This window comes from Pollicipes pollicipes, unplaced genomic scaffold (genome assembly GCF_011947565.3).
Source record: "Pollicipes pollicipes isolate AB1234 unplaced genomic scaffold, Ppol_2.1 Scaffold_2555;HRSCAF=2994_pilon_pilon_pilon, whole genome shotgun sequence".
NCBI classification, from domain to species: domain Eukaryota; kingdom Metazoa; phylum Arthropoda; class Thecostraca; order Pollicipedomorpha; family Pollicipedidae; genus Pollicipes; species Pollicipes pollicipes.
In genome coordinates this window covers 35,262,064-35,330,831 of record NW_023596136.1, presented here as the reverse complement: position 1 = coordinate 35,330,831, position 68,768 = coordinate 35,262,064, and the positions used below count along the sequence as shown (strand labels likewise).

Here is a 68,768-nt window from a genome sequence, read left to right as displayed (position 1 = left end):
GCGTAGTGCTCCTCGACAACGTCGCTGCTTTTAAACCGAAAAGGCTAGGATCTCATTTAGGAATTCAGCTTTAGCATCAAAACACGCGCGGTGGACGCTCCATTGCAAAGGCTACGGAAGAATTGGGTACTATTGCACATGCCAGAGCGGTATTCCAAATGAGAAAAAAACTGGGCGTGCACCAACCCCCGATCAGGGCCAGGGATTAAAAGCACATGCAGTTAGTTACAAGCAGGGGTGAAGTTTCCTATTCAGTTGGGGAGGGCTTCAGCTGCCCCCCCCCCCCCCCCGAACTTCGGCGCCAGCCCCCTCTCCAACTTCGGGAAGAAAGGGTCAACTCTGTGGATAAATCAGTGTATGGGCATATCTTGCGGCGACGTAGGTAGGGGTTGAATCATTTTTCACTGTTTAGACCACTCCCCCCTCCCCCTCTCAGGTTGTGAAACTATGCCCCTGGTTATAATTGGGCTTTCAACATCATACGTGTTGCTTGTCTCAATATCTTCTAATGTGAAACCATCGCTTTAAAAGCTGCCGCACACTGCAGTACATTCTGCTTGTCCTGATCCATGCATTATTGTATGAAAAACATGTCAATAATTACAGATTGACCTAACACAGAAAGGATTTAGAATGACGAGTACCTTCAGGATACTATGTGGTGCCAAATCAACATGGAACTAATAGTGATGCCTTCCTCTAGGTCCCTTGTGTACTAATATTTCAGGGGAAATCTTCCCCATTTTATGGGTCCAGTATTCCTTTCTGTCTCATCTTCTTTGTTGAGACCCTAAGAGAAGCATTGGGGGGTGGGGGGGGGGTGGGGCTTAAGTCAGCATCGGAGCGGCTCTTCCCGCTAAAAACATAAAAAGTGACGCCCCCGGGTACACACATACACACAGACACAGGCTTATTTCGCCGAAAGTTCATGTCGATGAGGAGTTTTCACGACAGCACGTCGGTGGCACAGAGCAACTCCGACGGATACCGGGCTGCGTCGGCAGCGAGACACGTCCGGCAAACAAATCACTTATGCATGTTAGCCAGCCCCACCAGCGGCCCGACGCGGCGCGCCTCACCTGGCAGGGGGACGCCAGCCGACGCCGATCAATAGGTGGGCTGGTGACCTGTAACGCGCTTTGTTCTCTAATTAACGCTTCTGGACTGCGAAGGCGTCAGTCGGAGTCGGCACGCAACCGCCGCCGGGTGACAGCGCGGCCGGTGCTGACATCGCGGCGCGGGCTTGTCGGTTGGTCACCTGTTCTGGGGTGCGTCCCGGCCGTCCGCTCGTGACGGCCCGCTGCGCGACATACACTGAGCGGAGCGCCGTCAGTTCATCTGGGGGTGCGTGACGGCCCGCTGTGCGACATACGCTGAATGGAACGCCGTCAGTTCAGCTAGGGGTGCGTTCCGGCTGTTCGCTCGTGACAGCCCACTGCACCAACACTGTGTTGCGCCGTCAGTTCAGCTGGGGGTGCGTTCCGGCTGCTCGCTCGTGATGGCCCGCTGCGCGACACACACTGAATGGAGCGCCTTCAGTTCACCTGGGAGTGCGTTCCGACCGTTCGCTCGCGACGGCCCGCTGCGCACACATTGTGGTGCGCCGTCAGTTCAGCTGTGTCGCACATCTCGAGTGTTGCATATTTGTCGTATATGTGTTCCGGTCTGCCCCGACCGTTTATGTTAGCATGCCGGAAGTTGCCGCCCTTTGCAATCGGTCGATCCGGTTGCCGCCACACGGACCACATACCAGTATGCGACATGGAATGATTAGCATCGCAGGAATTTGCGCGAGCATCAACAAGGCTGTTTTTGTGACGTCAGATTTTGCGCAGTTTAGAGCTGTACGTATATCCTAATCGAATTTATGCACGCTGACTTCCTTTTCGGTTCTGTTTGAACGGATCAAGACGAACGTCGCTCCACATCCTTCCAGAGGCCATGTCGGCGCCAAGCACCCAGCATTTTGGTTGCCGGTTTTCACCAATTATGTTTCTGTAATGTAAAATGATATGTGACGTGATGATGGTAAACGCATGGCTAAGACTGAAAGGCGCATACCTGTAACCATGGCTGGAGTAATGTAAAACTGCTGAAGGTTCTCATCATTCTGATCTGGTCATCAACTCCGTTGCGATCTCTTGCGTACATGCTCCCCTATAGCTGTGTGCCGATTTTGACGTAATTGATTGACGTAATTGACGTAACTGGCTTGATCACACTTGACCTTTGCCCGGCCGGAGGTCCGAGACAGCCCTGTCCGGCCGGGGGGGGGGGATGCTGACTTCTCCCTGGGATCTCGAACTTTCAGACACCGTATGAAACAATAAAGATACCGGTGTAAAGATCTCTTTGAACCATGAAGAATTCACACTGAAATTTCGACCTTGGGCCCATTGCAAGGTCACGAGAAGTCACGAAAGGTTAGAAAGCAGTCGTTCCGATAGGTTCGGCTAAAACCTACGTCAACACGTTAAGGCGAATATTGAGCGCACGAAAATGAACGTTAAGATTGTGGAGAATTTATGTCGACCATTTTTGTTCCCCCACAGAGCTCAGTTCAGATCAGATCACCGTTCAAAATTGGTCTATTATCAGCTTACAATAACGATACTTTTCCACGGTGTGGTTCTGACAAAGTTTTTTTTAGGTGTAGCTGTGGGAGAAAAGTATTACAGACACACAAATGTCATTTTAGGGTGACCTAGAGGCCATCCATCTGAAAAGTGTTGACCGGTTCCATGTGACAGTCAAGTGCCTTTGTGGTCAGAAATAATATGATCCGTATCTCCCTATATTCAAAATTGCTTAGCTGTTGCTTATGTTATGTATAGTTCTTTCGGCGCTTGGCGGTGTATTTGTAACAAACTGAGAAAAGGCACTGAGCAAAGTCATATGACATTATACGTCATCAGATTTACAAACACGATGAGGAAGCGATTACATGCGTCACATTCGTTCATCTAGCCTCTCCAATGCTAATAACATAGGCCTTTCACCTTCGATAACCTCATATTACCTTGCATGTTCTCACGTGATCTATTGTGACCTCATTATGCCTTAGAATGATATCATAGCATGCTTTCAGTGGGTTGTTTGAGTTATGCGTCCAAAATTGTCTATCAAAACTGCCTATTTTGAGCTCAGCACGTGTTTTCAAGAAGGTGCCCATAGGGAAGATCATGACCTGGGTCAGTGTCATGTGGTCTGTGGTCGAATGGTGGTTAAGCAATTGAGTGTGTACTTTTTATCATACGAAAACGCCAAAGCTGCGCATAAACGCGTACAAATTTAGATTATTTGCAAAAAGAGATAGCAAGCGTTGACCTCACTTTTGGTCACCCACCTTGCCTATTTTGGAAAATCTGAAAGATGAAAACTAGAGGTACTACCATGTTCTACTTCCATAGCAGGTTTGAACAATCACAAATAAAGAACACAAACGTTATGTGCGGTCAAGCTTTTTTAGAGGCTAATTCCTTGACTTGACCTGGGTCGCTGATCTTGATAGAACAAAGCTAAAGTATGCATACAAATTCTCTGAAAGCCTTCGTTTTTTACTCATGCTCAAAGAAACATAGGGAGAATCAGTACTCCGCGGCTGGCCGCGGGCTACATTAAGAATCTTTTAAAGAGGCGCTTAACAAACCCGACACCTTTTAGATACCATGGTTACGCTTGTGCGTGCAAAGCCATGGCATTTTGTAAGTAGGCTCAGCGCATATATATATATATATATATATATATATATATATATATATATATATATATATGTAATATATTCAATCACGTCATGTTCGTCAAGTACTTTTGTTTTAGTTTATGTTCAGGGCAACATAACTGTAGCTCTTCTAAAGCTTTTCTCTTTCTCTTCAGGACTTCACAGGCCGTCTTCTTTTGCTGCAGTTGGTGATTCACAAGTCGTTCTCTATACCTTTTGGTAAGCCCTGTTTCTTAACCGCCTGGTCATGTAGTTTTTGTTGCAATATTTCGGCAGAATCCTTTCTTGTATGCATGTTTGACTAAAAATAACTGCTGACTCACGCATTGACAGGCTCTTTGACGCATCATTCCAGTTCCCGGGGTTTGACTTGGCATCATCGCTTAGATTAAAGATCGTTCGCACAAATTCCTATCTCATCGTCGGGGAATACTAAAGGGCATAAGAAATAAGTTTTGAATTTTAAAGCATGCAAAATTGTGCAGTAATGTTGGAAAACATTTTTTGGTACGGGGATAATAAATGAAGCATAACTAACTGAAGTATGACAGAATCCTATTTTCACTTTGGTATATATAAGAAGCATTCATAATAGGACCATTGCAAAGACACAATGAGAGCACTATTGCCTTGAACATGAAATAAAACAAAAAGTATTTGACGAACTCGACGTGACTGACTGTGGTGCCTTTGCGGGACACGTAGAAACCGACATACTACAAATTGACGGCACAAGACCGAAAATTTACTGGCGCTACGTAGACGATATATTTTTGGAAGTTAGAGACATTGACCAGCCAGGACGTCTCAAAAACACCTTTTGGCAGTAGTCTGGCTTAAATGCACAAGAGAGGTAAGTGTGCAAGGCTTGATATCCTTTCTTGGCATGACTGACGATAAACAATGACAGCAATTCAAAATGACCGTATACCGAAAATAGACTAACAACGGACGGTGCTTAAATGCTGACAGTGAGTGTCCTCGACGCTACAAAATTAGCGTCATAACGTCCTTCATTAGACGAGCATTTAAGCGCTACTCAGACTAGACGGGGCTACACTGAGAATTGATAAGAATCAGACAGATGTTGGCGAACAGCGGTTTTCAAATTCTGACGTTGAAAACGAGATACAACGACATATGACAAGACATTTTGACGACAAACAAAGACAAGACATCCAACCAACCGCCAAGCTGTATTATCAAAATCAAATGACATCTGCTTACAAACAAGACGAAAAAGTTTTACGGGAAATTATTTCTCAACATGCTAAAGGCCACAATGGCTACGACCACAAAATGGACATCGTCATTTATTATCGTAATAGGAAAATATCTAGCATTCTTATGAGAAACAGCCCGACAAACCCGACAAACTAAAATGCACCATTGTAGTGTGTCAATTCAAATGCAACATCGAAGGCTGCAAACTTTGTTCCATACATTATATTGATGTGACCACAACGACACTCACGATGCCTGGCACTGCACTTACGTGACGGGGCACCCCTAGACCACATGCGACACGAACACGATATGACCTTGGCACGACGGCAACTGACAGACAGCACTGACATTTGACGGACGTGCAATGACAGAAGACGCCTTCAAATTTGGGAAAGCATATTCATTAACGAACTCTCTCCGGCCCTAAACAGACAGACAAATTTGTGCACAACCTTCCACTTTTGCACTACTGATGTGATTGTCGCAATAGTGTTCTCATTGTGTCTTTGTAACATACCCGTTATGAGTGTTTCTTAAATGTATCAAAGTTAAAACAGAATTCTGTCATACTTCAAGTAGTTATGCTTCATTTATGTTCTCCGTACCAAAAGATGTTTTCCAACAGTAGTGCACAATTTTGCATCCTTAAAATTCAAAACCTATTTATTGTGTCATTTTGTCTTCGACGATGAGATAGGATCTCGAAACGTCGGATGTAAGGAGCCAGGAATATATGAGTAATTTTGTGCGAACCATCTTTGATCTAAGCGATGATACCAAGTAAAACTCCCGGGAACTAAAACGATGCGTCGAAAAGCCTGTCAATGCTGAGTCAGCAGTTATTTTTAATCAAGCATGTATAATAGAAAGGATTCTGTCAGAATATTCCCACATGAAGCTTCATGACCAGACAGTTAAGAAAGAGGGCTTACCAAAGGGTGTAGAAAACGGCTCATGAACTTCGAACTGCAGCAAAAGAAGGTGGCCTGTGAAATCCTCAAGAGAAAGAGAAAAGTTTTAGAAGGGCTACAGGTATGTTGCCCTGAACATGAGCTAAAACAAAAAGTACTTCACGAACACGACGTGATTGAATGTGATGCTAGACGCCTTACTAGAAACTGAATATACACACATGCATATATATATATATAATATATATTATAATATATATTGGGCTGGCACAGAAAAGACTCATCATAGCTTCAGACAAGTGACAATCCCCAGCTTAATTAACAGCTCGAACCAATTCGTACACCACTTTAGGGTTTGAGCTTAAGCTTTGGGACCCTGCTCAACAGTTCACCATGCTCTTCCACAGGATCATAGAGGCGCGATGGCCCCTGGGCACATCTGCAGACCCCGCGGAAACTGTATGGATCAGGACCTCTACGTGAACACAGCTTAGCACTGGGTTATACAAATACACCACAATAACTAGCTTACACTGGTTATTGTGGATTTCAAAAATTGAAACATTTGTAATACTGCTTCTGCTATCATGCTCGCCTTCCGTTCCACCATCATCTGACGACAAATATACGGCGCCGCCCCCAGGCGATGTGATCAGCCCTGCAGACGCCAGTGCGCGACGGTGTGTGGCTTGTTCCGTTAAAAAAAAACAGGCTTAAACAAGCTGAAGCATCCATACCTCTTTCTTTCGGATTAGTCAAGATGCCAAAATGTTGAGCCTACCATGCTATTTTTCGTAAACTTTTTCACGGGAATATGTTCTGAGTAATATGGAAAGCCAAACTAGCTTGGTTGCTAGTTGTACAACCTTGAGCATTTGTTGGAATTCGAGATAGCGTCTGCTGCCATCTTAAATGTTATGCAATTGTATTATTTTGATCTGGATGACATAGACGGTCGTGCGACAGCTCTCAATGCGGATGAACGTGAGTGGACAGTGCATGTCTCGACTTCTTTTTTAGCTACGAGGCATAATTCAACGCCAAATCACAGGTCACCTATCAAACTCAGTAGATCTTCAACGTAGTGTCATGACATCAAATGCAACCTTGAGCGTAGTACTACCTGTCAGCGCCGATTACATTTCGCTAATGCTTGTCACAGTAAGCACTATGTACACCTAGCTCCCCTTCGCTTTCTGCGATGTCAATCTGTTTTCTGGTTCAAGGGATATAGCATGCGATTTCTACATGACACTTGCAGTGGTCTGTCTGTACGCCAAAGGCCTGCACTGTGGCTGTTACCGCCGCAGCTTGCAGCGCTGCGTGCCCTGCTTTCAGCGGTGCAGTTGCAGGTCGCTGCATCAAGAAGCGCTTCTGGAATGACTGCTGCTGTTGAGGCGACAGCTTTGGTGGGGAGACCACACGCTTCTATGCTCCAACCAAGCTTAGGAATGTCTCTAGCTTCTCTTCTTGGAGGGAAGGGGTGGCTCGCTGGGAAGCTTCTTCGGGGGGGGGGGGGGGGGCGGTAGCGGTGAAGTGGGCTAGTCGAATCTCCAAACTTTCAGCTAGGCCTTCTGCGGTCCTAGGAAATGGCCAGACGACGCGGTTTAGCAGCTGACCGAGGTCAACCAGCATCTGATCTCTGGCTCTGTGGTCTCGCTGTCCCAGTGTCACCAGATGTGCGCGCCCGCCAGTAGCTTCTCCTTGGTACGCTGGGGAAGGTGCTTCATCTGTCTCACATATCGGCCCATTTAGCGAACATAGATGTGATGACCTGCCACGAATAATGCCTTAAAACAGTGCTTCTGAAGGAGGAAGTTGTCGGTCCACCCTCCACGCGGGAGCATGAGCACCAGCAGTGTAGGCTTGAAGACGTATTTCACTCACATGCTTTGGTCAGATGCTCTTTATTATCTTCAGGTAGTCCGTCAGATCCTGGTATGTCTTGGTCCTTTCGTGCGCAATCTCATCAGAAGAACGGCGATAGTGAGGTATCCCTTCCGCGTTTCATCAACCGGGCTATCTAGCTGCAGCGCCGCAAGGGGCCTCTCAATCTGAACGCACCAAACAATGACTGTCCGCTGAAGAGTCATGGATTCAGCCCAACACTGTCAGGTTCAGTCGGTGTGGTAACGCGACACGACTGCTGGAAGTCATGACCGGTTCACGACTACAAGCCGTAACGGACTGAAGCCGTGGTCAAGGTTGGGACACCAACCGCAAGCATACAGCACCTGCTGTCAGCGCTGTGACAGGATCTGACCCCAGCGACAAGGAATGATGGGAGCGCGGCCCCCCTGCGCAGTAAACTCATCTAACAGACATTCTGGTCCTACTCAGATCCATTTCCTTGATCCCCTGACTTTAGGCGTATTGGGATTGTACCTGGTGACATTCTCGTAACACCGTATCGAACACCACTGCTGTTTGCTAGAATAGTCAGCGTAAGTCAGTTGTAAGAAGCGACGTTAGATTCCAAATCTTTACGCAGGATGTCGCTGCTGTTCTGACGGAAGGTGGCGCTACCAGCGGTCTGAGGGCGGTTGGCTTCAGGCGGCAACATTGCCGCACGAGGAATTGGACGCCTATGCGTCACTTGTGTCTATGTGCTAAAAAAATGAGTTTTGCCTGGGTAGCATGAAGGAAGGGATGCATGAAGTCTTCCGAATGAGAGGGCTGGGAGTGTACAGATAGTGTTGACGGGGTTTGAAAAGGTATGACGCGTTTTCGTACGAATGCGATTCGTACTTGATTACGATTTGTGTTTTTTTTCGGTGCTTCACATGTCTCAGCTCAATGCAGAGCACGATTTAACCGGGACTCCAGCATGTGTCCTTTAACAACACACACGCATTTTAAACGCAACCAGAACCAGCTACTTCTGGTGAGGGTTTAAAGGTAATGGGCCCACCCGGTAACCGGCTGCAATGCGCAGGAATTTGAGCTATAAGCCTCGGATTTATATATTTTCAGTTACACTCCGGCATGTCCTCCTTGCGCTGTAACTATGCAATCAAAGTTTACCGTAAGTACGATGCTTCAGTCGACGGCAATATAGTCAAAACTATGTTCCTATAGTTCCATCCTAAAAATCACGCCTCCTCCAACTCAAAATTCGTGACGCCGCCCTTGCAGATCGAGACAGTGAATCAAGACACGTGTCGCATGAGAGCTGCAGCTGTTTCGAGTCCACCTCCGTCTTTTCTGACCAGTCGCTTGAAAATGCGCCTTCAATGTAATGAAGATATGTTTTTAGATATGCTGATATGAAGATATGCTGCCATAGTGGCAGCATAGTCACGCGTGGTGTTTATGAAAATGGTGTACACTTCACGCAGAAGAAACCTCGACACCTAACAGGTTTTCTGTTATATTTGACTTCAGTAGGTGGTTAACTAGGAATTGGCACATCTTGCTGCAATGCCAAGTCTAATTTTTATACGCTTCTCTCTGAGTTGTTTGTTGGCAGGCCATCCTTGGGCTTTTATATCTAAAAACCCAAGGCTCTCGCTTAATGTCATGCAATAGTCAGATCTGCAACGCGGCTGCAAGCATACGTACCACGCTACCTTCACATTTGTTAGGCCGGTTATTCGATACCTCTTCATTTTTCTTTACGTCCATTTTTATGATCCCTTCGAAATTTCAGCTGGCGATGGAGCCTCAATCATTGCAGGCTAAATGTTGAACGTTGGGTCACTTCCGGTCTAGTGTCCATCCATTCTATTTGCATAGTTCAGTAAATGCCCGAAGATAAGTTGCATTATGCCGTTTAATTCACAAAGAATGTTTCGGAGGAAAGCGGCCCCTCGCGATTGTTCGGATTGAATTGGCCTAGCAGAGTATGGTAGAGAACAAAACATTACAAACTATGACATTTTTCGTCCTCAGTACAATGGTCTATCGGAATTAGCATACGCTATAAAACAGCTCCCGTGATCTCATTTCAAAGCATGAGTGCCAACAGTGCGAGTGCGACAGTGCGGCACCAACAGCGCGAGCTCGCGACACACCGGAGGCTAGCAGCTGGCGATATCACCAGCTGTTGGCCTGCCTGTGATTGGCAGGCAGAGTTGCGGACTGACGCCGTCTGTATTCGCACTGCGTCCTTTTGTCTGTTATCACCGTTGCACCACGGATGGCAATCTGGTAAAAATTGGAAATCTAGAGGACTAACTGCTAGGTGTGGTTTGCGCAAGCCTTATGGTAACCGCAAAGGCACAAGAGCAGAACAGGACAGGGCAGCATAGGACAAGACAGGCTGAAACTAGATCGAACAGACATACTACAAACGGGGAGGGGCGTAGTTCAAATCAGCCTAGGATCAGAATCGAACCTGGGCCATCTAGACACCGACAACGAGAGCAGTGCTAAGCTGGACAGGACGTGCCAGGGCACACCTAGGCAGGACAGACGAGGATAGAGCAAGGTGGGCAAAAGACAGTGCACAGCAGTAACGACAAGAGATAACTAAGCAGAGCAGGGCAGATCGGGCAGGACAGAGCGGGCAGGACAGGGCGGGGCAGGACAGGGCGGGCCAAGGACTGGTAAAAGCGGTGCACAGCAGAGCACAGAAAAGCAGGATGGGCCAAGACAGGACCGAACTGAACAAAACAGGACGAGACGGGAGAGCCAAGGAGAGTATCAGACATAACAGATGGAGTATCAGACAGGGCAAAGGGGGCGCGCAGGGCGGGGTTGGACACGTAAGATTGGGACCAGGCCGAGAGCTGAATAGCTCGAGCCGGTGTGGAAGTGAGTGAATTCAGACTCCTTTCCTATTCCCAGCACTATGTGCGCCAGAACTTAATAGAAGGCAGACCTATGCAGTAAATTATCGTTCACAAGAGTTTCAAATGAGCTAGAGGTTTACACGGATGGAAGGGGTGTTCACACACCCGCCTGTTTCACTGATGTTAAGTGACACAATCCTCCCAAATCCGAATAATTGCTTGTGCGCTTGCTTCAGTAAGGATGGAGCTAAAGCTTAAAAATGCAAAAACAATATCGGCTCTCTTTTTATTTTGTCTTATTCGAATGCGTCTCTGCCTTTATTTCACAATTTTACGACAGACCCAATCCACGGTCGAACGGATTCGCGGTCGTGATCGGTGGGCAGAGATGTCATGCTTGGGGATTGGGACGCATGATCTTCAAACAATAGATGACTTCTGAACTTTAGGTCCAATTAAATGCTGCACATTGGAAAATCCCATAAAGCATTGATTAAATCAGATAATTGCCGCTTGTCTACTCTTGTTGCACTTCCTATTTTCCGTCCATATGCGCGTGTTGAAAACGTCTGTATTCTGTTAAGTAAGGTCCGTAATCTGCTAGGAACTCCACGCAATCTTTTTTTTAAACGAGGACACAATAACCCCACATCATCATGTTTGAAACGGTTACTTCGTATTATTTCATTCCTTGTCTTCTCATGGTTGCTGCGGACTGTTTATAAAAAGTTTAACTTTGTCAAACGTCCTTCTCTTGACACCACAGTTTATGCCCAAAGCCCTACCTTCATAGCATTAACAGTCAGAGGCGGTGCTCATTACCGAACACAACTGAATTGCTTTACTTTTATTCCTCTGAATACGGATTAAGGCGAGTTGCTAAGTGGATTTAGTTGCCGAGTGGGTCGAGCCGATGATTGGGTAGCCTGCTCGCAGCTGTATCAAGTTGCATAACGGAGTGGACGGGGTCCCATGTTCGACTCAAACTGATTGCAAGGTATCGAATTGATGAGCCAGAGGAAATTGAAATCAACCAAAATTGAGGTCAATCAAGATTTGGGCAGAATGTGAATGGCATGCTTCAGTTGAAAACAATGTTTAAACTAATCACGAGTGAATATGATGCTGCATCAGTGACCCTCGCATCATGAGATGCCCGCATGATGCTCAGTCATTCCCAAAACGTATGTCTGCATTAAGGTGTCTTGGTACATCACGATCTGGATGGATTACCCGGACCGATAAAGGTCATTTTGCGGCGAACTCGTATCCTGGCGTGTAGTAGAATCCATTATCTGGCACATTCGTAGTTAAAAGAAACTACACACCCTTTGAAATGAACTGCGCATCGCGCGAACGGACCGTCTCAGAGATAGTCACTGCCAGTGATGCAGCGTACGCGTGCGTGTTCGCAAACCTCATTCCCGAAAGCTGTTCGGCTGGTGGTCGGCCCAGCTCACCGTTTCAGTTGAAATGAATGAATTTGTGCCGATTTTCGCTATCGGAGATTATGACCAGATTGCCACGACAAAATGCAGTTGATGGGATATTAGACAGGGTGAGCTGGTTCAAGCGTCTGTAACGTCTTCATGGCCGACGATGTCCCTGTACGAGCCCTCAGAAGCTCACTCGTGGCCGGCTGTTTTAATGCAACTTTATCAGCTTAATGACCAATCACCGCCGTGCGTATTGGTCGGACAGTACTGGGATTACTCCGTGATCTGCATCCACAGTATCATACGTGGTGCATTCACGCTGGCCGAAACACGGCAAGAACGCAGGTTCTCTCAGCGCCTCACCAGCTGGTCGGCAGATGTTGCATATTCTCAGGGATGTCGGGTTCGAGCCGTGTAGGCTGCCACGGGTGCTGGATAGAGCGGTGCAGATAACTCTACCCAGCCTGGAGCGCTGGTAGACAGACGATGGTAAGTGGCATGCGATCAACGGGCTTCATCTACGCTCAATTACCTCTGCCATTCTTCACGCGCGTCCCCTGTGCTGGCCACCAGAGTACAAAATTGGCAGCCTTCTTTTGATCCAGATCGATTCGTATCCAACCAGGCAGGATCCAGAGTTGTACCAAACAATAAGGCGTCTGCAAGGCGGATCCAATCCGAGTTCAATCAGCCAAAATAAGGTAAAGCCTGGTAGGGTCTGGTGATCAATCTATATGCTGAAAAAGATGCAAATCAAGCGGAAATAATTCAACTGGGCACGAATGTTCAGGGCGCCTGACTTGTATCATTTGCCTTTTAAGACCCAATGCGTGCCAGGGTTTTTGTATTCAAACCTCAGTCACCTATTTGGGGCAAGTTTGTGTTTTTATAGGCTGATTATACTCCTCGTCATTCACTTAATTTGCCATGCTATTGGTTAGATTAAGCATTCTCAAGTGTTCCTGCACCAAACACGCACCGTGTATTCAATGATTTTAGTTACCGGTTAGCTGTAATGAAACATGTTTTACGTTCAGCCCGGTTGTTTTGCACATGTATCTTGCCGGCAGCCGAAATAACTATTTGTTGTGAAATGCTTCATTTCAAACCAAATGTTGACTTGATTTGGCATAGTCTTTAGGTATGCATTTTCAGTGGATTGAAGTGATGAGCTGATTCGAACACCAACCACATTCAGATCCCAAACCGTATATTAGCCATGTCCGTCAGCTCCATCTGCATCCAGTTCGTTAGACTGGAGCGGATTGCAACATGCACCGGATGGACACGGTCCATTTCGTATTCTTTCACCACACGTCTGCACATCACACACATTATCAACGATCACGTCGCACCCATTTGTTATGACAAGACATGAATGACGAAACGCAAGAGGTCGGGACGAATATTGGCGCGGCTGGGCGCGTGACTTTGTTACCTGGATGGAACATGTGCTTCCGCTTGATAGTCGAAGAAGTTCTTTAATCACGTGCGTGCATGTAAGGTTTTGAGGTGGCAAGCCACTTTCCTCTTAGTTTTGATAAAATTAATGATGGCCAGTGGCACGTACTGAGTCAACTAGCACTGCGCTTATCTGGGAAGGCATGCGTCACTTCAGATGCCAGCAGAAACAGTGCATCTTTCTGATATCTTATCTAAAAAAATTAAAAGCAGTTTTAAGCCTTGTGTTGCAACTCAACGCCGTACTACAAAACGTGAGAACTTAAAGTATCACATACTTCCCACGAAGGCCAAGAGCAGTAAAAGACCGCATCGAGGAGCAAAATTACCTCCAGCTGGAGACTAATGGAATATGAGAATCACCGACACGAAATAAAGGACGCAAGGAACATCCAGAACAATCCATACACGACATCCGCCCTTGTCCGAAGCAACCAAGCCCCGTGAAGCAACCAACCACTTCGTGATTTATGTACACTCCGCAGCATGCTGCAATACATCTTATTTGTGTTTGCAGCACGCTAAGCTCGTTGTGTATCTTTTCCTTGTTTTTTTTCGAAGCTAAGCAGAATTGACAATTTCGTCGCACGGCAGTGGAAAGTACGGCTCGGTTTGTGCGGCGGCAAGCGCATTCCTGCGTTCCCGAGGTCATATCTTCATCACACCTTGTGATTTGCAACCTCGGTGAAGCCATCTGGAAGGGGAACTCGCATAGGGCCTGACTCTATCACATCTCGTGCTCCCTAGCATCGGGAGACACCACGAGAAGCTTTTCCAGCAGAGATCCAGACAGGGCCTGGCTCCATTACATCTTGCGCTCCCTGGCATAAGGGAACACCACGAGAAGCTCCTCCAGCGGAGATCCAGACAGGGCCTGACTCCATCACATCTTGCGCTCCCCAGCATCGGGGAACACCGCGGTAAACTCTTCCAGCGGAGATCCAGACAGGGCCTGACTCCATCACATCTTGCGCTCCTGCGCGTCGGGGTACACCTCAGGAAGCCCGTCCAGCGGAGATCCAGACAGGGCCTGACTCCATCACATCTTGTGCTCCCGCCCGTCGGAGAACACCTCAGGAAGCTGGTCCAGTGGACACCCAGACAGGGCCTGACTTCATCACATCTTGTGCTCCCGCGCGTCGGGGAACACCTCGGGAAGCTCCTCCAGCGGAGATCCAGAGACGCTGTCATTGGACACCTGTGACATGTAGGTCTGGGACGCCGGGACGCTGTCCTTGGACTTGCCTTCCCTGGCTGCAGAGAGCACAGAGCACAGCGTTAGAGCGCGACACGCGTGCCGCACCGCTGCCGCCGCCGAACAGCGTGTCCGGGATGAGTACGGGTGAGGGGACTTCTCGTCGCGCCACCAATGAGATTTGCGCTCACGATCCCGCTAACCCGCTCGTCAAATGACGAGAAGGTACATGCTGTTCTAATTCGAGCATCGGTCGCGATTGGAACCATTCTACATCAAACGTGGCACGTCAACATGGTATCATTAGGTGACGTGTTATTCAGGAATGACTTCGCGTGCGCGCAGCGTAGCGGCCAGTCCCCCGACACTAGAGCGGACAAGAGTCTCAGAGTCGATACCGATGGCGTCGGTCCGTCCGTCAACGACACCGCGTCCGGTCGGCAAGGCCCCTCGTGACCAGGGTGGGTCTCGCAAGCCTGCCACGCACTGAACTCCACGGGGGTTCAGAATTTTGGGTGAGTTTCGGAAGTGAGCACGAGTCGGATCGTCGCGACCAACTGGTCTTCAGGAGCTGCAACCTCGGTCAGCGGGCTGGCTCCAGCTGTGCGCTAGGGTTAGGAACGGACGGACAAAGGCTACGGTAACACAGCTTCCGGCTGCGGGACGGATCGCTAGCAGCACGGTTTAATTGTTCCGGTTCCGGACGGCATAAGAGACTAAATACCAGGCACATATGAGATGTGGGGTATTGTCAGATCCAGGATTACTCGATTGAAAATGACAGAACATGACCTGCCTCGTCCAGAGTAACAACACAGCCAGATACTTTCGATTTAGCACCACCTGGCTATCAGCCTATCGTTGCTATGGTTTTTCTAGCAGTGGTGTATCATGCGCGTATTTGGCGAGAAAGCGCAGGCTTCCGGAATGTCGACCCCTGCAGCTGGAAGCAGGCGTCAAGCTACTGTACATGCAAGGTCAGGCCGACACCCGCATAATTCCGAAAAAATGCACGGAATTTGGTGGAGGCGGGCGAAACGTATGAACCTGTAACAAGTGCCCCATGTTTTAGCACTTAGTTTCGAAGCAACTGTTTTACCGGAAAGGAACATTCGAATCCAAGTCCCGTATTTTCAAATTTGTTATAGCTCCCAGAGTTTGCTTTTTCAGAACAGAGAGGGAGTCACCAATCTTGCAACGCTCTTTTTTGAAGCATTTGCACACACTACTGTTGGTAAAAAACATAAAGATGGGTGATTCAGCCTGTCTCAGATGACCTTATAGAACTAAGACAGTCTTATCATCTGTTTTCCTTGGATCCACTCGAGCCAGCCTGTTGTCAGTCACACGCACTACCTTCTACAATGTAAGCACATCGCAGTAAATCAGAGCTTCTCTAGCTTTCCACCATATTTCCTGAGCTGGAGTACGTGGGTTCTATTTCAGGTTGTTAGGTAGCCTGCTGTCTGATCTGCACAGATTTCCTAAAACGTGCCTCACTGAAGCCTCCTGGAGATGCTGTTAAAACGAGTATCCCATTTTTTGTTGGTATTTTTCCCTTATTGTTACATCATACGCGTGCCATTGCAAAAATATTACCAGTTTTCTCGAAATCCTACTGAAAAGCTTAGAATTTATATTTGAAGCAGGCGACCCTGCGGGAGAAATCTCATCTCACAGCATGCTCAGTACTTAGCAAATAGCACATTGTATTTGCTTTGTTTTTCCTCCAAAGTGTATGTTCTGTTATGTTTGAAACACACTAATATGTCGAAATCGTAGCGTCATAAACGCTATGAAAGCTTGAAACACTATTTGGGCAATAAGCTACGTGAACATGAAGCCTTTATCCCGCGAAGTCAACGAAACGTTGCAATACGGCTTTAATTGTTCCCTAAGGCTTTTACCACGGGTTTAAAGGCACACTTTGACTTTGAGTATGGAAGTATCATGTGATCTATGTGACGCATTGGTTCCAATTTTAACCAATCAACTTGTCGGTAACAGGCCGTGGTAAGGTAAAGGTAACTCCCTTTAACTGCACTAGTGCCTTGAAACGCACGGAAGTGCAATTTTCCATCAACTGCTAGTTCCACAAATCAGCAGGATTTTAAGACTTCGTATCCAACAGCTTCAAAGCCACGTATCATGAGCTTGAGGATTTTGTTTAGTCCGTCTTCACAGCAGCAGGGTTCCTTCACAAAGGCATTGAAACGAGCGGCAAATGACCAAACAGGAGTGTGAAGCCGCGAAGGTACAGTGACATGCGTGTGGTCGCGACGGTGTGTTTTAGAATCCCACCCGCCAGTGTGGGACAGCGAAAGTACAGTGACATGCGTGTGGTCGCGACGGTGTGTTTTAGAATCCCACCCGCCAGTGTGGGACAGCGAAAGTACAGTGACATGCGTGTGGTCGCGACGGTGTGTTTTAGAATCCCACCCGCCAGTGTGGGACAGGGAAGGTACAGTGACATGCGTGTGGTCGCGACGGTGTGTTTTAGAATCCCACCCGCCAGTGTGGGACAGCGAAGGTACAGTGACATGCGTGTGGTCGCGACGGTGTGTTTTAGAATCCCACCCGCCAGTGTGGGACAGCGAAAGTACAGTGACATGCGTGTGGTCGCGACGGTGTGTTTTAGAATCCCACCCGCCAGTGTGGGACAGCGAAAGTACAGTGACATGCGTGTGGTCGCGACGGTGTGTTTTAGAATCCCACCCGCCAGTGTGGGACAGGGAAGGTACAGTGACATGCGTGTGGTCGCGACGGTGTGTTTTAGAATCCCACCCGCCAGTGTGGGACAGCGAAGGTACAGTGACATGCGTGTGGTCGCGACGGTGTGTTTTAGAATCCCACCCGCCAGTGTGGGACAGGGAAGGTACAGTGACATGCGTGTGGTCGCGACGGTGTGTTTTAGAATCCCACCCGCCAGTGTGGGACAGCGAAGGTACAGTGACATGCGTGTGGTCGCGACGGTGTGTTTTAGAATCCCACCCGCCAGTGTGGGACAGCGAAGGTGCAGTGGCATGCGTGTGGTCGCGACGGTGTGTTTTAGAATCCCACCCGCCAGTGTGGGACAGCGAAGGTACAGTGGCATGTGTGTGGTCGCGACGGTGTGTTTTAGAATCCCACCCGCCAGTGTGGGACAGGGAAGGTACAGTGACATGCGTGTGGTCGCGACGGTGTGTTTTAGAATCCCACCCGCCAGTGTGGGACAGGGAAGGTACAGTGACATGCGTGTGGTCGCGACGGTGTGTTTTAGAACCCCACCCGCCAGTGTGGGACAGCGAAGGTACAGTGACATGTGTGCGGTCGCGACGGTGTGTTTTAGAATCCCACCCGCCAGTGTGGGACAGCGAAGGTACAGTGGCATGTGTGTGGTCGCGACGGTGTGTTTTAGAATCTCACCCGCCAGTGTGGGACAGCGAAGGTACAGTGGCATATGTGTGGTCGCGACGGTGTGTTTTAGAATCCCACCCGCCAGTGTGGGACAGGGAAGGTACAGTGGCATGCGTGTGGTCGCGACGGTGTGTTTTAGAATCCCACCCGCCAGTGTGGGACAGCGAAGGTACAGTGGCATATGTGTGGTCGCGACGGTGTGTTTTAGAATCCCACCCGCCAGTGTGGGACAGGGAAGGTACAGTGACATGCGTGTGGTCGCGACCGGTGTGTTTTAGAATCTCAACTGCCCGGATCAGAGCGATGGGTCTGACAACGACGGGGTAAGTAATGGTAAGCTACTACGACAACATAAACACCAAAGAAAAAAACAAGCAGCGCCTGAAACAACAGCTTAACTCAGAGGAAAGTAAAAAACGTGTCCTTGGCTGTACGGCAATGAGCACATTAAATCACAACGCAGTGGAAGGGAGCACTACGCAATGGGCAAGCACATCGACAGAAACGCAACGGCGGGTAGCAAAGGCGTATTCCCGCAGGCAGTACATGAAAATATTAGTTCGTCGACTGGAAAGTCCAGCATAGGCACTGGGAAACGCAGACTTGAAGCACGACACGCGGTCACGGATCAGACTGCCGATTCCCCTGAGGTGACCTTCCAACAAGCTCCAGTACGCTGGCGCACCATTTCAGGCCCTTCCGTGACAGCAATCTGGCTCTTAGCATCTGTGTGTGATGATATCGGTCAAGCCGGCCTTGTAAGTAAATTAGCAATAATATCTCCGAATTTTGGGATGTCGGAAAGCGGACTGCTGTACAAGTCTCTTCTGGGACTTTGAGTTCATGAGAACTGCTGTTCCGCTGTCCGTGAAAAGGCTCCACTTTTCAGGCGCCTGAACTAGAGCAAGGCTGCACCAGGCTCGGCTCGGGCCAGACCGGCAATGGAGGGGCCAGGGATCGGCAGTCTGTCAGCCGCGATCAGACCAGAGCGTGGACACCTGCAGATGGCTTCCTCCGGCAGGTGCGGCCGGCTGCGTGTCACGAAGCTCGACCTTCGCAGACAGCCTGAGGGTACCCACTCTGGAAACTGGCACACACAGCGGTGCCGCTCAGTGATGGGTCACCGGTGCTGGGCACGCCCGCGTGCTCTGGACGTTCTTGATGCCAACACAAATCCCTGCGGGTCGCAGCCGGAGTGCTCCGCCCAGCCTGAAGAGCGTGACCAAGCCGAGAAAACGGGGCTGCCCGAGGTAATGGCGTAAGCAGGACTTCTACTCACCGCGCGGTGCTGTGCCAAGTCCTGCTCTTCCATTCAATCCGGCCCTGTGCCATGCATCGCGCCCCAACCATCTCACCTGCTCCGCCCAGCCCGGCCCTCCAACCCAACCCAGCCCGCCCTCCACCCAGCACGGCCCTCCTACCAGCCCGGCCCCTCTAACAGCCCAGCCCTCCTACCAGCCCAGCCCCTCTAACAGCCCGGCCCCTCGAACAGCCCGGCCCTCCTACCAGCCCAGCCCCTCTAACAGCCCAGCCCCTCTAACAGCCCGGCCCCTCGAACAGCCCGGCCCTCCTAACAGCGCAGCCCTCTGGCCAGCTGAGCCGTCCAGCCCGCCCCGCTCCTCCGTCGGGTCCGGCACCACCACACAGCCCGCCTCGCTCGGTCTGTTTTCGTCGCCGCCGACAGGCTGTCGCCGCCGTGATCAGCGGCCGTCCGCAGGGGCTTGGTGTCGGACGCGGCGCCGCGCCGATAGCGCGTGACCTCGCTGGTGATGAGCGATTCTGCAGCGGGTCGCAGTGTCTGGCGCCCAGCCCCGCCCCCTCTCTCTCCCCGCTCGCCGCATCCGACGCCTGACTTAAGTGCAGAGCTACGTGCGCTGGCTGTGCACAGTGCAGAGATACGAGCGCTGGCTTTGCACAGTGCAAAGATTCGAGCGCTGGCTTTGCGCAGTGCAAAGATTCGGGCGCTCGCTTTGCACAGTGCAAATCGTATTGTCGGGGCCGGGCATGGGTGGTGCAGGATGATGGCGGCACGTGGAACGCATTGGGTGGTGGGGTTTTTAATGTGCATTGTCAGCCGGCAGAGGGGCATTGGAGTGGATGTTTGCGTGCCCCCTTCGCGTCCTGATGGTCGGGCCAAAGGGCCCTCATTAGCGGTTGTTCATGTCTGCGACGTCTGTCCTAGTAGGAAGTGTTAACCTCTCCAGAGTCCATGCACCGCGAGATAGGACCCATGTCGGAGGGCCTCTCGGGGATTGTGTGGCCGGTCCCGGCGGCGCCGGACTCACATTGGAGGGAACTGTCGGAGAAGAGGCGCGGACGCCGACAGCAGAGCACCGTCTTGTAGGCCTGTCGGTACTGACGACTCATGATGACGTAGATGATGGGGTTGATGCAGGCTGACAGGTACACCAGGATGTAGCCCAGAATGTGCAGACCTGAAAGTACACTATGTCTTAGCCCAGCATCCGCAGAGCTGGGGGATATTGCGGTGGTTGGCACCACGAAGCCCATACAGCTGAACTCAGAAGACGATCGCCTGCGAGAGGTGTTATTGGCTGATGATAGAACATCTGCCCCGGGATCGGGAACGCTGTGAGGGCACAGAGGCTAGGATCTGCCAGCTGAATTATCAAGTCAGATGACTGAGACATCATGGACTTAAGAAACATGATACGTGGTGATCGAGTGGCATGGTTGCTTTTACTGAAGTTTCGAGATTATATTTCATGTATCTAGCTGACTGCTACTGTACTTTAAAGCGATCCGAAAGGGCGCCTTAACACTTTGGCACCTACTCGGCTCTCACCTGGGAACTTGACGGTGGGGTCCTTCACTTTGGCGATGGTCACCGGCAGGTAGCACACCAGAAAGGTGAGAAAGATCACGAGCGACATCCTGGTAATGCGCATTTCGTTCTTGCGGGCTCGCTCCTCGCGAGACTTCTTCTGCTGGCTGGTCTCCTTCATGCCCGACTTCACGCTGTGCCGGCGCATTCTGCGGTCCGATCTGTGGCGGGGCAGGCATTGCTATTGTCTGCAGCGGGACGCCGGTGGGAAAGGCAGGCAGTGCTATTGTCTGCAGCGGGGCGCCGATGAGAAAGGCAGACAGGGATATCGTCTGCAGCGGGGCGCCGGTGGGAAAGGCAGACAGTGCTATTGTCTGCAGCGGGGTGCCGATGAGAAAGGCAGACAGGGATATTGTGTGCAGCGGAGCGCCGGTGAGAAAGACAGACAGTGCCATCGTCCACGGCGGGGCGCTGGTGGGAAAGGCAGACAGTATTATCGTCCGCAGCGGGGCGCCGATGGGAAAAGCAGACAGTGCTATCGTCTGCAGCGGGGCGCCGATGAGAATGACAAACAGTTCTGGCCCTCAGAGGGTACAGGAAGAAACACATGGTCCCGCGGTCCCAGTGGCGGTACAGCGGACTCGCTCACACATGCTGTTCGGTAGGATGCAATGCGCGGCCCACAAAGCTAGAAAGAAGTTGTTTAAGTGTATAGACCCAAGGACGACTTGATCACTGTCGGTTTACAATAATTCCCTAACGAGCATTCAGAGCAATCTGGATGCTCTTGACAGTCCTCGGCTGACGCCCGCTCACAAAAAAGCAAAAAAGCCTAAGAAGCGAGAAAACGCCAAGAGGTCGGCGGAATAGCTCACAGCACGATGACCAGGAAGATGCCGATGTAGCAGATGATGATGGCGATGCAGGGGATGAGGAAGCCGATCCAGAAGAGGGCGATCTTCGCCGAGTGTCCGTTGACGCGCACGATGGTACAGGTCATTAGCAGCGGATGGTAGCCGAACCGACCTGCGACGACGGCACGCACACGGTGGCAGCCAGGGCTACAGCACCTGACCTCGAAGATCTACTTCAGCAGGCTAATAGCTTAACCACTATGACTCTAAGCCGAAGTGACAGTTCAAATTGTGCAATCAAGAAACGTGGAGCGTTTAACATTGTATCTAATGTCGTAGGGATACGTGTATGTTCCTTTCCTGGAAACACGTATGTAAATGACACAGGGCTCGTAGCTAGTATTTCACTGATCAAACGCCAACCATTTGATTTGTCGCTTTTTTTAGAGAAATGCAAATTTGATTTGTCGCTTGTTTTTCTTCAGAGGAATGATCGTCGAGCGGAAATGGCGGTCTCCAATTTTACAGTTTCACGATCATGCTCTGTCGTGGCAGTGCTACTTGCATTCAATGTGGTTATTCTCTGTTGAACTGCTGAGTTCAGCGAAATACATAGCGATGAAAAGTTTCGTCCTAACAATCGAGCTCGTTGGGTGGTGATGACTTCATCGACATTGTCGATAACCTGGCCTTAAACTGGGCTTGAGTCTGAGTTGAATCGCAGCCGATTGTGACTGAGCCGAATCGCAGTATCGTTATCGCTCAAGGCACATCACATATGCACAACACACCGCCACCAAAAAAAAAATCATTACTGGAACGACAGTCCTGCCGCCTGGTGCGTCATTTGTTGTGGTTGCAGAAGATCAGAGCATCGCAGAGGGTTACAGCTGCAGAAGCAGAAATAGATAAGTTAGGGATGCTTTGTCAGTTTGTTCCCTTTAAGAACAGGAGCTTTCGTTCCTCAGGAAAAGCCGCCTTCATGAAGCAGAGCAATCACCGTGACGAAGGTGGCAAATATCTCAGCAGCCGCTGAAATGAGTTGACCAACCGCTCACATGCCGTACCATTACTGGTTATTAAAACGAAAAATGGTTTGTTAAGTGGCCCACAACAAGAGAAACCCGCCTTCTCACGGACTGATTCATCTGTGAAATAACAGCAATCAAATAGAGCACACGAGTCTGCCTCCGGTCGGTCCTAATGCCATCTGACGGCGCCATGCCGCACTAACAGCCGGCAGCTCCACGCCTGGTAAGGGCATTCACATGAACAAACGGACGCCAGCCGCGAACAGAGGAAGGAGAGAGGAAAGAGATTAAGAAAGAGAGAGAAAGAGAGAGGTGGAGAGGGAGAGAGAGAAAGGGAAAGAGAAGGAGAGAGAAGAGAGAGAAAGAGAGAGGGGAGAGAGAGGGAGAGGGAGAGAGAGAAAAAAAGAGAGAGACAGAGAGAAAGAGAGAGGCGGAGAGAGAGAGATTGAGAGAGAGAGAGAGAAAAAAAGGCAAAGCGGAATCCCTCTCCCTGACCGATTACGATGAAGATAAATTGGGATTTTTGGGCGCGCCGCCTGCAGTAAACCATGCAGTGCCCCATAGCTATCATGTTATGCAGAGCCGCAAATCAAGCATGTGTATAAACAGGAGCCGAGCCGTTTTTGTTTCGGGAATTCACCTTCAAATTCGATGCGGTCTTAGTAGTGATTAGCCACGTGTCTCTCCAGGAAGTCCTGAGTTTTGTCTGGCTGGCACTGTCGTTACACCGTCATGCCACTGTCCCTCGGGCAACAGCACCATTGCCCAATACAAACCACTTTATTTTTTTGTAGGTCAGCGGATAGAAAGCAAACTCGTCCAGTCATCGCCCCGGGCGTGAAACAAAGTAGCCCAGCCACCGACCTGGGCGCGAAACAAACTCATCCAGCCATGGACCTGGGCGCGAAACAAAATACCCCAGCCACCGACCTGGGCGCGGAACAAACTCGTCCAGCCATGGACCTGGGCGCGAAACAAAATACCCCAGCCACCGACCTGGGCGCGAAGCAAACTCGTCCAGCCATGGACCTGGGCGCGGAACAAATACCCCAGCCACCGACCTGGGCGCGAAACAAATTCGTCCAGCCATGGACCTGGGCGCGGAACAAAATACCCCAGCCACCGACCTGGGCCCGAAACAAACTAGTCCAGCCATGGACCTGGGCGCAACACGTCGTCCGTCAGCGTGGCGCTGTTACAGGAAGCAAGTCCCGCTCATCTGGGACACGTGAGCCGCGGCTACACGGCGAGGGCGGTGTCACTTGACACGCGCTCAACAGCGCCGTGGCATTGGTCAACAGAGATCAATATTAGTAATGTTGTAGGCGGCTGGAACTTATCCAGCTCATGTCACAGCTCTGAAACGTTCTGATGAAAACCTTTTCAGACGATTGCACTTTGAAATATACCCCAAACCGTGCTTCGTTATAAGGTTAAATGTGAGACTTTTGCGTCGCATGGCATGGCCGACGATTTCTACGCACAATTCTGATATCTTACGGCATTCGAGGTTTGCATGGCGTTAATTCCATCCATATCACTAGACAGCAGGGGTGACCGAGCCTGTACCCGCTGCAGCTTTTACAAGCAATCTACAGCGCAATCAGTATGTCATTCACGTCTGGTCAGAACAATCAATCCTGACAAACAAAACACCTGACACACCCACAAGGGCGATCACAGCATCCACCAGGGCTGCGACAGCTGCCGTCGTTTGGGGAAGAAGGGGATGTCAGACGAGAGGAACCTACCCCAAGAGCCTGCCAGTGTGGGCGTCAGCATGCCGAAGCTGTAGAGCCAGATGAAGGCGATCTGGACCACCACCCAACGACGTTCGTAGATCTTCTTGTAGAGGTCGTTGAAAGCGATCATCACGAACCTGGTTAGCAGAATGACAAGCATAGATTATTTAAAGAATTAAAAAATATTCAAATAATTTCATGAAGTGTGATTGGGGATCATGCCCTCCAAACGAAAGCTACGTCAAATGCGTTAATGAATCAAGATGTATGGTATATTGCCACTGTCCTGATCGCCTTTCATTTGGGAATAACTCTGGCGAAATCAGGCATTTGCGACCTGGTTTCACACAGTGATGGCACTACCCATGTAAGGCGCATTTTAACAACAGTGACACACGTCGTTTATATCGCCTTATCGTGGCCCATTATTGAAATGACGGCCCTGGGTCCAAGGCAGCTTAGCCTTTGCTTTCATGACTCGGTGGGGCCATATGAATGTTGCATATGCCGGTGGAAAATCATCGGCGTGTGGTGTGGTTTGCAAAGGGCTGTACGATACCATCTCCTGCAGGTTGCACGGCAGTGTTACAAAGCAGGGTCACCTGCAGTTACCTGTTGATCGTTATCTGAAACGAAGGGTCGGGCGTATCACATGAAGCAAATGACTCAGATCTAACTGACGTCGTTAAAATGTTCCGCTTGAATACGCAGCAGCCTTTTCTCCCCTTCGAACGCTGAAGCTACGGATCAGCATCTCAACTCGTCATTTCAGCGAGAATAAAAAGCAACAGTGAAAGGATTATGCATCGCTTCGTTTTTAGACCTTTGCGTAGAACAGAGGAATGTTGATATATATATATATATATATATATATATATATATATATATATATATATATATATATATATATACGTGTGTGTGTGTGTGTGTGTGTGTGTGTGTGTGTGTGTGTGTGTGTGTGGTGTGTGTGTGTGTGTGTGTGTGTGTGTGTGTGTGTTGTGTGTGTGTGTGTGTGTGTGTGTGTGTGTGTGTGTGTGTGTGTGTGTGTGTGTGTGTGTGTGTGTGTGTGTGTGTGTGTGTGTGTGTGTGTGTGTGTGTGTGTGTGTGTGTGTGTGTGTGTGTGTGTGTGTGTGTGTATTATGCGATGAGGGATTGTGGCATGCTACGAAATGCTCAAACAAGCTCAAACAAAACGGCATGCACACCATAGCTGTTGTGCCTTCAATCAACCGGAAATAGCTTTGACATCTTTACCGTATACCCAGTCATGCCCAAGATATCCCACCCTCGGGCAATGGACAACAGCGCAACGCATTTGTTTCATGTCACCAAGTTAGTACTTCATCCAACCATAACCACAACGAACGAAATTTTCCAGAATAACCGAACCCTGTCCCCCTATGCGTCCTGTTGCGTCTGCTGACTGTCCGGTCGCTTAAACCCTGTCTTCACGCGGGGGCTCAGGATCACATTCACCATGGCGATGGAGAGCAGGGAGCAGCCGACGTTCCAGTATCTCAGCAAGGGGAAGAGCACGCAGACGAAGCCCTCGCCCAAGGTCCAGGCGCCGTTGGCGAAGCGGGAGATCTCGAACGGCAGCACCAGCAGACAGAAGGAGAAGTCGGCTATGCACAGACTGGAAGGGGGCAACGGGTGACGTCATCACCAGCAGCCAAAGGGAGAAGTCAGCAACGCGAAAACTGAAGGAGACGGCGGGCAGTGTTGGGACCATTAGGGATGAAGACGGCAGGCACTCGAAATTTGCAGAAGAGCTGCGCAGGGTGTGTTGGTGGATGCTGAGTCACTCTTTTGGCAAACATAGAAAGGAAGGGAGAGGGGGGGGGGAAGGCGAAGCCCCTTATGGAAAAGCACCCTCTAGAAGTTGCAGTCACGCTATTTCACACTTTTCATTGAAACTAGGTCATGCTGGTTGCCGGAGTCAGCCTGGGCCTTGTGCTCAAATCAAGCAAAAATCAGCCGTAACTAACGTTTCTCACGAACTTTTGCTGCCGCGAATTCATTGTTTTTGAACTCGGCTAGAAATTATGAAGCGCTTGTGCACGAACGAACAAGACCAGGCTTAATAAAAAAATCCTTACACGTACTCATATACGGTTACATAGAAGTACTGCATGGATGTTGATTATCAGAAGCTTCGTGGACATATCAATCCTAGGCCCACAAGCTTTTTTCACTTCCGCGCCCTCGAAAATTAGGCAAGCTTGAGCCACGGGAAGAAGACATTGATAAGTTTTTGTTAAGCCGTATTAGATGGAAACGACCGAAATATGGTGAATGTGACCTTTAGCATCCCATAGGTCACAGGGTTAAAATAAGCATTCAACAAATCATCCTGTTATCGAAAGAACTATTAACACTACGACAGTGCGGAAAAAGGTGCTGAACAGGCATTGAAACTGTCTATCAAATGATGCTCATTTGATAGAAGCGATCAATACCAGTCATCGACAGGTGGAATCTATCATATGTCATATCAGGTAAAAGAAGCAATTAATTGGCCCACTTGGCTGTACCAAGAGCTAAACAAGTCGTGTAAGTGAGGAAAACAACGTTAGAAACGTCTTTAAAGCGGCATATGGGCCATTAAGAATCCAGTCGTGCGATGTTTAAGTGTCGAACTGGTCACAAAGGTAAAAGCTGATGGTCCTCGGATAATTTGGCGTCGTAGAAGCAGGCAAAGCGATATTCAGCGTGATGAGCTTAAGAAAGGTAATATTTGTAGTGATTTGCTCTTCTTCACCTTTATAGTGTATTTTCGGTGACAAGTTGTCGTTAATTGTCCTTTTTACCACAGTGCCAGTGTCAAGACTTCGAAAAATGGTCAGAGATCATGAACCATAAAGTTCGGAGACTTAAATTTTCGCAACGTGTGTAAAAATGATGCAAACTCAGCTACTCAAAATGTCAGCGCCGTTCTCAAAATGTGTCACGATATCACGGAAACCCTTAGCGGTCTCTGGTGACTCTTCGTAAGTCGAGGATTAAGTTCTTATATCGCTTAACAGCCAAATTAAGTGGTTAGTCAAGATCTTGTGCGGATTTGACACAATTTGATTGAGATTATCTGAGAAGCTCGTAACCCCAAATGCCATAAAAAATTGAATCCACGCGGAACTATTGATCACCTGAGACAACCGGCTCCCAACAACTATTGGATGCTTCTGTTGGTGAGCCATGGAGATAACATATATGCGGTAAAGCCGTCTACTACAGCGTCAAAAGCAGGTGGAATGCAGGGGTCGAATGATAAAACGAGTGTCTGCGGTAAGCTCAAAGCCCAAAAACTGAACGTGAGCTCAAGCGATTTAGCCCAGCTCCACAGCGCGTCACAGTGTGTCACTCAGTTCAATGAATCATGTGCAACGCGCGATGATGTACGTGCGCTATATCGACAGCTCAGGATGAATCGTCGGGCGGACGGACGGACGGACGGACACAGGGACGGACGGAGGGATGGATGGACGGATGGACACAGGGACGGACGGACGGGCGGATGCAGGGATGGACGGACGGACGGACACAGGGACGGACGGACGGACGGACACAGGGATCGATGGACGCACGGACACAGGGAGGGACGGACGGGCGGACGCAGAGATGGACGGACGGACGGATGGACGGACAGACACAGGGATGGACGGACGTACGGACACAGGGACGGACGGATGAACGGACACAGGGATGGATGGACGCACGGACATAGGGATGGATGGACGAAGGGACATGGGGATGGATGTACAGGCGGACATAGGGATGGATGGACGGACGGTCATATGGATAGACGGACGGACGGACACGGGGATGGACGGATGGACGGGCGCAGGGATGGACGGACGGATGGACGGACGGACGAACAAAGGGATGGGTGGACGGACGGACGTAGGGGTGGACGGACGGACATAGGGATTCACGGACGGACGGACACAGGGATGGGTGGACGAACGGACGTAGGGATGAACGGACGGACATAGGCATTCACGGACGGACGGACACAGGGATGAACGAACGGACGGATACAGGGACGGACGGACGGGCGGTCGCAGGGATGGACGGACGGATGGACGCAGAGATTGGGTAGGTAGCGCAAGAACCATGGCACGTCAATCGAAGGCCTTTGTAAGGAGCATTTTCCCCATCTAATTCCGCAGCTATATACTGACATTGATTTTGTATATTGCACTCTGTCACTGACATCGTACACACTGAAGTCTTCGTGGTGATCAAGCAGTCATTCGTTATCTCTTAAGTTGTCATCCCTCAATCTAAATGTTTGAACGGGCCGATAAACAAAGCAGCGGGGCAATAAACGAACATGACTGTGCATGCCTCCTAGGACTGCCAACAATATTCGCACTACTACCGGTGATGGTGGTGGTGGTGATGATGTGACTTGGAACAAATACGTCATAACACATTTTTATCATATCTTTGTTCAAGTGGTGTGATAGACCGCACTTGTGTCTGCCACGCTCGTCAGGGAAACGATTTAATTTAAGACGACTTCATTTGTTTATTGAGTGATGAAGCGGCTTCTCTAATGGGGGAGGGGGGGATTCAAATACCATAGTCGAACACTGTTCATGACAGGTCGTAACAGGTGTTATGACAGGACGTTGGCATGTTCGGTGAGATCTCTTTGGGCGTTTTGTCTGTGGGCGTTGAGGATCATTTCATTCAAGGATCATTCATCTAGCTCTGTAAGTAATCTAAGCAAGCTCTGTAAGTACTGCAGGCTTTTTAAGTGCTGTTTGCCTATGAGTAGGACTATGCAAGGGTAAAGGTTTTTTGTCTCGTCTACGTTAGAAATGCCACCGGACGTTTTTAATAAGTTTTGGAAAGTTTTGGCAAAAAGAGACCATACATCATATCTGTCCATAAAATGTGATAAAAAATAAAAAATAAAAAGGTGATAAAAAGGTGATTTCTTGGTGATATCCAGCAAACCGCAATTTTATAAAATGATGCATTTTTACAAATATGTTTTTAAATCCCTGCAAGACCGAAAATTGCTGACAAAAGGTGTGTCTAGAAACAAACGCTGAAAATTATTTTTAATTTTTGATAAGTTTTCCGGCATGATCCTTCCTGAGAAGGCCTAGTGTTAATTTACTCAGCACGACTAGGTATATTCAAAGTCGGTTTTTCGTGAAAAAGACAAAAAAAGATACCTCAAACCGGGAGCTCGGGGTGGGTAAACCGCAGCAGTTGGTATAACGAGTGCAGGGATCATACGATCATAGAATCACTTATGATCAAAAGCGTAGCTTGAAACGTCGAGTACTGCCAATAAAGCCAGTGTTTGCTCTAAAACGTCGTTCATCCAGTACCTTCCGGTAAATTGAGGGTCAATAGCTCCACTTAAGCACTCTGAACTCATAATGCTGAAAAGCCAGAAAATGAAGACATTTTTTGTTCATCTCAATTGGGAAACGATGCATGGATCCTGTGCAACACTGCTAACTTTGATAGGTTAAGGCTAATTTGAGGAACATGATTATGGTCTAGCAACAGAGCAGAAATACACGCATACTTGGGATATCTATAAATGATCTTAGTCTTACATATACATACTTGGGTAACATTTAGGCCTCGTATTGTATGCGTAGTTGGAAACCTGGTGATTGGATATGGAGACGCTGTTGGGCAGATCATTACGAAAAGTGACTCACGACGGAAACTCGCATATCGGAATGACGATATGCGAGTAATCATCCACGGCATTGAGCTGAATAACGAGGTATCGGCGATGGAGCTCCCGAGCCGGGGCCAAGCGAGGATGTTGCATTGCTGGAACGCTGATACAACAGCCGCCCGTGAAGGGGCGAATCAGGAGCCACACCCGGGCACTTTCCGCTTCGGTGGACAGTGCCCTGCCGATGCAGGATCGCCCACATGTCCTGTGGCAGCTCCAGGCAATCACTGACCTGCATATGAAGACGGCGGTGACGTTGCGCACCCGCGGACAGCGCAGCAGGGCCACGATGGTGATGGCGTTGCCGAACAGCCCGACGATCATGAATATGGTGATGAGCACGGCGGTCAGCGTCATCAGCGACGGTGAGAACCTGCGGCGACGCAGGCGGAGACTTCAGGCCATGGGTCGGCGGCGGCGGCACATGTTCAGCCGAGCACTAATGGGGAGCGGGGTATGGCGGAGACCCTAGCCCATGGGTCGGCGAAAGCGGGACATGTTCAGCCGGGCGGTGACGGGGAGCGGGGCGTGGTCAGGTGGCGGTGAAGGGAGCGAAGCGTGACCAGGTGTTACCGACAGCCCATCAACTGACAAAGACTGTGATGCTGCTCTCTGTATGGCACGTTGGACCAGGTGTGCGCATGTGCTCTGAATCACTTCGGCTGTGTCATGGTTGGTTGGCTCCTGATCGGGCGGATTAGATTTCATGGCTGAGATCCAAGTCATTTTCTGGACAGATTGCATGAACATTGCGTTCATTTAAGCAATATGGCTTACAGATTTGCATCTAGTTTGCATCGATCTTCTGCCAGTCGAAAGTCTTCCGGGCTGGTAGCTTTCTTTCTGTTCTGCATTCAGAGTTGTCAAGGAAATATCTGAACTGAATGAACGGGGGCGTTTCGATGAGAGAAAAAAGCATGTCAAAATTGTACACTGTAAGAGCATTTTGCTGTATCCTCTGTACCGAAAAATTCGATGCGCTGCACACTCTTTTAACGTGGCTTTCCTGTGCGTCAGCGGCGGGCAGTAAGGCAAGCGGTGGAGACGCGGACGACAGGAAGAAGTTGCGCTGCCGGCATCGTTTGACCTGCTGTTCTCAGCGTGCGCCTCGGTGGGGGCCGCCCGAGTCGGTCCCAGAGAATCCGAAGGTGTGACCTGCGGTTATCGACCGCGCGGCGCTATAGCCTCAGCTGACAGAGGTGTTCTGTGGATTATCCTGTTATGGACAGCTGCAAAAATAGAAACCGTTTCAAGAGGTGTATGAGTGTGCATTGTTGGCGTCATTCTGGTGTTGTTTTTTTCAGAGCGGCAGACTGGTTTCGGTAAAGAAATGCGGCGTGTGTCCCGCAGTGTTTTCAAACATTACTCGGCTGGGATGTCACCGTTCTTGATAGATCCTGACGCTGGAAGGAACGTGGCATAGAAGTTGGAACGGAGCCAGAAGAGAGGAAAATGAGGTCAGCATATTTTTACATCTAGTGCGTCAAAAGCAGATTGTGGTCGATAGCCAAAGCTTCACTGAAAACCTATAAATGCCTAACCCTCTGTTTAGGTTGTCTTACGATCACACATCTTCCTTTCTGTTATGCAGTAAGCTTCCACGCGCAAATTACTTTTAAAGTACTTCAAAAACGGCAAACCTTTTCACGTGTATTTAATCAAATAACGTTTTCCAGTGCAAAAGTTAACGTAGCATTATGCTACAATTTAGCCCATAGTTGTCATATATGTCAAAGGCATTGGTACAAAATAGATGTTAATGGCTACAGGGGGTGGTTCAACATGATTTTTAAATGACGAGCAAGCATATTAGCATGCATTTCATTAGCATATGTTTCATAAGCGTATATTCCAGTAGTATGATTTCGCTTCATAATGATTTTAATCAGCTAAGATTACTAACTCTCAATACAGAATATTACAATTTTTGTTGAACGTTTCTTTCACTTAGTGACTACGAACACACCTATCAAAGTGGTGGTAACAGCCAATCAAAATATTCATTTCATTTCGCCTGACAGTTGGTACAGATAACCATTGTTGGTATCTCAGTGTTACTGCCGGCAGCCGCTGGCGCTATCTCTGCCGTGCTTTATCCTAATTGTAGGCAAACACCCTGCGGCGCTTGCAAATACTGGATATTGTTTATTTCGGCGCCCTCGATAACGACGCGTGATCAATACGCTCATGCCATACCGGCTCGTGCCAATACGCCGCTCCCGCTTCCATGTCCGGATTCCAAGGACGCAGCGGCGATGACGCTTGATGCGAGGGACGTGTGGTCATCGGTGCGCAGGAATTGGTATAGGCGACATGTTGTTTCACTAAAGAAACATTTTTAACGGATGGTATTCCTCATGTCCTCTTATTTCCTCCTATGGCCTTCATCCTCCTCTTTTTTTAAGTTCTAGTGCTCAGTAAATCCAAAGTCGCGTGTTAGGTGGCTCGAATGCCAGCCACCGAGTCCCGAGGTGCCTTCAAATGGTGGCAGGGTTTCGCATATCAGCCCGTCCGACACGTGAAAGTATTTTCCGTCCAATTTTTGCCGGCAGGGTATTGCGTAGCCTCCACTTGTCGGAACTGCTACATGAGCGGGCTGCCCCCTCCACTGACCACTGCAGCCGGCTGTTACCACCGACCGCAGCGTATCTTGCAGAGCGTCGCCGATGACCCCGACATCCTGCTGACCCCCGACCCCCGGCTCACGTCCGGGCCATGGCGCGCCGGTGCGGCGGGAGCTGCGGTGTCGGGGCCGCCCACTGCCCGTCGCTGGGTACGGGAGACGGCGGCGCGCTGGTGTCCGGTGCGCGGTGGCGGGCCAGCCGCCGGCGGTGTCAATCCGGCCGCCGGACACGCGCTGGACCGGCCAGGCATCCGCTGTCCCGCGATGTCGTCACCGCCTCGGTGGAGTATCTCCGCTGACGTCCGGCTGCCGCCGATCGACCCTATCTGGCGCTGAGGTCACGCTGGTGGGCTCATGGCGTGTGGCCGGGCCGTCAACCTCCGGTTAAAAGGACAAGGTCGGAGATCGCGAACTTGCCGGCCTCGCTGTGCTGTGGCGTGGTGAGGGTTAGAACGGTTTTAGACAAGTATGACCGTTCGTGTTTGGGGGCATGACAAGAGCTGGCCGGATGCCGCGGCACCTTAGTCCAGCCACGGACTACAGTGCCTCAAATAATGTGGGCAACTTAGGCTGATCTAATGCAACTCAGTGTTCACTGCTGAACCCTTGTCAGACGCCTGCCTACGCAATTGGCGATGATGTCTACATCAGAGGACAGCGTCATCCTGCTGAGGAACACGCTGCAGGCTGCAGAGCACGCGGGGAATAGAGTGCAACTTGCCTGCGTGCAGCTTGCATGCGAGCTGTAAACTGGCTTACCTTGGTGTGACGTTTAGCAATATACATATATATATATATATATATATATATATATATATATATATATATATATATATATGTATGTATATGTATATATGTATATATATGTATATGTATATGTATATATATATATTTATACATTAGTTACATATATACATATATATATATATGTATATATTACATATATACATATATACATTTATACATTAGTTATACAAACGTTAGAGCTCTAACGTTTTTCAGACCAGTGTCACCCCAATCAAGCTTCCACTGTATCAAAGACCCGTCGTTCCGCAAGCATATGAGTCACCAGGGTCACCAGCAATTGGTCAATTTACGCAGACGTAGGCGTTCCTGACATTTGAAAACCCAAAATATCATCAAAGCAATTGCAGCATCATCGTAGACATAACAACATACGTGTATCGGTAGCGGTTGGCACCTTCACAATGTACAGCAACCGTCAGTCACGCTTATCTGTTGACAGTTAACGTACACTGAGCGCTCTTGGGTAATATCACGACATCAAGAAGCGCGGCAGTAAAGCCGACACCCATCCAGCCCAGACATGCATCGAACAACATCGCTGACAAGCGAAACAGAGTCGCCGGCGGACTGACCGATTCATTTCGTTGTAGTCCGGCCTCGGCTTGGTTGTCGCGGTGGCGTTGAGCTCCAGTGTCATGCTCATGTTCTCCATGGCAGCGGGTGTTCGCCTTCCGCTGATTTCCGCTCACGGTCTGAGGGCCTGCTCACGGCGATCGGCGCTTTGCGGTCGAAGACGATGGACTGCAGCACTCTGAAATAAACCGTGGTTCAATGTTGTGGGTGCCCGTTGTAAGACGTTAAACACGCAGGCTTGAGGCGGAATGACGGGTTCTAGGCCATTATTTCACCGTGCACATCGGTATCTAAATTACACACACGATATTCACGCCGTGTGGTATGTTTTTTCGAATTGCTGATGCTGGCCTTAGTTGTTTCCTTTGAATTACGATGTTTGCGGAATTTGTCTATCTAGTCAGGGCAAGACCCTTTATTCACCGCCACAAGCACACGTTTTAGTTCCAAGGTTCACTGCAGCTTTGCAAAACTGGGTCCGCTTCCACGAATCGTGCCTAAACTGTGAGAAAATTCACAACTTGGGAGGCCTGGCCGGGCTCCATCGACACGCTTTCCAGAAGTTAACATCATTACAGCCTCTGTTCATAGGTTCGTGAGGTGTTTGGAGAGGAGCCAAGCACTCTCAAACTTGTGCCGCATATATGTTGAGACATCCTTACACAAGCTTTCTGATGAGGTGAGCTTTGCCCGCAATTTTGCAATATCACCACGACTCCATTTTATCTGTCGAATGCCGCGAAAAAGGTATACTTCCCAAAGTGCGAGGTAACTGAAAAGCACGTGTCAAAAACGGTTCCAGACAGACGGCTCGAAACAGGCATATGCTGACTGGGGTGAAAATAGAAGATGATATGGACAATAGTGTGGGTTCCTGCGTGCAGATTGCCACGTCCTCCCTCCTGTGCACAAGTTGTGAGTCAACTCGTTTTGGGATGATGATAAAGATCCTTGTCAGATCGCAACAGCCAGAATAGAAGAATACTTTAAACCAATTTCACGATGCAGATTAGTGTGGCGGCTTCGTTTCGCTGGTGAATTGTAAAGCTTCCAGTTTAAAGTCCGCAGTTTTGCCAGTAGTCGACCGAAAAGTGACTAGCGTCATTTTTCCGAAACCGGCCTCGTCTGCGAGACACTTAAGTCTAACTTGTGGAATTGAGGCATCAGAGCTACACGGGCGGTGCGCTGTGCTTATTGTAATCAATATCGGTCAGATTATTTTATCTTTTTGTAACAGTTTGGTCGCAATTTAAAAAATTGTTAACCATTCCAAGGTCACTGACTCCGTTAACAAAGATAATCAAATTTGACGAGGATTATATCAGCAACCTCTCAAGCAAAATATACATAAATTTTCGCATAAACGTCACATCAGTGAGCTTTCGTCTGCAAGGTCTTTATGACAGAAGACTTTCAAACTAATTGACAACAGCCCTGGATGTTGCATCGTTTTCATTAGGTTAGTTTCTCATTAGCTTAGTTTTTGTATCATCTTTATGATAATAACTGACAGATTTGAGATATGGTAAAGCTCCGCTCTTCCCTCAACATACGATGCGTATTGCTGTTTTTTCAGCAATCATATGATGTAAAGTAAGATCCAGTTTGCATCACATTGTGTAAGCACTTCATTGCGGACCTTGCATATGTATATATATATAGAGAGAGAGAGAGAGAGAGAGAGAGAGAGAGAGATAGAGAAGAGAGAGAGAGATAGAGAGAGAGAGAGAGAGAGAGAGAGAGAGAGAGAGAGAGAGAGAGAGAGAGAGAGAGAGAGAGAGAGAGAGAGAGAGAGAGAGAGAGACCAAGATTCGGTGGTGTAACCCACATTTCGATCTTGTCAGTACAACACAACACGCGAAGGTCATTAATCCATACGAATTGGGACTTCTGTTTTTGGGTCCGTTTCACGCTTGCCAGTCAACCTTGAGTCTGTTGGAATGTGATCGACTACTGTCTTGTTATTAAAGCAAACCATGGGTAGCACTCATTTCCTAAAGAAAACTACTGAGGATTCAATTCGAAGAATATTCGAATGTAACGACGCTGCATTGTCTAGTGCTGTTTATAGGTTCGAATGTCTCAGGTTATAAAGTGCACTCGTGTATAATTATTTGCAAATTTAAAGGTCAGGTGCAGAATTGCCAGTTCGCAGCGTCCTTCAGAAAGCTCCTGTGATGGTCGCTAAAGAAAGCACACTCTCTTCAGTGGCATTACAAGCAATAGTGGACAGACGAGGAAGCAGACTGGCGATGACAATCATTGGGCCATACAATTGCGTCCAAGAACTTTCAAGCAAGGGCCGATCATGCCGATACATATATGCATATGATGCTCCCCACAACCCTTCGCCATACCCTTATGACTATAAAGACCTTAAGTTGTCCCGCTGACAAAAGATCTTACGAGTTCCATACTCTAATCGGCATGAGACCTGGGCGGCGCCGGCTCAGCCCAGACGCTAGGGTTATACTGTACCGCAATTCTTCCATGTCATGCGGGGCAGGGAACTGCGGGAGATCGGGGTGGTGGGGGAGAGGGAGGGGGAGCTGCTACAGACAAGCTGATACTCCAGACCACGTCCCCGCCTTCCGGCCCACTCGGATTTAGTCGCGGAAGAGCTGAACGAAGAACCATGACGTCGGGTTCTTTTCACTTCCGAGTTTGGATGAGTATAAGATCGGTTGTTTGTCAGGCATTTTAGTTTTTGCTGCGATATTTTGTGACGTCTGTGCTGGAAAATAAGCCATATTCTGCTCAGAACACACTTTTGTGAGGGGCTGAGGGTGAGATGTACGAATTCGTCAGGAGCCGTCATGGTTTACATGAAATCGCATCGTGCAAGCATGTGCTAAAATGACATCAAATTTATATTTGAAATATACTTCATTAGATCATTTCAATTCATCCATGGATGCGCATCAATATCTAAGATTGTCTCAGATCAGTTTCGATGACCGTGAGGACCTTCAGACTGCTGACTGTAAAAGCTGATGAATATTGGCCACTGACTGTTTACCGTTTCTGACATCCATGAGAAGCTCCAGACGTTGCTAACTGTTGAGGCTTCACAATGGCTGTTTACATGGAATGGCATAACAACCTTTCTTCGGCATCATGTAAGCCACACAAGAGGCAAAACCGCTGGTGCGTTCGAAACACTAGCTATATACGGCCACGGCCAGCAACAAGTCAAACGGCTACGAATAAGGCTTCCTCGATGCCTTAAACCCGGCGACAGTAGGAAATCGCCGTGCAGATTTGGAAAACAAGCATTCGTATAGTGCAGCAGTGACCGGAAGGCAGGGCTGACACCAGCACGGCTACGAGCGAATCTTACGCGGTCTGGACCGTACGCGTGCCACCAACGCAGGGAGCAACGCTCCCGGTAGACGGGACAGCGAGCAGTATCTCGGCAGGGCACGGGTCCGCCCCTCGGGTAGACGGGCAGGGAGCAGTACCTCGGCAGGACACGGGTCCGCCCCTCGGGTAGACGGGCAGGGAGCAGTACCTCGGCAGGGCACGGGTCTGCCCCTCGGGTAGACGGGCAGGGAGCAGTACCTCGGCAGGACACGGGTCCGCCCCTCGGGTAGACGAGACAGGGAGCAGTACCTCGGCAGGGCACGGGTCCGTCTTTCGGGTAGACGGGGCAGGGAGCGGTACCTCGGCAGGGCACGGGTCCGTCTTCGGGTAGACGGGGCGGGAAGCGGTACCTCGGCAACGGGTCCTCTTTCGGGTAGGGGGAGCAGACTCGGCAGGGCAGGGTCGTCTCGGGTAGCGGGGGGGAGACAGCTCGGCAGGACGGGTCCTTAACGGGCAGGAGCACCTCGGCAGGCACGGGTCCGTCTTTCGGTAGGAGGGCAGGGGAGACCTCGCAGGCACGGGTCCGTCTTTGGTAGACGGGGCAGGGAGCAGTACCTCGGCAGGGACACGGGTCCGTCTTTCGGGTAGGAAGGGGGAGGGAGCGGTACATCGCAGTGCATCCGGGTCAGTCTTTAGGGTAGACGAGGGGCAGGGAGCAGGGTACCCTCGGCAAGGCACGGGTCCGTCTTTCGGGTAGACGGGGCAGGGAGCAGTACCTCGGCAAGGCACGGGTCCGCCCCTCGGGTGTACGGCCCTCGGGGCGTAAACAAGGAAGCGGTGCGCCGACTGAGCTGAGGTATATTTCAGGCGTAGAGTGAGTGAGCGCAGCAGACAAGCAAATGCTGCAAGCAGGGCCTAAGACGGCGGCCGAGCTTAGGTGTATTTTAGGCGTGGTGACGGAGCGAAAACAGCCACCGACCGGCCCTACCAAGACCTCAAATGGGAGGCTTCTTCCTTCTCAATGCTTTCCCGCTTTGGGGTAGTTCTTTTAATTTTGAAAATGAATTACGCGCGGGGCGTCACTTGGTACGTATTCTGACGCGCTAAGGCCTCCCCTCTCCAATGCTGACTGAGTCTCCCCCCCCCTCCCAATGCCTTTTTGAGCTCCCTCGCTCAATAAATATGGGAAAAAGGGATGTTCGATCAAGGAAATCTGCTAACCATTTAAATAAGAATATAAGCTGGATGCAAAGGGATGAAGAACAGGCTTTCGTTAGTTAACTGTCTGGTTTTTTAGAAATGTGTTAAATCCTTGGCATCGGAAACACAAAACTAAGTGACTGCAATTCCGGTAAAAATCACATTTTGGAGGTCAAGAAGTCACGTCAACTTTATCGGTCGAGCCTTCTCCTCGACCAATTTTAGGAGGTGGCGCCCAGTTACGCATACACATGCATTACGAGGTTTATGCACCGGCTTTGCAGACACATCGTATTGCTTATGCCATATCCAAGTTCGAAATTGACTCCTAGTCTGTTTATCACGACCAGATCGTTCAGATCACGGACAGTTCACGGTCAGATCACGGTCAGATCACTGTCAGATCGTTCAGATCACGGTCAGATCACTGTCAGATCGTTCAGATCACGGTCAGATCACGGTCAGATCGTTCAGATCACGGTCAGATCACTGTCAGATCGTTCAGATCACGGTCAGATCACTGTCAGATCGTTCAGATCACGGTCAGATCACGGTCAGATCGTTCGGATCACGGTCAGATCACTGTCAGATCGTTCAGATCACGGTCAATCACGGTCGGATCGTTCCAGATGTGTTCAGCTGGCGGGTGTTCCCTCCTGCTGTGACCTGTTGTAATGCGTGCTGTTGCTCGACTCGATGCGGCAGGAAAGCGCGACCCCACAAAATTCTGGGCACGTGCGTGCTCTTTCCTGCAGTCGCTCTCTCATGATTAGGTCAGCATCGGCTGTTATAAAGCTGACTTGCTGCGTGAGTGTGGGATAAGTTGAGATATTTCGTTCTCAACCCTGGCGTGACGCGCCAATCAATGCCTCGTTCCAGGCTATAGGTGGAGAACGCGGTATGGTAGCTGCGGTATGTGCTCTGCAGAGCACAGTTCAATAGCAGCCAACTACAATTTTCAGCGGACAGTGACATTTTAGCATGTTTTCTTTAAAAGAGGTAAATTGTTAACACATATAGAGGCAAAAGGGTTAAGTTAAAGAGGTGGAAGAGGTGAGTAAAAGAAACAACAGAAGTAACTAAACGTCTTGCGGGGTTGTCACACGGCATCCACCTATGACTGCAGTCTGTGCGGTGGACAGCTGCTCAGCCCGCAGGGACGCCAGCCCAGCCGGCGGAGACAGAGTCCAGCGGCCATCTGGCGGCTGTGACGATAGTTCACACGCTGCCCGGCGTGGAGACCTGTTTGTGGGTTATTCTGGATATGCAACGGGGCGGTCTGGATTGCTTGGGCGTCGTCAGAGTCGTCCCACTCATCTGGACGACATTCCGCCCATTATATCTCTCCTCCATGCCCCAGCGAGCAAGAAATTTTACGTTTAGAAGTTAGCAGGCAAAGGTGAAATATGTGCTACCATCCAACGGAAACAATGAGAATACGGTAAACATTTTGGATCACCTTTGGCCAATGTGTCTTTCCCGCACAATGCGCTGATGCGTTTGTTGACTTCACTCCCATTCACAGTGTCTGTGCTATCGCAAGAGGCCGTCTGTGCTCTCGACTTGGCTTACCGTCCCGACTTTTTCTCCCCATCTCTGCAGCGCACAGACGTCACTTTCTCTCCCCATCCCTGCAGCGCACAGACGTGACTTACTCTCCCCATCTCTGCAGAGCACAGACGTGACTTACCCTCCCCATATCTGCAGCGCACAGACGTGACTTACTCTCCCCATCTCTGCAGCGCACAGGCGTGGCTCGGAATGACTATCGACGCGGCCACCAGTGCAGCGCACAGGCGTGGCTCGGAATGACTATCGACGCGGCCACCAGTGCAGCGCACAGGCGTGGCTCGGAATGACTATCGACGCGGCCACCAGTGCAGCGCACAGGCGTGGCTCGGAATGACTATCGACGCGGCCACCAGTGCAGCGCACAGGCGTGGCTCGGAATGACTATCGACGCGGCCACCAGTGCGGCGCACAGGCGTGGCTCGGAATGACTATCGACGCGGCCACCAGTCACCTGAGCAGATTGCCTGTCGCCTCTGATGCACGGCCGGCCGCGGGCGGCATCGTAGCAACGATATCGGTCCCTCTCCCGTGCGTGTTTCGCACACCACCGATCGCGTTAGTATGGAAATTCAGCCCTTTGAACCCGCCGCCGTTCCACAACGACGTTGCTCAGTGCTTCGTCCTAAATTGAAGGCGCAACACGGATACGTTCGCCAGAAGAAAAGCACTCAAGGCGTGCCGATATCGGTGAAGATTATCTTCATCCCTCCCGCGTGATGTATGCATAACACCAGCGAGTGGAAGCGTCGCTGTTTTCACAAAGGATTTGCGCTGGTTGTGGTAAATGGCAGCTTAGGCTAACTTGGGCTCAGCATTGCAGTACTTTATCTAATCAACAAACATGGCAGGTAACGATACCATTGCACCGTTTCTGTTCCCTTATGTAATTTTCACTTTTGAATCTTCTCAACAATAATAACCCTGGCAGTTTATCGATCACTCACGTGGCAGATAAGATAAGGTTGCTGCAGCGTAAAGGTTTTCAAAAATGTTCATAAAAGCGGCACTTTAAGCCACTGAGACGTGGATAACGAAACATGACAACAGTTAACAAACAAAACAAACTGTCGAAGCATGGCTTTTGACAGCTCTTTATGTACCCCATTCGATGTAAGAGCGGTCACTTATGAAACAAGTCTGCTAGTTTTCCGGGAATAGAAGCGGCTCGGATGTTTTGCTGCGATGCGCAACACGTCAAAACATTTCGGCCGAAGGCCAGTTGGCGTGGGGCAGGCCTGACGACTCCGTCTCCTATAGGAATGACGATGAAGAATGACGGGCATTTTTTGAAGTCGAGCGAAGAGAGAATGACAGACAACAGCACAACAATGAAAGACAACAAGAATGACGGGCAATTTCATGAACGACGAGCAAATCAGGGTCTATACCAATTTTTCTTACGCATCTTCTTCAAATTACAAAAAAATGACGCGAACCTGCAACCAAATGAAAAAGACAACTGATTCTCGTGATCCGTTACACCGTACCATTGCAATACCACAGAACCTGAAGCCTTTACGGAAAAGGCTAAGATTAGCCCGGCCTCTCGCACCGGAAAAAGCACCGGGGAGAACAGAGGGAACCTATGGCACCAGCGTATTTGTTCACTCAAAGTAGAAGGCATTTCAAACTACAGCCGGGTTCCCCGCGGGTGATCAGAAAAATATCCGCTGCTGAATTCAAATAATCTGGTGGCGCTGGACCCCGACCTTGGTCCGTGGCAGGAATCGTCAGTTAAATGCGAGCCTTCAACATTCATGGATGTTACAACGCCAGGAATTTGAGATTTGGCGACGTTCCACGACTACAAAGCACAGACCAAAGCACCAGTTTAAAAACCGTTGGCTAGCAGCTTGGATTCTAACGTCGCACAGTCTAGGCAAGCCATTTGGGTCCGGTCCAGGGCAGGTCTGGTCCGTTCCAGAGCCGAGCTGGACGGATCTAAAGAATGCCAAGTCAGGTGGTGCATCAATTTCGAGTGCAGGTGTGGTGGGCCTTTCATACTGAGTGGGAGACTCGGCGTGTTGTGCCGCCCAGCCGGCTCGAGTATCTTTCCCGGCTTGAAAGACCCATCCGATTTCCTCCCAAGCGTAGACAATACCTGATTTACGCGCATTCGGATTCTTCTGAGTCACTCAAACTACTGAAAATCTACCGCTGAATAACAGCCTCAGTCGGTCCCCGTAATCACAAAACTGAGTAGACGGACGAGCCCAACTAGGGTCTTTGTCTACGTTCTTGGAAGCAGAAGTTCTGAAGTTCTGGCAGCTGCGGCGAACTATCGAAACGCTTTGTTGAATGCTAATGAATCAGCTTTCGCGGAGACGAGATAAGCTCGCAAGACCAGTCACTGTTTGCGTGAATATGCGTGTCAGACGATAGCAGCTGCGCCTCGTTTGAGTTGTAGGCCACCGAAGCATGGGTCTATCTCTTAAGAGAAGACTGTATGATCTTGGAGTTATCCATTTGACCTTATCCCTTTCTTCAGTTATATAATTTAAGCCGTCTTCACGAAGCATTCCGCGTGTAGCATCAGTAGTGCTTTTTCTTTTTTTAATGAGTCTTTCAGCAGGTCTGTTAACAACTTGGCGCTCGAACAGTACAAACATAACTGGCAAAGACACAAGTGTCCGAATTTCGCCGGCTAGAGTAGTTGTCTGGGAAAGTTCTGTGATCTATGGTGCCGGGACCCGGGAGGCATGATTTTGTTATGATTTCTTATCATGGAACGTCCAAGGTTTGCTGGCAAGTGGCCCCCTGGGTGGAGGAGATGGCCAGTCTGCTTCCGCCGTCCTTGCTCCGGGGAGTCTAACGAGTTTCTGCATGTAGTAAGATTCTTACCATGTGTACAGGAATGGTATCAGTCATCAACTTGATCGCGTTTGAAATTTCGCACAATAGTCGCCAGAAAAACATGGGCTCAACGCCTTTCTTGCTCATGTGTGAAATTCTGCGTTAACTAAACAAATTTTCAGTTCTGAGGATAAAAACATTGTGGCTGCTGTTAAATGACAAACGATTTTTTGATACAGAGGCCAGATCACACTTATCATGGCTGAGGTTTGTACCATGAAATTAAAACCATGCATTACATGCTAGAGACTCATTATTATACCCCATGACAACTATTATCAGAAAATTTGTGGAGTAGACCTCGAATGATGCTCGTTTACGGCCTCGCTTTCAGTTACTGACATTCGACGTGTAGGAAACAAGAAACATCACTTGAACGTCGACGACGTGATATTCTTGGGAGGTCACCAAAGTACAAAATGTAGTTTTTAGGAATCAAAAGACGCCTATGCAGAGGTATGACCTTAGATATACGTAGTGGCTTAAGCAGAGGTATGACATGCCCTTGTTCATTAGCCTAGAATAATTATCATTCAAAATAGATTTACAAATAAATTAGTCTTCACGAATTAAGTAATGCCTTGTGATTGTTCTCAAAAATGAGTAGACACATTAACATGTTTGTTAAGTCGTAGTCTGAGAGCAAATGGCGAAAGCATGACACATGATTATCACATGATATCACTGAAGACAAAGATAGTTCTCTAGTGAGAGAATATAACGACCAAAGCACATTTATAATATGTTAAGCATACCACACTGGTGGCAATGAAGTAGGGCAGCTGACAGTTCCGTTGATCCACCACCTGGGCTTGGGTTCTACACTCACAATATCCGTCACCAGTGGCGTGTCTTGTAACATGTTACGCTGAACTGATCGGGTGAGCCACTCCTCACAATATGTGACACACTCGCAGTTGGTCGCGCACTAAAACACGCAACAAGCTGCTACAGAACAGCATGAGCTCCGTCCACCGCTGCTGTCAGCCCGGCTGGCCAGAGTCGACCTGCCGCCGGCCGCCAGCGTTCTCACAGCCCGACAGGGCAGCAGCGGTCATGGCTGGACTATGCCCCGCACCCGGCACCGGCAGCAGGGCCGACCCGTCCAAAAACAACGTCAGCAGAGCTGGCGCGGTGCCAGCCGGCCGTCGGCCGCCGTCCCGACCCGGTGACAGGTCACTGACCGACCTCTGTTGCCGGCTAAATTAATGCCGACCGGGGTTATCATTCTCATCATGACAGGTCATTGAGAGGATTCTGTCATCATCCATGCTGCTGCTCACTGGGGTCATCGCTCCCACCCCTGCAGGTCACTGAGAAGAGCCTGTCAGCATTAACACTGCGTCCGGGTCAACGCCTTAAGCCCCCACCGTCAGGTCACTGAACGGAACTTGTCATCATCCGCACCAGTCATCGCAGTCATCCTTCTGACCTGTAAAGGTTATTGACCAATTCTTAACTCGCCCACGACAATACTTGCTGTAGTTATTACTCTCACCCCCTACAGATCACTGTCGGACACTCGGCATCACCCACACCACCACTTACTAGGCCAGCACTCCGGACACGCACAAGTCACAGGTAACCCTTCGGCATCGCCCGCACAAAGCCCGTGCGTTTAACATTAAGTAATTAGTTGCCGACTCCATCCTTTAGCGGCTATAAAACAATAATAAAACATACAAAACGAACTGCCTGCAATCACTGCACCGGCATCTGACCAATCATAACCTCGCATCAGTCGCTGCACCGGCATCTGACCAATCACAACCTCGCGTCAATCGCCGCACCGGCATCTGACCAATCACAACCTCGCGTCAATCGCTGTGTTGGCATCTGACCAATGACAACATTGCGTCAAATGCTGCATCGGCATCTGACCAATCACAGTCTCGCGTCAATCGCTGCATCGGACATCAGCATTCGTCGTCGGCGCACCATAACCTGCCGGGTCAATCTACACCGGCGCCCGCCGTGACTCCCGCGGGACCGTGGCTGCCGCAGCCTCGCGCCCATGCCAAGTGTGACCGCCGGAAGCTCGGGTCACGCTCGCTGGTCTTGCCCGCCGCGCCGAAGCAGTGCCGGGCCGTGTATTGCACCGGCGGTGACCGCTGTCCACTGCGTCTGGAGCGAGTCATTAGCGGAACATATGGTCCCCATGCCAGGGTCGGTAGTCGCGTCAGCGTAATGAATCTCGGCAACAATTAGCTTTTTCAGCGCGTGGGCAGCGGTGACGTCGGTGCGGGGGCTGACCAGCTTTTTATGCGGTTATTTATCGGAAGAGTGAAATGCTGCGAAAGGGGACAAAAATATGTTGCGCTGGTATCACCAACTGAAGGAAGGCAGGCCCACTCTCCCACTGAAGGGAGGCAGGTGTCCCCACACATGGCCTATTCGGAAATAGCTGGAGAACGGCTTATGCCAGTCTGGAATTTTCAGGATCTCCTCCTACATTGGTTTGTTATTAACTATTATTTTATGTCCAGGTCAGGTCAAGGCAGTGATCTCAATCAGCTGTTTTTTTTTTGTCTCAGCAAGTCAGACCAAAATGTGTGTAAACTTGCAGTATTTTGGTATTGTGTTATAATGTGCTCTTCCTGCAGTCCTCACACCTTGCTCGCCTCGCCGCGTTGCTCTCTAATTTTTCAATGACATGCTGTGGCTATCACATGCCACTGACCCAATTTGACGTGAAGCTCTGGTCCGCGGTAACATCTACGCCAGTAGCGCATTTTGGTGGTGTTGTCAAATTAAACAACGGTATCGCTTTTCATCTCAAGGCTCACCATGTCACTGAACTTACTTGACCCGGAAGTCAGCATTTTGAAACCTTGTGTAACTGGGAGCGGACTGTTTCATATTGCTATACAGCATCGATCATTTAGCACGTCATGAATTTGTAAATTACTGCAGCTTAACCCATATGTTTGCCTGTACCATCGATGTTTGGGTACAGAGTTGTTCAGGCTAGTGTCTTAAATGCTTGTTATCGAGCAAAAAGTAACTCATTTTCTTGCCTGATAACAAGAAAATGAGCTATTTGCTTGATAATGAGTGCAGAGGCAATGGTTGTGGTGATCCGGGTATAAACCTTCAATGTCCATACACTCTGCAAGTCTACCATTGCGTTCTTGATCCACACACAGCCACACTACAGCCAACATTTTCTTAAAGGAGGAGGTGGGGCAGATTTCAGCAGCAATGCATCACGCTGATATCAAATTCCTGTCAGGGGTCATTTTGGTGAAAATGGATAAACCCAGGACTACCGCTTCCCCTTGGCTGCACCCAGGCATAGAGCCGCCGTTTTCGGACACTTATGAGTCCACCTTTCTTGTTTGCGGAAGCGCAGTCAAGGGGGGAGTTTTGGGTACCATGCCTGCCCCAAGAGGTGCCAGAAGTACTTTCCGACAGTCTAAGATGTCCTATGGGTCTTTTAAACATTAAAAATGTCCCCAAAGGTACCAGATAGAATCTTGAGTCTAAAAGGATACTCCAAATTATAGCAAAGCAGGGTCCTATAGCGACGACGAGAGACCCTTTGGCTAAGGGTTTCCCTCTTATCCGATCTGACACCCTCCTGGTCAAAATCTTAGCGACATCACTGCTTTTATGCTTGGTTACGACGCGCACGATTGTCGAGACTGAATGACACTGGAGCATAGCACTCGAGAGACCGCTCGACATGGTCTGAAAGGGTCCGCAGGCACCGGAAGACCGGTGCGTTCGACACTCGTCCTCTGACACCAGGATCAAAGCGCTGACATCCGGCGCCGATGCTTGGCACCAGCCGGTTATTATGCCAGCCGAGCGCTGCCGTCGTGAGCGTCACGCCAATGACAGACGGACGCGGCTGTCACGTCATGTTGGCAGCCGTCATGGCGCGGCATTCCTGGCGGCGTCAGCGTGCACGCGTCCTCAGCACGCGCCCGGTGGCCCTAATGACCTCCACAGGGGCTAATTGGTGATTACGCCTCGGCGGGCATTCCAAGGAGTGGCGCCGATGACGGCATGTGTTTCGCGATGACGCCACGCGGAGATGGCTTCACCCCGCGACGATGTCAAGTGACCTCACTGATTGACGTAAGCTGTTTGCTACAAAACTCTAGTTGTACTTGCGTTTGCAAGTGAACCGAGCCTCTCTTAAAGCAGTTTATAACGTTTGACATGATTCAGAAAAAACCTGCGGCTCCCAGCTTTTGATATTGCTGGCAATGCTTACCAACAGCAGCCAGCCTGCAACACGTCACAACAACCTGGCTTCAATGTTAATACCATGCATCTGTACGTTCCAATATCAAAGAAAAACTTTACGCGGTTATCAGACCATATATTGTTTCATAATTGCTCCCGATATCTTCCAAAAGGCTCTCATTGGTATACCGCAAATCATTTTGCTGTCGTTTATAAGCAATGAATAGGCAAGTGAATATGTTTTGAAAAGAATGCCAGAAAAACACAACATTCCTTGCAATTCTAAACAGTTGCTTCTAGATGAAGGTACTGTCACCCGCCCATACGAAACCTTACCAATGCAGGCTATGTTCCAATACATACATGATGTTATTTAGTTTTATCAGTGCGTGTGACCTAGACAGGGGCACCATTAATGCCACAGCCACATCCGGCACATATACTGGACCACACTTTGGAAGAGTTTAGAGTATAATTAGTATTATTAAGAGAGTTTCAGAAAGCAATTACTTTGATTTGATAGGGTGGATGGCTAAGAGCACGTGGCTTACTCCAGCTGAGTTGCTCCAATTTTTAGGTTCAGAAATGTTCTTGGCGGTGTCTTGGCTTGAAATCACTAACAGCGAAGGCAACTTTGATCTCCCAAACATCGGAGCATGGATTACCACGAAAGAAAAACCTTTTCGGCGTAACATTGCTAAAAAATACATGCTGAAACGGGTGGAGTGAGCATCACAGCAATTCCAGCAATGCAGCCACTTACGGTCTATATAACATCCGTTGTCTTGAACTAAGTAAAAGAGGCAATTCGACGTTCGTTACATCTTGCAAGGATTGCAAACTTTGAAAATGAGGGATTGCAAGGATTGCAAAAATTGCGATTCGTCGACTATGTCGCTGACGTTCCACAGCGTAGTACAAACGGTCGGCCCACCCCGTGACTGAATTAAGCGAATTTGCAAGCCCCCTGCGCCCACCCCAGTTGGCTGCTTCCGCGTGGGCCCGCCACCTCATCTTCATTCCAGCAGCGGAAGACGCGCGCCGGTCGCCTTGATCCTAGCGGCCGCTCGAGGCGCGACAGGGGTGTCCACTCACCAGCCTCCGTCGCCCGGTGAGCGCGCTGGCCGCCGCGAGACGTCCGGCGTCTGTCCCCGGACAGGCGGCGACAGCAGCTGACCGTGCTGGCCAGGCCGGTCAGCGCGGGTCTCTGGCCGCCGCCACCCACCGTCGGCGGGATACACGCCGCGCGCGATAGCCAGCCGGCTATCTGACCGGCGCCGGAGGATGCCGCTGCAGGGCCTGGGGCACCGCTGACCGCACGCGCGGCGCGGCAGCGCTGTGCGTCACGGACGTATCGGCACCGGAGGAGGCCGCTGCAGAGCCTGGGGCACCGCTGACCGCACGCGCGGCCGGCGGCAGCGTGCGCGACCCCGGCGGGCGGGCGCCGCTGCCTCACCAGCGTCGCCGCGCGCATGACCTCCGGGACGGCTGCGGGGCGCGGACGGACGCGGCCCATGGGACGGCGCGGTATTATGGTGTGGACATGGCCGTCGGCGGTGCGAGTGATGGGCTGGGGATGTGGCCACACACAGAGGCGCCAGCAAGGTGTCAGCATGACGCGCACGGCCTCTGGGCGGCCGCACCGGGACTGCAGGAGCGTCTGCTATTAAATTCATGCTCAGGTTGAATGCCTGATTACGCACCGAGTTATGCGATTTACGATCAGTGGCGTCGCAGTTAGCCGGTTTCGAAATGCGGCAGGGGATCGTGCGGAATCCAATACCGGGGCATATTGCCCGTAGGCATTCTGGACTACGGTTGTCACGAGATTCATAACTCCAAGCCAGACTCTCACGGGTGGTGGCCGTGGTTCTCAAGGAATCCCAAAAATCGTGAGGAGCCAAAACGTTCCAGGGAATGAGAGTTAGGTCAGTGATAACACTACCAGGACCACTCGAAGCCCGGCGGATTCGACCGGGGCATTGGCTTTTCTGCCAACAGAAATGCCAATTTGCCATGCAGAGCCGCTCGCGGCTTTAACGGCACTGTGTCTGTCCCACCCTCTCCTCCAAACACAAAAGTGTACAGAGATAACAATGCAGCACTTATCAACGCATATAAAGGGAAGTGCCCTAAGCCAATGGTTAAATTGAAACATCTGGCCTTTCCGGGAGCGCCGAAATAGTTTCTGTCGCGAAAAGTGTCGCGTAACAGCTTTATCTAGCCGAAATGCTAACGAGGGTAACGCCGGCGCTGCTGTAAACGCAGTGCGAGCACAAACTTGGTGTCGTACATTTCACTCTGCAAGGTCACCGATGGGCCTGCGAGGTGACCCATGACTCTAATCATCAGCGCAAGATCATCAGTGGCCCCCTGAGAGGCTAGCATGTGTTGTGTTTCAGATGCGTACGTGGCACGGTGTTTACTTAAGGCCTTTCTCGCAACAAGCAACTGTACAGCTTCGCCTAAGCGTAATAAAATCAAGGGGCGTATAACATCAACGACCGAGATCAATCAGCGTCGGATTCCCTACCCGCGAGAGGCAAGCGTCAGATCCCCTAACCGCGAGAGTCAAGCATCGGATCCCTTACCCGCGAGAGTCAAGCGTCGGATCCCCTACCCGCGAGAATCAAGCGTCGTATTCTTTACCCGCGAGAGTCAAGCGTCGGATCCCCTGCCCGGGAGAGTCAAGCGTCGGATCCCTTACCCGCGAGAGGCAAGCATCGGATCCCCTACCCGCGAGAGTCAAGCGGAACGGTCAGTAGGTCCGGAATCGCGAAAGAGAGAACCCGTCACCGGACCGAGGGGGAGACACAGAAATACAATCATCTACCCTCAATGCAGTGGATCAGCAATGCACACTCACCTCCATGCCAGAGCGCAGGAGCTCCTCTAGGCTGGCAGGTATGCAGATGCATTCGAGGAAACTAAAGAAATGATTTGTGTGACGGTTGGCCGCTTTTATCTGGTAGAACAAATTGCCCCGTGGGTATAAGGCTGAGCAGTTCGAAGTATCTACTGATTGTCTATAGATTTTCACTTGTGATGGAGATGTGATGTGATGACGTGATGTGACTTGAAACCTGTGATGGCACGAAGTGCGCACCACGTGGTGCGGGTCCTTTTTAAAGGGAGCGTTCCACATTTCTTTGGGGCTTTTAAATGAGACAGTCAGTTTGAACAGCATCATCAAGATCAAGATCGTCACCAAGATCATCATCAAGATCAAGATCATCATCGAGATCATCATCAAGATCAAGAAGATCAAGAGCAGTTTACAGCCCTGCCTTTTAAGACCTAGAGCCCTCTGGTTTCTGAGCCAGACGACCGCAAACTTGTACAAACTATTTCGTGCAGACTACTTCAAGGTCACCTCGCCATACATGACACCATGGAAACATCACATGAATACTACCACCTCATTGGCTATTCGATACTTCAGGTCAAAGTAAAGGTGAGCATCGAGTTATTCGTGTCTGGCGTGCGTCAGCACAATTTCTGGTACCAAAGAACTTAATTGGCTGTCAACCAGTCATACGTTTATCGAAAAAAAATATGGTATCACTCCAAGATGCTTTAATGGCTCTACGCCAAATCATATACAGGGTAGCGAAATACAAACTGACGGAGCAATCAGCCGAATACAGAAACACACAACCAAAATATAATTCGCTATCCTCCTCTCCACTTTTGCAAAAACGACGCATAAAGAAAAACTGGAAATGGAAACATTGGGTACACAAAGAGGGTAAAAAACACATTCCAAAATCGGAACACACGTGAACAGTGCCTGAAAAGCTTCCGCTGAACTCATATGGAGCCGCTGAGAAGCACACGTAGTTAAGCGAGCGCTCCACAATTTAGTGGGGTGTTGAGCTGAAATATTCGTCTTAAAGATCATTCGGTGAAGTTCACAGCCCTGCCCTTCTCAAGACCTAAAACCGTCTAGTTCCTTAGCTACACGACCACGAAGATGTGCAGATTATTCCGTGTAGACTAAGGCCACTCAGGCATGCATGACGCCATCAAAACATAAGTTAAACCCTTCCAACCCATTGACGATGCGGCGTTCAAGGCCAAGAATAACGAAATCGTCGAGTCGTTCATATGTTTGCTTTACAACTACAACGGATGTCAATTGGTTCTCGGGCAATATTGTGCAGGCTCTGCAAGTTTAAGAACGAATCACGTATTGCGCTACATAATATAAGAAGTTGGACATGGGTCCCAATTAGCACGGAAATAATATTCGCAATCGTATAACTTCAGAATAGCCTCATCGTCCAGCATTTCAGTGCAAGTAAAAATATGAATTCATGGATTAATATGCAAGAACTCCAAGAGCAAAGGCCAAAACACAAACACGTAACGATGCTTGGGTTCGGGAAAAAACGCACCGATTACCACGACACCTCTTGAGAAGTTGAAGTGCTACAAGTGTGTCAGGCCGTCCACTACGGTTGCAACTTCGCACGGTCAGTTTGGTAGCACCTATGACGTCATACAAACGTTCTATGATGCAATCAAACGATGACGTATTGGGGAGCATGTTTGCTAAATAGTGAAACTGTGTCGCCTAAATCAGTCCTTTGCTCTTAAAAGCATACCATTTTATATGAATGAGCTGCATTATATGTGATGCGTCCCTCATTATCTTGAAATGTAGGGCATTCCTTTTAATTAAATGCTTCACATTTGAATATACTGCAGCGGGTATAAAATGTGGTGAAATAATCTCCCTTATAACTATTGGTATACTTTTTAAGGGAAAGAACTGTTCCATGCAGCAAAATTATCTGTTAAGTAAATATGCCCCTCAAAACGCCATGGTTTCACTGCATCATCGCACCTTGCAAAACATTAATTGAGAGCCAATTGACCTCCATTATATCTGGAAATCGTGCTCATTAACGTCATATATGAACGCCTCAACAACTATATTCTTCTTGGTCATCATTGCCCCATGACTTATCGAAAGGCAGGATTTGAATGACGTTATTATGACGTCACGACTGCCAATGTGACTTTGAAATCGTCTCCCCCGAAATACTCTTCCGCATTTTCGCGGGCGTATAGCTCAGAGACTAGAGGGGCTTGGGTCTAAAGATGGGCAGGCCTGTGAACAGCACCGAAAATTTTCCAAGATGGATGGATGGATTTGTTTCAGTTCAAAACCCCATACAACAGTGGAACACTTAATGTAATGGTCCTTATGCACGTCACAGTGAATTACCTTCCACGGAATGTAAACTCTAGAGATGCTCTGAACGGTGCAATGCATACAATGCATACTAAATCCGGCGGGTTTCATCCGTCTCATCTTAATCTCCGTGGGTTGAATTAATTATTAAACAAGGCACGCTCAATAGCTTGCGTGTTGAATCTGGCAATAATTTTCGAAGCAAAGGCTTACCACAAGTAGCTTTTTCCATATTGAGGGACGGAGGGGGGGGGGGGGTCAATAAAAACGGATGGTCAGCTCATGAAGCGTTGGTGTATGAAAGTAATTATAATTTCATGGTACGCTTATTTCGTAACTGCATTTAGCGATTTACTTCCTCTCAAAATGCACGCAAAGACAGTCATTCTGAGTCACCCATATTGTTGGCAACAAACGACAAACTAGAGCTGGAAAACATTATTCTGTAATCTCCACATGTGATAATATTTTCCTTACAACAACGTGTTTTTTTCGTTTCGAATCACATGCAGACACAAGCGTATGTTCACTTATCCATAGTACAATATCTTCCGCCGAAGGGCGAAAGTTCTAGCGTCAGTCCAGGTGGTCAAGAACAGCCATTCAAACAGCTTCTCTGCGTACATCACAGGTCAGCTACAGCAACGATCTGCCGTCGGTGGTGCGGTTTCGCCGCCCACTTACCGCGCTTAGCCTGCTGCGCCGCTGTCCACGCCGGTGGCCCGCACCTGCCGGCGTCCGAGTGCCGCCCACAGCCGGCCGGGCGGCACCGCGAGCCTACCCGCCAGCGCCAGCCGCGCCGCCGTGACGCCAGCCGCCGCATAGCCGTACTGACGTCACCCGCTCGGTATTGTCAGCCACGTCTCGCCGGTGAAAGACCGGCGCCCGCCGCGGCAAAACAAGCATGCTGAGTGGCTGCGTGCGGCTGACACTGATAGGTCCGCTGGTCGGGCGGGGACGCGGCGGCACGGACCCAGTGAGGGCGAGCGTGTGCGGTTGGGGGTGACCGGTGGGTAAGGTTATAGAATAAGCTTTCAGTGTTTGCTAGGCAAGGGTAGCAGGTAAACCGTTCAGCTTCAGCGTTCTTATCCTGACATTAAGTACATTTTATTCCTGGCTGGTCACACATTTAGAGCACCAACACGTTGCATTGAAATGAACAAAATTACTCCAACATATCAAAAATTCACACAAAAGAACTACCTAATGGCATAACACGAGAACGAAAGAAAGCGAGAGAGAAAAAGTACATATGTTTCATGGTGCACTCGGCACAGAATGCATACCGACCTAACCTACACATCCGACGTTCTAGGCGCTAAATGTCCAGCAGGGATTAAGTCAAACTTCCGGATGTCTCGAAATGAAGCCACCGTCTGCCTGTCTCTGTGCGCGTGCAGCAGGGAATGAGTGCACGGGTATTGCCGGTTTTGTATTGTAGATGTTAACGTCCAGTTTCGATGGCGGACCTACGACCCCAAAAGAACGCCTAGCGTCAGTGGCACTTTCTATCGTTTCAGATTGCGTTATAAACTCCTCATGACTTTCTCAACCCAAAATATGAAGTCACAATCACTGCAAAGTCGCTAAAAGCACTAAGAACTGTTTAAAAACCACATACCTGCGGGCATTTGGGTTTCAGTTGAGTTGAGAAATGCGAAGGCTCGCTGCTGGCGTATAAGTTCCTGTCTGTCCGTACAGAGCAGCCACGGACATCGGTTGTTGTTGTGTGCGGTGTGATGACTCTCTTCACAGACAAACCACAAGACCACGAGCAACAGGACTTATGTAACCAGAGGCCAACACATGCCTATACGGAAAAATGAACACGGATGTTATCCAACAGTGCCATCACAGTCTGGTGGTTAATGTGGCGTGCCAGACTTCGCAGCAAAATGCAGACAGCGGTGAGTTCGACACACTACAGGCGGAGGGGATTTCAGAGTAAAATTGTCAAAGCTGTGCGTAGTTCACACATAAAGCCAACGCAGCACGCGCCAGCCATGAGTTCATATCGAAAAATATGATTGCTCAAAACCTCAATTAGAGCGGACTAAATGTCTAAATATTAACACGCGCCCGAGTGGCCGGTGGGATGCCCCTCGCTTGGGCAGGGGTTAATTTGACCCTCTGAGATCTCAAAAATTTGGAGAGTTAGACACGCCAAATTTGCAGGGCGTTTTGCTTTGTATGTGAATGCACTTTTGTCAAAATTTGATGTTCCTAGTTCATGACCTTTGGGTCAAATAAGGCCAAAGAAGGTCAAACTTTAGCTTTGTGTCCAAAGTGCCCCTAGATCTTCTTATGTAACCGTTGTGAACCTAGATACCTGTTTTAAGCAAAAGGCTACTGGTCCTCATTCAACGTGAGTGACCTTGTTTGACCTGTAAAAGGTCATAAAGGCTAAAATCATGTGGGACTGTTTTGGTTTTCGTATTTAAATAAGTGTCTGGGATTACACTAGGTGGTATGTTCCTAAACATAAAACGCTTACCTGGGTCATTTTAGATCAGTGAGCTATTCTGAGGTTTAAAAGGTCCATACAAAGTGTGCGAGCGGTTCCCATAAATAAAAGATTAAAAACCTGCACGAGCTACTACCCTATGCAGCAGGCTTTCGAGCCAAGAAAATAAGTTTGTTTTTACCTTGGTCTGGGTTTCATACCTGACCCTAGGTCAGTGGAATCTGTTTATTCAAATGTATTTCCAAAGAAACTAGTTCAGAGAAGTATGGCTTTGTCTAACACTGCTGTTGCATCAGATTGGACAATTCTCTAGAAACTGCCTTCGCCTATGACTTTGACCTACCATACGTCAGCGGCCTTAAGAAGTACATTTATTTTTTATATTACAAGACGCTATCCAATTGTCAAGATTTGCAACATTTTGCGTGGTTACGCTGCACCGTTCGGACATTATTCCGGAAGAGCCTCCGGGTGGTCAAAGTAACCCCCACCTGAGGGCGTGCTTAATTACACGGAATCTATATAATGGGCTATCGGCGTTTCCTATTTATATATTACAGTTTTGATTCCACACTGCGCCACGCGCTATGCACGTTTTCGATGTATGTTCGTCGGTTTTTCACCTTCATCGTGAAAAACCGACGATATAAGCGAGGTGCTAAGGATGCATTCTAGCACTTGTTGAAGAAAAAGGCAGTCCCTTAAAGCGGTTGCATTGTTTGAAGCAATTTATGGCTATTCGATGGGCTACCGGTTCCGATTTGTTTTCATTTGTTTACATGCCCATGGCCGGAACGACGTACCATTGAAATTAATCATAATGTTTACCAGTCGCTGCCATTAGCAAGCTGGATGTTGTCAGTGCTGGAATTCCTTCCCTTCGTGGTGTTTGGCCTCCTGATAATAGTCGCAGTTTCCATTCATGTGCAGGGCGTGTGTGTGGACCAAGTGGTCCGATGGCATGAGCATGTACATACAGTCAACAATGCTGCCACGGCGAGCGAGGTGATCTGTGGCTTTAGCCTGCTGCTGCCCGGGGAGAGTCCAAAAGCACCCAACCTACCGATAGTTCGCCGTCGCCGTCAGACAGTTACTTGGGCTCAGGGGCACGTCAGCGTCAGTGGCCGCTCTGCATCCGAGCTATGGTCACGTAGACCCACGTCGAATTATGTGATACAAAGCTGCTGCTTCCTGCCGCATATCAGCGGGAAGCATACCCCAATTTCAAAGATTATTAAAGCAGTTAAAGAAATGCTCACCACGCTTCCCTGTGATGCGCCGCTTTCTGGCAGTAGACGTCAGACAGCACTGAATTTTTTCTGACTCTTAATGATCTGTCATTAAGGTAATTCCCAAGCAAATGTGCCATAGGGCCGTGTACACCACATTTGTGGAGCCCGTGTGACTAGTATTGAGCAGAAGCTAGCACAAGCCATATAGAGTTACCGGTGTGGAGCGCATTCACCCGGAGGACAAAGATAACAGGATAACAGGTTGCAAAAGCGATAAGAACCATGCGATTAAGTGATGGAAGTCCGTCATTCTTTGGTATATCGTTTGGGAAAAAAGTATCGTGAATTCAGGCAGGAGAGATACATCGTGTTTTGTGATTAGCATTCACATCTGTGTTATCGGTTACCAACAAATTGGATGTTACAGTATGTGCATTGCAGTGAACATGATTGCACATGCATAAAAAATTAACTTACGATTTAGAGAGCTTCAAAACTTTGGGTTTGCCTACGCCCTTGGAAGCACTGGAGAGAGCGATAATTTTAGTTGTGAGCATAATCCGTTAAACCAGCAACATCCAGAAACAACCTCCCAACACCGCTCACACTTTATGTTTTTGCAAACTAACAGCAAGCGGCAAGTCAGTTATAGCCGTCACTGCCGACAAGTCTTTGCCACTAGGGCCAACCGAGCGTGGGGCTCGTTTGTTCAGTTATTTTATTTTTTGTATTACTCAGCGTAACTATCGTAAAGCTAAGATGGGTGCCACATTTATCTCACCTTTGGTTAGTCGCCAGTATGCCCAATTGTAGTCCTGGGTTAGGCCCGGTATGCTCGGCCCTAGTCCTGGGTACGCCCGGTTCGCTCGGCCCTACTCCTATGTTAGTCCGGGTATGCTCAGCTGTAGTCCTGTGTTAGTCACGGAATGCTTGGTCCTAGTCCTGGGTTCGCCCCGATATGCTAGGCCGTAGTCCTGTGTTAGTTCCGGTATGCTTGGTCCTAGTCCTGGCTTAGTCCCGGAATGCTTCGCCCTAGTCGTGGGGGTAAGCCCTGGTATGTTCGGTCTTAGTCCTGTGTTAGTCCCGGTATTCTCTGCCGAAGTCCTAGGTTAGTCACGGTATTTTCGGCCCTAGTCCTGGGTTGGCTCTGGTATGCTTGGCCCTAGTCCTGGGTTAGGTTCGGTGTGCTCGGCCCTTGTCCTGGTTAAGCCCGGTATACTCGGCCGTTCGACGCACACTCGTTGGCTTCAGTGAGCACCTTTCAGCGCCCGGCTACCGGTTAATTTGGGCTTGTGTTTAGCTTGCCGGGTAATGGGCCACAGTTTGCTACATCTTGCTTAACCAAGCGTTGCATGCTCACCGTTAAGTATAGCGGTGAGCTCTTAGATCGCAAGGGCTGTGTTTGTCAGGGCTCTGTTGATCAGGTTGCGGTTGGCCAATATAGATTCGGTGAACAGAGGGAGCCATGATCGACGACCGACCGATCAGATAATCGGTACAAGCGATTGATGCGACAGCCAACGTTAACACAACTGATAAGACGTCTTTTCATGACCTGTGAAGGTCACATAACCAGTGTTAAGTAAGCTTCTGCGGACCAGCAAGACCATGACCGTCGGTCAGCGTTTAACGGCTGACTGCGAAGATGCGGTGGCACGACTAAGCGGATCCTAACCCCGGCGGTCGCGTGCGGTCGAAACTCACAGGCAGTGCCGGGTTGTCCAAGACCGATAAGTTCGACGTCAAACTCAGCTTAAGTTCAGTCATTTGGTGAAAGGTCGCAACGTACTAGAAATCAGCAGCAGCACTAGATAAGGCAACCATTTTCCAATAAGCTCATGTTCATTTAAATGCGTTTATGCCTTGCCTACTTGTTCACCAGTCGATTTGTAAAAGCATAAGCGATAGAAGCATGCAACATCATTTAAGTCTGTCAACAAAGGTAAGCGCATTGCAGCGTTGGCTCATGGCCAAGCTCATGAATAAAAAGAGTGCGTTGTACGTTGTCGGTTATCGGTGCAACGTCGTCATGGAAACGGTGCTGTCATGCGCTGTTTAATTCGGGAATATCTGTGAGGAGCCTCACGGGCGAGATCACTGACCAAGCTGCGATCCCACCCCGCACAAATAAAGCGTTGCTACCGAAAGCTTCGATCATCAGGATGAGAGCACGCACATCATCAACCAGAAATTCTCCTCCGCTAACAAATGTTCCCGTCATGGAACAAACAGATGCGAATGCAATGAAGAGTAAGCGGTGCTCGGCGCATCTTCCACCAATCTGCAGAGCACTCGCTGGCAGCTTGACAAGCTACGTCGGCAGCCGGCTCTGTTGTGCTTGGCCGCCCCGCGGACCGTGGCGAGGGGTGTGGATATGGGGAAGTAGAGAAGAGCTCCCGTCTAGCCTCCCTCTCCTCACACACACACACAACCACACTCGCACGGACCAGAATTCCGGAATGCGGGCACCGTCGATAAATAGACCACAACGCTCCTCTCTTTGTCTCAGAAAAACACCAGCTTTCTCTTTGATATAACTTTGTGCTTTTTAAGTATGCAATGAAGGGCGCTTCGCTTCACTGGCAATTCTGACAATAAGGCAACGGTATTGCCTTTCTCATCAGCTCTAAAAGACTATAAAAAAATTGTAACATTCGTCCGCATACCTGTACCCGTGAACCCCCATTGTCAGCGGATTAAAATGAAACATAGCAAGCTTTAAACCGATGTGCGCTATTACCTATGGCGCTTTCAATGATACTAAAAGAAAGGTGGCATGCATTCATTCCCCATGGCAAAACGCACGCAAATTTTGCCTCAGTTTTAAAACTCACCCATTATGCGTGGAAAACTTTTCCATATCGTAGAGGTTTGCAGGCGATTACGTACTTTATGAGCCAGACCACATGCCAAGCGGACATTCCCGTCAACCAACATGACACTGTGAGACTTCAGCGACCCGGCCCGACCAGTAACGTATTTGACAAATTTAAATATTTGCAACTGCGGATCGAACCGTCATGAAATGTTTAGCAGCAATTGGTGCAAATCTTTAAAAGGTACCTGCAGTGTCAGATGGGGACTTAAATGCAGGCTCTTTGCTCGGGCGGTCTTTTTACACCTTTGCAATGCCTCGACTAGTTTACCTTACTTCCGATTAATACGAGGAACGCAACGTTTTCAGATCGGTGAAAAGCTGAATACTGCAGGTATGAACAGGTTCACAGCTCGATGATCAGGTGTCGCAGCGATCACGCACAAGTAACGCTAATGGAAGAGAACAAGGACAATCGCGTTGGCAAAAGTCTTACTCAATGTGTGCGGATTCGAGGGCGTTCGCGCGTGAAATATGCTATGCCTATTTTCGTTTTACGGATCTGTGTCAGGCCCACCCCGGCCGCCAGCGCAGGTGGAGATGCACCACCAAGGTACCATACCTGGGAGGTGAATGCACTGTCCATAATCTTCACTGTCCTGTCCTTTAGTGACATCTGCGCTGTCCGACCCGTAGGTGTGTCCGTTACGAACCGGAAGGCTACAGTGTCACCTGTTCGGAAGGCGGGATGAAATACAACCCCTTGCCGCGTAAGCCGATCTGGAGGGCGCGATGAGAATCGCATAAGCATAACGCCCAGCTTATTGCGACCAATGCCTAGACAGCATATTTCTGTTTTCTCCACACTTTTTATACTCACTAAAGGCGTATAATACAAAGCAATGCGTTCCGCCAATTACAACTGCAATGCGTTTATATTCCAAAGTCATCCGGCATTTTAGCCAGAGATACCTTAGTGTGCGGCGGTTGAATACCTCTGCACCTCTGCCTGCTGGGTGTGCGGTCGCCGAACACCCTTGCACCTCTGCCTGCTGAGAATACGGCTGTTGAACACCCCTGCACCTCTGCCTGCTGAGAATACGGCCGTTGAACACGCCTGCACCTCTGCCTGCTGAAAATACGGTCGCCGAACACCCTTGCACCTCTGCCTGCTGAGAATACGGCCACCGAATACCCCTGCACCTCTGCCTGCTGAGAATACGGCCGCCGAATACCCCTGCACCTCTGCCTGCTGGATGTGCGGCTGCCGAATACTCCTGCACCTCTGCCTACTGGGCTCATAATAGTAGAATACTCCAATGCATTGATAGCTACCACATGAATGGATTACCAAAGGCGGTGGTTTCCATTTGCTTGTGTTTGGACGCCATGTGTGTAGTGTTTACAATCCCTTCCGTTGCTGCCTTGCTCTAATTTCCATGCTGTTCTCTGCACTTACCTTCCCCGTAGCGCGCATTCCGGCTGGTAGGTGGCAATGAGTGCAGGGAAAAGTCTTTAAGTTTCAGGGCGCTAATAACGAATCAGAAAGCAGTCGCAGAAAACATCGGGGTTTCGATGAGGCTTCCACATAAAGTTGGGCGTAAAGAACATAGATGGTCAGTCCAGTTTTTCGATAAGGCTTCCACATAAAGTTGGGCGTAAGGAACATAGATGGTCAGTCCAGTTTTTCGATAGGGCTTCCACATAAGGTTGGGCGTAAAGAACATAGATGGTCAGTCCAGTTTTTCGATAAGGCTTCCACATAAAGTTGGGCGTGAAGAACATAGATGGTCAGTCCAGTTTTCAATCTGAGCTGTGAGATCCGTGATCATCATAGCTTAGGTGTACCAACGCCGTCTGTCGAACGGCACCAGATCGTCAAGGCCAATGTGAAAACGCGTCCCGCGTAACAATTGAAGCAGTGCTCCCGCATTTCAAGTAAAGTTTAAGCCAAGACATTGTTGCCAAAGATGGTGGGGGCTGCGTCACATGCGGTAGCCCCATGTATCAAGACAAAAAAGATGAGGTAAGCCGTTAAGACGCTGGTGATCTTTCTCCAAATACGCTTGCGCAGATGCCCTGCTGTTGAGAATCCACGTTCCCATATCTTTTTAATAAACACGAAATGCAAGCCAGCTATATCTCCGGGGGGACACTGTTTCAAGCTTTTGTGCCTCTGAGGGGAAAGCAGCCCTCACCCGAAGTGGTGCTCAATGAGCCTACCGACGCAGGGACGCAGCCAGAGTCTTGATAATTGTGGGACAGGACACAAGGTTTATTATCCTCTCCCCTGCGGAAAGGTCTCCACCCAAAACAAGAAGTCATCGGATATGGCCCGCTTTATTTCGAGGGGAGCCCTGCGTTTCTCAAAAGCCAGGAGTCATCACTAGATACAATGCTGTTTGTATTTTGAAGTCGACGAACTGAAGGAAACACACCGGTGCTTTAATTTTGCAATTTTTCAGTCTACTTTTTCTAAGTCGATAGCACTCAGGGTTTGCACCACCGAAATTAGCCTAGGCTGTACAGGAACATTCGTAAACGTAGGTCTCAGATCAAAACGAGGTCGTAAATTTGCATTCGCACTAGGTTTTTTTGGTTTCAGAATGCTCGACTTTGCTCAGAATCAGGTAGGGGAAGACGACCCAGTTTTGGCCATGCGTGCTCGCAAGTCTTACAACAAAAACCCGACGTTCGGCGTTGCAGTCTCCGGAGGCCGTGCTGCGTTGGTTTCGTGTCTAACACTAGGCGACGGCCAGTGGGCGGACAAAAACGACAACGTTTCTGAAAAAAGTACCTTTGAACGTTGTTTAATGTCAATTTGTTGGAAGGTGTTTCGGGAGTATGCTTCATCTATGCAATTTTTAGATTTATGTTGTCGGATTGGCATTCGTAGCACCGCGAACCATTGCAAGAATTTGATGGTAGGACTAGGCAAGTAAAGCTAGAATCTCTATTTTCATGTTGCTGTCGCTGTTTGTCTCTTCAGAGGATAAGCTCAAAATAATTCGGGTTGAATATGCGCCGCAGTCCAATTTCTGAACGGCACGAATGGATTTTAAGACTTTTGGAAACAATATTTCACGATGGCTGTTCTCGAGTGCCAGGCGCCCACCATCCGGTGTTAGCTGCACTGGCCAACGCCGCTCGGTTTCATGGAAACTGAAACCTCGGCTACTGGTGCTCTCGCCCCTAGGGTTGTGAGCACGCAGGCCCAAAACTGTTGTATGCAATTTGTTTCAGATGATGATTACCCTGAGCAAGTATGGACGCCTCGTTTGTGTAGGCACTTTTATTTTTTAACTCACTGTGATCTGCCCTGTTGAACACATAGGAAGCCCCCTTTCTTTTCCGAGCCAGGGATGTAGTCGGTAGACCAATAGGGGAACATTAAATTTACCGGCCAGGGGATTCAGGACCAATCAGCTATAGCGTAGGATGGCTCCCGGCTGTCATGTTGGTGACACAGCGGCGGGATCCCGTAATCGATGCGGAAACCCTCTGAGGGATACATTATGCATTGGTCGCCCCTCTGACGCCAGAAGACCCCTGATCCGGCCATTTGTTCCCAAAAAGATGCAAGGGCCCTCGTTGATGCAAAAGTTCCCTTATCGTCGCAGATGTCCAAAAATTGCCATAGAGACCGCCATTCGGCATAAGGGAACCCTGACTGAAATGGGATGGAGAGCCTTCCGTCCGATGCCGGTGCCCCGCTTGACAAAGTACCTTCCATTATCGCGACTTGGACTCACATCGTCAATTCTTACCTCCACGTTCACGTTGGATGTCAGAGGGCCTCAACCAACACAATGGCCCTGGCTTTCGGGGTGCCTCCCCCGTCCCCGTCCAACAGGTGTTGCCCTGGCCGATTCGAGGCCCCTTGCCAACATTGAGCCTCTTTTAGTCACCGTGGGTCTCTGGCCAACAAAGAAACCCTGATTGCTGCAAATGTTCCGACCAATGCAAACAGCGGATTTGCATTGTGTCCCTGTGTCCCAAAATGTTCCTGCTTAGCAAATGGGCCCGCAGGGCTCAGACCGATACGGAATCGGCTGTTTGGTGTTGGTGGTCTGTGACCGAATTAGAGACACCCATGGTCTCAGGGTGCCCTCAATCGGTGCAAGAGGCCTTCTAGCTGGCATTTAATGGCCCGGTCCTTCCGCCGTGCCCTCCAGCTGGGCACTTGATCATCGGTCCCGAGGGACCCTTTGGCTCCTATGCGGGCCCCTCGAACACTGTCACAGGCCGACTCTGAGCTCCTTGTCGATACCGGGCCCTTGCTAGACACTGTGGTTTCATGAATGACACAGGAGTCGCAATGACTGATGGGGCCCGACCAATGTAAATCGTGGATCTCCGCGGTCTGCTTCGGAAATGGACCCAGATCTGACCCGGAGCATAACTTGGTGACGAATCTAACGCCTGCCACGGTCGTTAAGGCACTACCATAGTAGCGAGTTTGGCAAAATAGGATTGGTGAGGACGAGCGGAAAAAAACAGCGCCAAATTCACTAAAAAGACGTTACCTCCCGGATTTGCCTCAATGACCTCTCGGTGGCGTCATGGAGCCGGGGCCCTCCCCAAACAGAACAGAAAAATACAGACCTGGTCTGATACGCTTGCCTGTTCTGTCTCGGTGAAAGATGTTGTCAGTCGGTCATCACCGTAATTTCGTTTGTCGTCGATCGTCGAAACCAGGTTTTGCTAATCGACGTAGAGTCCATTAGCGAAATTATTATTATCGATTATATGTGGCCTCAGACGTTGTTGGACGTGCACGGCTTCGGGAGCAAAGAGTGTAAGTTGATTTATGCGACTCATAATGTCTGCCGTGGAAATCCCGGCAGACTTGCTGCGAGCGGGATTCCACGTGCATCACCCCTATTAGGTATGTTCGACAGGGCTTATGTTGGTGGTCATGGTGGGACGGGTACCACCATCGGTTTAGTGCGCTGGTGTCGATCGTCAGGTTTTTGCAACTGCTTCATCGACTTTTCATGCTAGAGCAAAGGTCGGCCCATTTCAAAGGTTCTTCCGGAAGTGGATGGCTTATAACTTCATAACACTTTGTTTTTATTTTCCGATAAGACGTTGTATCAAAACAACGCGACTTACTGCGGTCTGTTTAACTTAGAAATCGCTTGATAACGCCAACACACTCCCTTCATAGCCCAAAACTAGTCCATAGTCAACCATAAGGATAAATCGGGTAGTTAAAGACCTGCAGCATACAGGGAAAGAAACAGAAGGAAAAAAGCAAGCAAACACGAAACGACCGCGGAGCTTTAAAAGTGTGACTTAGACGCACTAAACCTGACACGACATCGCAGTTTCCCTTTTCTTTGTTTACGTTACCTGCGAAACAATTAATAGAGGTCTTCTTAAATTTGATATAATTTCGAGCTTCTATTTGTCATGTTATATATGAACTTCGGCTTCAAAAGGTTGGGGGGCCAAACTCACCGTTGGGGGGGGGGGGCAGATTGACCATTGAGGGCCAGTGGCCCACCCAAAAGGGTGCAAATCGACATCCGTCCCTAGGGGTATAATCACAGCGACCCGGAAGACAAAGAATCCATGACCTCATCATACCTCATATGTTACGCATCTTTTGGTATTTGCAACGATTCGGGCAATGATTATACGTGACGAATCTTTGTAGGACACCCGGTCTTTTTCCGAGCCATGATCGGAGTGAAACAGAAATCGTGCAACATATTCAACCATAAACATATCACTGTTCGTACGCGATACCGGCCACGAGTTATTATGAAAAGGAGTGTTTTGCGCCACAAACAGCATTATTTGCGGTTTCCATTGTTGACAGCACGCATAGTACCCGCAAACGAAAATATTGCGTCGCCATACGTCATTATTGTCATGATAGTCATAGAGATGTAAACGGAAAAGTTTCGCATTGCGAACACGGCCGGCAAAGATCTCACGTGATGTTACGTACAATGGAACATTATTGGTGCCTTGTGAATGCCCCCTAAGCCACTGTTACCTTCGACACGCCACTGCACCCTCCCCCCCCCCCCCCCCCCCCACCCCCAACATCAACTCCTCGTCATCCCTCCATATCGCGACAGGAAGGCCGGCCCCCTCCCCCCTTCCCCACTGCTGGCCGAGCCGTGGCCTTGGGCCGTGGGGGGGGGGGGGGGCAGCGCCTGCGCGGGCGCCGGCAGGTGGCGACACGCGCGCCGCCGAACGCCGCGCTTCATTTCACTTCTATTTGACGCCAATTAAGGTGATTAATGTCGCCGCGGGGCCCATCTGGCCACGCTCCGGCGCGCCGGGTGGGCGGTATTTTGGCGCCGGAGATGGGACGGGGGCGGGGCAGGGCGGCCCGGGGCCTGACGCAGGCCGGGGCGGGCCGCACACCGCGGACCAGCCATCTCGCGCGGCTCGCGTGCGGGTCGTGACGGAGGGGGCCACCTAATGCCGCCTCGTATTGTTTAACGTGCTGCACGCTGCATCTGCTTGGCCCTTATCTAGTGCTCTATATTCAATGAAATTAGCAACCCGCTGGCCAAGACAACATTTGCTTTCATTTATGTAGATATTATTGGTGTCGACGTTTCCTCTCGGTGTCATTTCGTGCTGATCTAGGGTATTTTTGGTATCATTCAGAATCATGCGATGGAAGAACTTTTAAGCTTGACTTTGGGGAAAAATTTAAAAGGTTTACCAATAACTGGTAGGAGACATGCAGATCCCATGTTCTAAGGCGGTGCCTTTTTGATGAATATGAAGTGATTCTAAAATTCCAGCATCAGATAATTAGCATCAAGCCTTAACGCGGCAATTTTTACGCTTAAGGGTGTACCACATTTAAAAGATACGCATAGACGAAGCGTCAATGTTGGAAATGATGTTTCCTGTTTGAGCACACCTTTACAATCCAGCTTTACTCTGTAACACAGGCTGCCAGGGACGAACCCAGGCGCGATGTTCCACAAGAAGCATAACATTTTGTATACGTAACATCAGAGGCAAAAAAATGTGGAATTTTTGTTTTAACTTGAGAAACTGCACGGTGAAAGAATTTACTAATGGAATTATTATGTGTGGAAAAGAATATTGCGTTATTTCAGAGCACCAGTTACCAGTGCTTTTTGTACACTATTTCTTGCATTCCCACTTCTAGGGTATGCCATCTGTCAATCAAATGCAAACATTGTGCGTCGTTTTTTTCTCAGCGCCGGGAACAAACGATGCTGAGGATGTTAGGAACTAGGCCTTAAATTTGCAACACGGTGCCTGACCATGCGCGGAGCAATTCAGTGTATCCTGAGGCTAGAATGCACGTTATACCAATCGAAGCTTTCCATTCCAGCGCTTATGTCTTGGGGCAAGCCAACTTACCTATGTGCAAATCTGCTTACGTCGCCCAGCCAAGTAAAGTATAATTGCCAAACTATGTAGTGCGGGAGGCGTGGACGATACGTCAGGCATATTGCATGCGCCACAAGTCGTAGTTAGTCATAGTGCTGGGTATACCCACCACGCTTTAAGATGTGATTATCTCGTCAAAGTTTTTCATTCATTCCACATTCAAATTGCAACGCTTACAAGAATATCTGGTCCAAGGCATCATGTTTCAGCTGGGATAATATCACTATGCATACATGACTGACATCAAGGGCGTTACTCTTACGCATTGGCATGTGCCGGTCAACTGCATGACGTCATGGAGATTTCTGACGCCTCACTGGTGACCAATCACATGAGAACATGTCTGGTACGTGCCGGTTTGTGATCGCCCCGAACAAAGCTCTAGTGTATTCAGCGAACGCCGAGTATCAGATATGCGACCGCTGCAGCTACCAGCACCTGAATTCATAGCGCCATAATATTTGAGCACGTTGCTGGCAGTGAATTCCCCGAGTTCCCGATAAGTCAAACTTCCTGAGTTGAGCGCGAGCGCCGCATAAATGCGAGAGCAGTACGTGATGATCAAATGGGATCCGAGGCGTGCAAGCAGGCTACTGGATGCAGCGCTGTGTGGACAAAGCGTCTGGCACTTCCGGAATAGCGAACGGCCCACAGGTCAATGTACGGAGCAGCCATTCGCGTTGTGAGAGGATAGCACATGCAGCAACCGTAGGTGTCAATGAATGGGATAAATTCAACTAAATGCAGTCTCCGAGAACCGGCGCGCTGAGGAAATCCATGCAGCCAAGGAGGAACTGAATTGCAATACCGGCCTGATACTAAATCTCAGTTGGATATGAGTTTTTCATAATCAGCCCTACGGCACCGGACCGTAGTGTTTTGGGGACCGGATTTATGTGTATGCAGAGCCAATCCAACCGAGCAAATTGGAAAGGCGCCGTAGCCACGCGCCTAACCCAGCACCGAGTGCGTCTTCGGAGGTCAGATCGAGTGTGGCCGGTCAGGTCAGCCGCCTCCTCGTCTCGGCCGGTCAGGTCAGTGACCTCCTCGCCTCGGCCGGTCAGGTCAGCCTGCCTCCTCGCCTCGGCCGGTCAGGTCAGTGACCTCCTCGCCTCGGCCGGTGAGGTCAGCCGTCCTCCTCGCCTCGGCCGGTCAGGTCAGTGACCTCCTCGCCTCGGCCGGTGAGGTCAGCGGCCTCCCTGCCTCGGCCGGTCAGGTCAGCGACCTCCCCGCCTCGGCCGGTCAGGTCAGTGACCTCCTCGCCTCGGCCGGTCAGGTCAGCCGCCTCCTCGCCTCGGCCGGTCAGGTCAGTGACCTCCTCGCCTCGGCCGGTGAGATCAGCGGCCTCCCTGCCTCGGCCGGTCAGGTCAGCGACCTCCCCGCCTCGCCTGCGGCTGAGAAGCACGCCCTCCCTGTAATGGCCCCGTCAGCGCCAGCGCGCCGGCCGTATTCAGCCCTAAATACGTCAGCCGGAGGCGCCGGCCGACGGGCGGTGGCTCCTGTCGCCGCTCGCGCCGCGCCTCAGCCGCGCCCGATCGACCCTTTGTGCGCCGGTCAGCACACGTCCGGCGCGGCGGTAGCTGGTGCTCCTGGCGGGCGACGGCCAGCTGTTTGTACATACGGTGCCACCGGAATGCGTGCTGATTGACTAGGCTGCGGTAGTCAGGCTCATTGACTAGGCTGCGGTAGCTATGCTGATTGTTTAGGCTTCCGTAGCCAAGCTGATTGACTGGGCTGCGGTAGCCAGGCTGATTGACTAGGCTGCGATAGCCATGCTGATTGACAGGGCTGCGGTAGCCATGCTGATTGACCGGGCTGCGGTAGCCATGCTGATTGACTGGGCAGCGGTAGCCATGCTGATTGACTGGGCTGCTTCAGACATGCTGATTGGCTGGACTGCAGTAGCCATGCTGATTGACTAGGCTGCGGTAGCCATGCTGATTGACTGGGCTGCGGTAGCCAAGCTGATTGACTGGGCTGCGGTAGCCAAGCTGATTGACTGGGCTGCGGTAGCCAAGCTGATTGACTGGGCTGCGGTAGCCACGCTGATTGACTGGGCTGCGGTAGCCATGCTGATTGACTGGGCTGCTGTGGCCAGACTGCTTGACCGGGCTGCAGAAGCCAGGCACGCCTTCGATAATGGATTCATGGAGGTGAGCGTACAGTAAATAAGCGTGAAGCGCCCAGTAAATGTGGGCATGCGCATGGAAGCAAGGGACACAGCTTGCCCGCAGTGAGGGCCGGGGAGCACCCCTTCCATCCAGTTGCGCCGCCGGTCGTTCACGTAGTGTTTGAACCGGTGACGGATCGCAACGACGATTTCAGAGGT

The 68,768-nt window shown here is 49.8% G+C and overlaps 1 protein-coding gene across 2 annotated transcripts; it reads right to left on the bottom strand.

Moving 5' to 3' along the window:
• Positions 1 to 13,657: 13,657 nt before the first annotated feature.
• LOC119104636 (G-protein coupled receptor moody) lies at positions 13,658 to 48,539 on the bottom strand. Of its 2 annotated transcripts, none has more exons than XM_037228356.1 (10): positions 48,426 to 48,539; positions 34,208 to 34,386; positions 30,438 to 30,578; positions 25,969 to 26,128; positions 25,105 to 25,118; positions 24,502 to 24,629; positions 21,741 to 21,891; positions 20,887 to 21,086; positions 20,366 to 20,515; positions 13,658 to 14,743 (listed from the first exon to the last, which is right to left on the bottom strand). In XM_037228356.1, exons 2-10 carry the CDS (start codon positions 34,285 to 34,287, stop codon positions 14,607 to 14,609), a joined length of 1,161 nt encoding a protein of 386 aa, XP_037084251.1. In that variant the 5' UTR covers positions 34,288 to 34,386; positions 48,426 to 48,539; the 3' UTR covers positions 13,658 to 14,606. The 2 variants fall into 2 exon arrangements, with proteins under 2 accessions (XP_037084251.1, XP_037084258.1); XM_037228363.1 differs by lacking the exon at positions 48,426 to 48,539 and adding an exon at positions 43,966 to 44,043.
• Between the last annotated feature and the right edge of the window lie 20,229 nt (positions 48,540 to 68,768).

Bases quoted from the DNA above. Each gene is read 5' to 3' on its own strand.
- LOC119104636 (XM_037228356.1), bottom strand. From the start codon at position 34,287: ATGGAGAACATGAGCATGACACTGGAGCTCAACGCCACCGCGACAACC. The intron at 30,579-34,207 runs GTCAGTCCGCCG...GCGTCGCCGCAG, and splicing joins GACTACAACGAAATGAATCG to GTTCTCACCGTCGCTGATGA. The intron at 20,516-20,886 runs GTGAGAGCCGAG...GTGTACTTTCAG, and splicing joins CCCCACCGTCAAGTTCCCAG to GTCTGCACATTCTGGGCTAC.